The sequence below is a fragment of the Hyperoodon ampullatus genome (assembly GCF_949752795.1).
Source record: "Hyperoodon ampullatus genome assembly, chromosome: 13".
Taxonomy (NCBI): Eukaryota; Metazoa; Chordata; class Mammalia; order Artiodactyla; family Ziphiidae; genus Hyperoodon; species Hyperoodon ampullatus.
In genome coordinates this window covers 39,645,055-39,717,143 of record NC_136926.1, presented here as the reverse complement: position 1 = coordinate 39,717,143, position 72,089 = coordinate 39,645,055, and the positions used below count along the sequence as shown (strand labels likewise).

The 72,089-nt window shown below is 44.5% G+C and overlaps 1 protein-coding gene across 1 annotated transcript; it reads right to left on the bottom strand.

The window, feature by feature from the left end:
- Positions 1-30,185: 30,185 nt before the first annotated feature.
- On the bottom strand, positions 30,186-58,069 carry GATA6 (GATA binding protein 6; the record flags this gene model as incomplete). The annotated part of the gene is made up of 6 exons (XM_079717376.1): positions 30,186-30,353; positions 46,850-46,953; positions 47,046-47,133; positions 48,271-48,396; positions 52,449-52,615; positions 56,944-58,069. 6 exons carry the CDS (start codon positions 58,067-58,069, stop codon positions 30,186-30,188), a joined length of 1,779 nt encoding a protein of 592 aa, XP_079573502.1.
- Between the last annotated feature and the right edge of the window lie 14,020 nt (positions 58,070-72,089).

Genomic DNA, 72,089 nt, shown 5'->3' with positions numbered 1-72,089 from the left:
TCCTTTTATTTCTTTTTCTTCTCTGATTGCTGTGGCTAAAACTTCCAAAACTATGTTGAATAATAGTGGTGGGAATGGACAACCTTGTTTTGTTCCTGATCTTAGAGGAAATGTTTTCAGTTTTTCACCATTGAGAATGATTTTGGCTGTGGGTTTGCTGTATATGGCCTTTATTATGTTGAGAGAGGTTCCCTCTATGCCCACTTTCTGGAGAGTTTTTATCATAAATGGGTGTTGAATTTTGTCAAAAGCTTTTTCTACATCTATTGAGATGATCATATGGTTTTTATCCTTCCATTTGTTAATATGGTATATCTCATTGATTGATTTGCATATATTGAAGAATCCTTGCATTCCTGGGATAAACCCCACTGAATCATGGTGTATGATCCTTTTAATGTGTTGTTGGATTCTGATGGCTAGTATTTTGTTGAGGATTTTTGCATCTATGCTCATCAGTGATATTGGCCTGTAGTTTTCCTTTTTGTGACATCTTTGTCTGGTTTTGGTATCAGAGTGATGTTGGACTCGTAGAATGAGTTTGGGAGTGTTCCTCCCTCTCCTATATTTTGGAAGAGTTTGAGAAGGATAGGTGTTAGCTCTTCTCTAAATGTTGATAGGATTCGCCTGTGAAGCCATCTGGTCCTGCACTTTTGTTTGTTGGAAGATGTTTAATCACAATTTCAATTTCAGTGCTTGTGATTGGTCTGTTTATATTTTCTATTTCTTTCTGGTTCAGTCTTGGAAAGTTGTGCTTTTCTAAGAATGTGTCCATTTCTTCCAGGTTCTCCATTTTATTGGCATAGAGTTGCTTGTAGTAATCTTTCATGATTCTTTATATTTCTGCAGTGTCGGTTGTTACTTCTCCTTTTTCATTTCTAATTCTGTTGATTTGAGTCTTCTCCCTTTTTTTCTTCATGAGTGTGGCTAATGGTTTATCAATTTTGTTTATCTTCTCAGAGAACCAGCTTTTAGTTTTATTGATCTCTGCTATTGCTTCCTTCATTTCTTTTTCCTTTATTTCTGATCTAATCTTTTTTATTTCTTTCCTTCTGCTAACTTTGGGGTTTTTTTGTTCTTTTTATCTAATTGCTTTAGGTGTAAGTTTAGATTGTTTACTTGAGATTTTTCTTGTTTCTTGAGGTAGGATTATATTGCTATAAACTTCTCTCTTAGAACTAATTTTGCTGCATCCCATAGGTTTTGCGTTGTCATGTTTTCATTGTCATTTGTTTCTAGGTATTTTTTGATTTCCTCTTGGATTTCTTCAGTGATCTCTTGGTTATTTAGTAGTGTATTGTTTAGCCTCCATGTGTTTGTATTTTTTACAGTTTTTTTCCCTGTAATTGATATAATCTCATAGCATTGTGGTCAGAAAAGATACTTGATATGATTTCAATTTTCTAAAATTTACCAAGGCTTGATTTGTGAGCCAAGATATGATCTATCCTGGAGGATGTTCCATGAGCACTTGAGAAGAAAGCGTATTCTGTTGTTTTTGGATGGAATGTCCTATAAATATCAATTAAGTCCATTTTTTTTAATGTGTCATTTAAAGCTTGTGTTTCCTTATTTATTTTCATTTTGGATGATCTGTCCATTGGTGAAAGTGGGGTGTTAAAGTCCCCTACTATGACTGTTGATTTCCCCTTTTATGGCTATTAGCATTTGCCTTAGGTATTGAGGTGCTCCTATGTTTGGTGCATAAATATTTACAACTGTTATATCTTCTTCTTGGATTGATCCCTTGATCGTTATGTAGTGTCCTCCTTTGTCTCTTGTAATAGTCTTTATTTTCAAGTCCATTTTGTCTGATATGAGAATTGCTACTCCAGCTTTCTTTTCTTTGATTTCCATTTGCATGGAATATCTTTTTCCATCCCCACACTTTCAGTCTGTGTGTGTCCCTAGGTCTGAAGTGGGTCTCTTGTAGACAGCATATACATGGGTGTTGTTTTTGTATCCATTCAGCTAGTCTATATCTTTTGGTTGGAGCATTTAATCTATTTACATTTAAGGTAATTATTGATATGTATGTTCCTATTACCATTTTCTTAATTGTTTCAGGTTTGTTTTTGTAGGTCTTTTCCTTCTTTTGTGTTTCCTGCCTAGAGAAGTTCCTTTAGCATTTGATGTAAGGCTGTTTGATGGTGGTGAATTCTCTTAACTTTTACTTGTCTGTAAAGGTTTTAATTTCTCTGTCGAATCTGAATGATATCCTTGCTGGGTAGAGTAATCTTGGTTGTAGGTTTTTCCCTTTCATCACTTTAAATATGTCCTGCCACTCCCTTCTGGCCTGCAGAGCCTCTGCTGAAAGATCAGCTGTTAATCTTATGGGGGTCCAAGTCCTCTCTTCAACCCCATCCTATGCCTGGACTCCCCTACCCTGCATCTAGAACTTCTCCCATGCTGTAAGGGCTACTGAAGTCTGCTTTTTCCTGCTGACTCCCTGGGAGTCAAGGGCATTTTCAGGCACCCTACGTGAAAATGAATTTCATAGAATTCGCCACCACCCATCACCCTACTAACTGCATGTACATAATGGAAATACTTTATTTAACATAGATATGTGTTAATGTCTACACTATGTTTATCTATATCTCCATTGTCCCAATGATCATGAACTTCTAAATGGCAAGGATCTTGTCAGATTCACTGAAACTGAACAACAGGGAAAAACCACAAATAGTGAATAGGGTTTTCACCGTTCCTTCTCCTTTGCTCTGTGCTTGCTGCTTCTCCGACTTCTACTTCCTAGAGCACCACCAACCTCAGGTCATCTGCTTTCTCTCCCTACCTTCCCATTTCAAAATAAATCTGTCCTTTGCCCCAACACCTTAAAACTCTGCTCTCTGCTATATTTTCAAATAAACTACATTATAATGAGCATACCTTACTATATTGTCCTGTGAAGCTAACATACAAGCAGGACAAATGAAGGGAATTTGAGGTAACAAAACAAGGAGAGATATTTTGACCCTAGGAGGTTCCAGAGATCCATCGAGTGGGTATTCACATGGGTTGTTTTTTTTTTAAGGACCCGTAGGTATTTATTTATTTATTTATTTATGGCTGTGTTGGCTCTTCGTTTCTGTGTGAGGGCTTTCTCTAGTTGCGGCAAGTGGGGGCCACTCCTCATCGCGGTGCACGGGCCTCTCCCTATCGCAGCCTCTCGTTGCGGAACACAGGCTCCAGACGCGCAGGCTCAGTTATTCACATGGTTTAAGCATTAAAAGCCAGCCTTAGAAAAGCCACCCCACAAAAAGCAGAGCTTTAATAGGTGGCATTCGTAACAGGACAAGAACAACAAGAATCACTTCCTAAACATACTTCTTTTACTGTTTACAGTGCACTTTCACATAAATTGTCTTATTTTGATAATGATGATACTGACACATGTACTTGCGTGAAACTAAAAGCTTACATCCAAGTGTCTCTTTAAACACGCCACTCATCATGTTATCACACAGGACAATGGAGCCATTTGTATTTTTGAAGGCGATTTTTATGAACTTAGGGAAACAACTATTTTTGTTTGTAGGTTCACTCTTCTACTTCCTCCAGATAGGCAGGAAGGGACTTGAAGCCATTTATATCTTCTTTTCTATTACATATCTCTGTAGTGTGACCATCTCCACACCTTGGAATATTCGTGGGAGGGGAGGAGAACCTACGTCTTCCTGCTAAGAAACCTAATAGCAAGGCAAGCAATATGTCAGGAAGCAGTGTTCTTCAGCCAAGGAAATATTTATGACTTCTTGACCCTTAAATACGTAAAGGGAGATACCCTTCCTTATCCTCTCCCCCACATCCCCACCACCCTATCCATGGTGGGATGAGATAGGTGACTTCAGGGAGAGGGTGGAAGCTGGGAATCCCAGGAAATTGGGGGGTGGATATCCCCAGGCATCACCAGCATGTTAGACCCAACCCAAGACATGAATTTCCAGCCAGGACCTCTGCACCGTCACACAAACGTACACACCACAGGGGTGTGCCTGCCAAACCTCCAGGTGGTGGAACAATTCTTGCTTCTACCCAAACACACATTCACAACTCCCCGGATTCCAACTAGGAGTAGGAGGCAGAGAGTGGAAAGGCAGGTCAACCAGATACTTCAAGATGAAACATCCCAGGTACGAGGCCAGAGGCCAGGTGGCTCTGCCTTAAAGAAAGGTGGCAGTTTTTGTTTATCTAGAAAATGCAGGAGGGGAGGCCTGGCACACTCAGATACCCATGTCTCTATTCTCTTCATCCCAACTGAAAGTTGAGCACCACAGATCACTGGGAGAAGAAGAGATTTCACAGCATCTTAGGATATAACAAAGTCTAGCTGCCGTTTTCCAAAAACCTTACTCTTTGAAAAATACCCCGGTAGATATAAAGCCTAGTCAGGTTAGGTTTTATAGGAGAGGCACTAAAGCAAATGCAAGAGTATTGCACACTTCACTTTTCAGTGTCTCTAAAACTCTGTTCTACAGAATACCTGGGTTTCCATAGTCAGACTCGATGGGGAAATGCTACATTTGATTCCCTGCTCATGAAAATTCCTAATGCCTGAGAGCAAATGCAATGCTTTCTAGTTGGATGGATGGACGGATGGATGGACAGATGGATAGATGGCTAAATAAAAATCTTTATATCAAAAAGAAAAGAGATAACAAGTGTTGGTGAGGATGTGGAGAAAAGGGAAACCCTGTACACTGTTGGTAAGAATGTAAATTGGTGCAGTGAAAACTGTATGGAGGTTCCTGAAGAAATTTAAAATAGAACTACCATATGACCTGGCAATAATTCCACTTCTGAATATTTATTGGAAGGAAGTGAAATCACCATCTCAAAAGGTATCTGCACCCCTATGTTCATTGCAACATTATTTACAATAAAGAAAATGTGATATATATGAGACAGAATATTACTCAGCCATAAAAAGGAAAAATCCTGCCATTTGTGACTACACAGATGAACCTTGAGGGCATTATGCTAAGTGAAATAAGACAGAGAAAGACAAAAACTGTATGATCTCATTTATATGTGTATCTAAAAACAGCACACTCTGAGGGAAATAGGGAGAGGTTGGTAAAAGGGTACAAAAAAGTTGAATAAAATCTGAGGATCTGGGCTTCCCTGGTGGCGCAGTGATTTAGAATCTGCCTGCCGATGCAGGAGACATGGGTTCGAGCCCTGGTCCGGGAAGGTCCCACATGCCGCAGAGCAACTAAGCCCTTGCTTAGTTAATAATAATAAATTTTTAAAACTTAGAAACCACACTTATAGAAAGGAAGAACAGATTGTTGGTTGCCAGGGGCAGGGGATGGAGATGGAGGAAATGGGTGAAGATGGTCAAAGGGTACAAACTTCCAGTTATAAGATGAATAGGTCTTGGGGATGTAATGTACAACATGGTGATTAGAGTTAACAATACTGTGTTGTATACTTAAAAGTTGCTAAGAGAGTAGATTTTAAAAGTTCTCAACATAAAAAAAAATACTGTAACTACATAAGGTGATGGATGTGTTAACCAACCTTACTGTGGCAATCATTTGGGGGTATACACACATATAAAATCAGTACATTGTACACCTTAAACATGCACAATGTTATATGTCAATTATATCTCAATAAAGCTAGAAAAAATTAAACTAAAATCTCTAGCCCCTAGGTGGTTGCATCTGGGTGTGCCCACCTGTACCCTTTAGTTTGCCAATAGTTCACTTTCTGAGCTCTAAGAAACTGCTAGAACAGCCACCTTGGAGACAGCTGATGCTCTTTGATGTTTAACAGTCTGCCAACCTAGGATCTCTCACGTATATTAAAAAGCTTGCGTCTGTTTGACACCTGTAAACTAAACAGGTCCAGAAGAGTTAAATAACAAAGTTAACACTGGGGATAAAAGGCATTTGCCTGAAAAGTTACATTTTAGAAACTTCTTGCAATAAACCCTCTCTGGGGGAGACAAGATCCTTTTAAAAAGCAGAATTCCAGTGACCACTACAATTTCTAGCACATACTCAGAACATGTTTGTTGAAGGGACACATGGAAGAATAAGTGCATTTCAAACCACCTCTCTGAGACTGAATTCGCAGACACATGTGCCAAGCATCAGATCAGTCACTTTTCCAGCTGTTCTCATGCTCACCAGCTACGGGATGATGGTGCCACCAGCAACTTGAAGAAATAATCTGAGAGATAGGCGTTTTGGCTTCCCATTTTTATGAAAGTCTGCTTGTTCCCACAACCTTATGATTTTCAGAAACTGACCTTCTAAACTTCTGGCCTGGTCAATTTCAAGGAATGCAGTAAAATCACTGAGTTCCACTCCAGGCTTAATCCAGATGCCCTGGAAGACCAGAGTCATGAACCTCTGATCATGGAACATAGATCTTCTAAACGGTTCTCTCTGCTACTGATTTGCTAACCTTTCAAACAAATAATATCCACAAAATGGATCTGAACCCAGGTTCAAAAAGCGATTGAGCAAAAGAAGCCAGTGAAATGAAGAAAAACAAAGTGGCGAGATGACACGATGTAAATGTCAGGCGGCTCAGCCTCTCAGTGGCTCACAGAACTTCCAGACAACGGTCACCCAGCTTTCTGTGCAGAGCCAGGTCACCCTGCTGGCGCCTGCGCTGTACTCTGCTCGGAAAGGCAGGCAGAGGAGGGGCCAAGACCCTCACTCTGGATGCTGCACATACAGCACCCACACCCATCCCTCCCCTGGTCCACTCCCCACTTAAAATAACCTGTTCTGCACACCATTGTGAATGTACTTAATGCCGCAGATCCATATGCTAAAAAATGGTTAAGATGGTAAATTTTATGTCACGTATACGTTACCACAATTTTTTAAAATGAAAAAAGAAATGTGCTCATTACCAGTGGAAGAGCAAACCTAGCATTGATAATATGTGTGAGGACAAGTTAGCCTTTATAATAGCAATAATAGTTAACATTTATTGACTAGGGGACTAACTTAAACACAACCCATCCACCTAATAACCATATGTGGTAGAGACTAATATTACTGCCATTTCATAAATGAGGAAACTGAGGCACAGAGAGGTGAAGTCACTTGCCCAAAGTCACACAGTAGTGATATTGGATGTACCAAGAGACCCTAAGGACAAGATGAGCAATTTATGTAATTCAATTAAAATGTAATTTAAACACTTATGCTTCTCTATTAGCAGAGGGCAAAAATGTTCACTTCTGGTAGGGCCACAATTTACTGGAGGTCAAATCAGCATTATCACGGCAGCTCTTCAGCATTTCTGGAGCAGTTACAGCATTCCAGAAACACCTTGGAAGTGACAACTCTCCTTCAACCCACACGTCAGAATATTTCTGTTTAAATGCCTCATGTGGGCTTCACATGGTGTCTAATGGGTTCTTTAGCTGACCGGGCTTTCCTTTCCTCCCCTCTTCCAATTCTATTTCCGGAAAATATCCGAGGCTGTCATTTCTGGGCCTCCTGTATTGACCATTTCACCAATACAAAGTCCAATGGGGTCTCTGGTATTTTAACAACACAAGAACGATACCCATGAGACAGACAGAAAGACTGTAAGAAGAGACAGTGGGAGCAAATCACGGAATACTCACAAAGACAAAAAAAGGATGAGATTACGCTAGAAGTTACCATCACTTTCCATGTCAGAGAGACAGCACACTAGACAAATACATAACACTGTGTTCAAACTCTGACGTAACAACTGAGCGCCTGAATGCCTTACCTTCTTCTGCCTCACTGTCCACTTCTATAAGTGGAAGCAGACCTATATCTACTTCACAAGTTGTTATAAGAATAAAGAGAAAATGTATATTAAAATGCCCGTTGAGCTATAGAACAATATGTAAATAGAAGTATGGGTACCCTTCCTATGCAAGTTATATAAACATAACAGCAAATTCATAACCACCAACACATTTCAAATACAAAAACAGATTCTGCATTAGAAAGAACCCTTTTGTAGAAGCATCCTATTCAGCTAAGTTGTTGTAAAACCTGAAGTGAAGGGCCCTTACCAGATAGGGTTTTGATTTCTCTCCTACTTGATGTAATTTCTGTTCAACTCATGAAAGACCTTAGTTAAAATTATCTAGGAAGGTTAAGTATACATCACTAATATCTTAGGATAAAGTCAAAAAGGATAACAGAGAATGGATGTCAACAGAAGACGGATGGTCCCGCTGGCTTGATCCAACAAGGGGTTTTTATACCTGAAAAATCCTTTCTCAAGTTCACCCTCCGTTCTGAAACTTCAAGTATTAAAATATAGAAACTGTCAAGGAGTTCTGGTCCCACTGTTCAATGTCATTGAAGGATTATCCCAAAGCTATTTGCTTGTCATTCCCCTGAATTCAACTTGACGGGACTCAACATGCTCCATGGAGCTATATCTGAGTGGCCAGCACCCCATCCAAGCATCTTCTCGAGTGGCAATATCCCCCAGTAGCAGAAGCCCCAGACATCGCGTTTTCTGAAAACACAGATGACAGCTCAGAACTGCCCCCTTCCTGTGAAGCCTCTTCCCTTAGTGGTCCTCCCAGGAAGCCCCATTCATTTCTAGCACAGGTCCAAGCTCCCTCAACATTTCTGCACATCTTCCGATCACTGACACCTTATAACGACAACATTCCCCGTCGGCCAGGTGCCAGCAGGGCTCTCTGTTCTCCATGGTGCATGTAGAGGCAAGGCCCTTGCCTTGAAGGCTCGTGATGTAAGTGGGATAAGAAATAATATTGGGGGCTTCCCTGGTGGCGCAGTGGTTGAGAGTCCACCTGCCGATGCAGGGGACACGGGTTCGTGCCCCGGTCCGGGAAGATCCCACGTGCCGTGGAGCGGCTGGGCCCGTGAGCCATGGCCACTGAGCCTGCGCTCCGCAACGGGAGAGGCCACAACAGTGAGAGGCCCGCAAAAAAAAAAAAAAAAGAAAAGAAAAGAAATAATATTGAGCTAAGACGTCAGATCCAGAGACGGATACAATTCAAATGTATGTTGTTCCCTTCCCCTCTCCATCCCTCTGAGAACAGATCTTCAGAAAGGAGCCAGGAGCGAAAAGACGGATCAGGCAGACGAGACCCTTCCAGGGATGGGGAGACGGACATTTTCGAGGAGTCCAAGAGGCAGATTTGGGTTGAGGAATGACAATGAGAGAGGGAGTAGGAGAGAATGCAGGCGGAAGCGTAAGTAGGAACCTAGGACAGATATTTTAAAGCGACTGAAAAAGCACTTCAAAGAGCAGCCTCTTGAGACGGTTTGAAAGCACTGAGCATCTCCCTCCAGTGTGGACAGAAACAGAAGAGTGGCGCCATCTGCCCAGCTGCCTTGTTTTCAGTTGTCACTGCTGGTATTTCCTTAAGACAGAAGACAAAGAATCTACACACCAAAATGTTGCTGACCAGCTCAATAACAGAAAATCTAGAAAGAATCAAAATGTTCATCAAAGGAACTGGCTAGTACATTCAAAGTGTCAACGTGATAAATAGGGCGCAGACACGGAAAATTAGCATGATGAAGGCAACGCATATGTATGATATCATATTAAGAGAGAAAAGTACAGTACTAAATGGTTACGTTACGGTGAGGTTGCCACAATACCAAATGCCCCGTGTGGACAAAGACTAAATGTTACAGTCACATTAGGATGGGAGTGTTATGAATTTTTTCATTTTTTTCAAACTTTCTTAGCATTCTTTTGACATCCATCTTTTCAGTTTTAAAAGTCTTGAATGCTATGGTGGTTTCATTAGTGGAGGCATCCTTCCACTGTTAATCCAAGTAGCTCAGAAGGGAAGAGAACAGGAGGAGTCGGTCTTCTATTGAAACACCCACCTATAACCTCCACTGCTTTAATTCGGTAGAGGGGTGCTAATTAGTAATTTCTCACATTTGCTAATGAATAAACCACCTCCGGGAAAACTGGTCCGAGGTGTGGAACACAGGTCACCGGGGGGCCCAGCTGAGTTACTGGCTTGGAATGGAAGCTGTAAATTCGAAGACGCTAAACAGCCACCTGGACCATTTGCCTCAAATCCTGATAATCGGGCTTCCCTGAGGGCCTCGTGGTTTCACCCAGTTTCCTCTCTGTTCAGGTGAGACCTTAGCTTGGCATGCCTGAGCCCCGCCTAAACATTTCACTCAGCCTTGTTTTCCCGGGTAGTTTGTTTCTTAAAACTTAGCTCCGTCGATAAAAATGAGGCTTATTTAAGCGCTTGGCAACAACAGCATAGCCAAATGAAAAAAAAGAAAAGTCCTTTTAAAGAATTGCTTTGTTATATTGTTTTCCACCCTGCTCCTAAATCTCTTTGAAAGTTCTATCTTTGGAAAAATCCCGCAAACGCAAACACATACAGGGGTAATTTTCTCCCTCAATGGCTAACCAGTAAAGCGTCACCTATTTTGCTGACCTAGCTAGTATTTAAGCAGCATAAGTGGGACCCCAGGTCTTAGAAAACCAGAAACCTTGGGATGCCCGAGGAAGAGTCTTGGGAACCGTGGTTCATGTCGTCCACAGCACCCACGTCACCCACGTCTCCCACGTCGCCCACGTCACACACGTCGCCCACGTCACCCACATCGCCCACCGGCATGCAGCTGGGGCTAGTCATTTCCCTCGCTGGATGCCTGCTTCTTCATTATCTGCAGGACAAGCACCAGCCACCCTGATGCTATCATTCACCCCTTCGTTTACCAGACACTGTCATGAGAATCAAATGAGATACAGAAATAAAACGTTTTTAAAAGCTTTATACGTATGTTAGTAATATCATTAAATAAACCAAAAAACTGAGCAAAACTCATAAAAGGGCGTGTTTCAGGCATGTTAACTGCCCAAGGAATTGACGGTGAGGGCACAGCGTGGGAACTGGGCTGGAACGTCTATAAACTAAGGTCCGGGCTGCCTGGTGTTAGCAGAGCCCTTGAAAGAGCTACCACGGGTCACAACCATCCATTGAAGAACACAGAGGAAACGCAGCCCAGAACAGTGGAGAGAAGCCGAGGCCAGTGCCCGGCACTTGCGGGCGGGCAGGAGCCCACGGCCAGAGCCCCAGGCCTCATTACCGTCCGCATGGCCCCCTCCCACCAACTCCAAGCCCGGGCTGCTCACCGCCAGCGGTGCGGGCCCTGAGTCACCCACATGTCAACACCCTGGGTTTCCCTTGGATCCTCTCCCACTGGTGTTGCCAGATGATGAGATCATGGCACTTGACAAAATCCTCTCTTTCAAAAGCACCTTTTATCCAAATGGATAAAAAAAGAATTTAACAGGCTTTATCTGACTGGCTGCCCCATCTTTGGCAAAGCTCAGGGCTCACATATTCAATTGTAGTTGTTGTTTTTAACATATATCTTTAGAGCAGTTTTGGGCAAAATTGACTGGGAAGTACAGAAAGTTCCCACGTACCCCTGTCCCCATACACGCACAGCCCCCCACTGCAGACGTCTGCACCCGGGTGTCACATCGGTAACAACCCCTGAACCCCTTCATCATCACAGCCCGAAGTTGACATTAGGTTCACTCCTGGTGTCGTGCATTCTGTGACCGATGCCATTTTCAAGGAAGGAAGCCTGCAAAAGGGGATAGGAAATTCACAAACCAGTCAGTAAGCAAGGACTCCGCTCTCCACACCAGAACACCCCTCTGTCGTTCGTAGTGTGATGCTTTTCTTCTTCAACCATCAAGCCAGGAAACACTTGATGTTTATTAACATGTGGGACAAGTTTGTTTGTTTGTTTTTAAGTCATTTAAACCAGTGCTCCTCAAAGTTTCATGTGAATATGTATCCCCTGAGAATCTTATTAAATCCAGATTTTGCTTGAAGAGGTCTCGGGGGTGCACCAAGATGCTCCTACAAGCCCCTAGGTGACACCCATTCTGCCAGACCACACCTTGAGAAGCAAAACTCTGGCTTCAAGCTGTGTTTGCAGGGCGGGGAGCTTTCCAGCTAAGTGGGTTTGGGTTAAAATCATAGCTCAGCTCTGAAGGGACAGGAAGAGAAGGGAACAGAAGGGAGAAAGAAAAAAGAAATTGTAATTTGGGGTGTTATCAACTTCATACTTTATTGAGAAAGAACTGTTTTCCACAGTTACTATTCACTATTATCATTATCCTGTAAAAGGAAAGGATATTTTAATGCCAAAAAGAAATAGAATGGACATAATCCTAAAATAAAGGGCATTCTTAAAATTTTTAGGTTTATGAAAAACTCAGTGGTATCTCCTTATTTTTCTCATTTTATTGCAAACCAGCAATCAGAAGTGATCACTGGTTCTTAATCTACTTTGAGTGACAAGTGCCTTTGAAAATCTGATGAATGAAACTTTCCCCAGAAAAATGCACATAACTATATTCATATAAAATTTCACATCACCTGCTCTTAGCTGACAATTTAGCCTCTACCTGACTCACTAATGACTTTATCTTCTGGTCATCACTAATGGCTCTGAGGTCCTCTGTAAGCTGTAGTAGACTCAGGACAAAGTCCCACACTCAGGCCCTGAGGCTCTCAGGACTAGCCTTCTGCACAGTGGCACACATTTTGATGAGAGGGATAACAAAGATGGAGCTTCTTATCCTTTTGCCTGGACCCTGCCCATCAATGATACTGCCAAACCCAAAAAGATCTCCCCAGAAAAGCCCCAAGCCCAGAAGTTCATCTGAGTCCAGGACCAAAAAGCTCCACCTGGTAGTGTAAGGTCTTTGGAATCTGGGAAGTAGACCAGGGAGAGGGAGGGTCACCCCGAAACAAGATCAAGGAACACAGATTTAGGTCCATCTGGGTCTCACATCCAGATCATTCTCAAAGTCCTATGGAAGAGGCAGCAAAAAGTAAGAGAGCTCAAAGTCGGTCCAGATTCAGCCCGGCAGGCAAGGGTGTAGGAATGGGGTAAGGGGAGCCTAAAAATCCTAGAAACCATGTCTGGTGACACCTAGGAAATGAGGGATTGGCAGGTACACTCATAAAGTGATGTGTGTGGGTGACATCATCACTGCTTTTGAGTGATGAGCAATGGAAGATGCTTCTTGACCTTGAGTGGCAGGTAGACATCAGTGCTGCTCAGAATGGCCTCTCAGCCACCTGTCTGAAGATGACCTAACCTACCTGCACCATCCAAACACCCAGCTTGTAGTTCCCAAGGTCACCCATGCAGAACGGATGAAACCATTTACAACATCCCTCTGGAAAAGGCCAGACGAGGAAGAAGAGAATTCTTGGTTGCAAGCCTCAATTCTGCATATTAAAGAGAGGAAAATCGTATTTGCCACTTACCCTTCCATCCCTCTTCCTTGAAAGGCCTGAAAATGTCAAGTCCCTCATCTGTGCTGCCAAGGGGGGTATTGCTGCTTCCTCAAGTCTGTAAGGGTTCCTTGCTCCAACATCACAGAACGTAGGAAGGATTGGGTAGCTAAATGGATGTTATTCTTGGAAATAGGTCTCCCTCCCTATATGGATTATCAACCCACTTTTTGGCAGACAGAAATTGAGGGAAATCCTTAATAGTGGCAGGGGTCAGAGAGAGGTTAATGAATAGGTTTGGGGAAGTAGGCAATCTTTCAAGCCACTAAAACCAACTCTTACCTGGAGAATGTCAAAAGAGGTGATAATTTGACATATTTAAATGTAAATGTCTGGTGGATTCAGACATCTGGCTGTGGGTTAAGTTAGCCACAGGTAACTGAAAACTGCCTTTCTGCACCACAAGGGGTTCAAAACTACTGGTAATGCTCTATTTCTTAAGCTGGGAGGTGGGTATCTGGGTATCTCATTATTTTTATAATTATTCTTTAAATTGATTATACGCAACATATATGCTCTTTTGATGGTATATTTCATTAAAATAAAAAATTTCATCTAAACAGTCTTCTCTGTTTCCATTGTCCTCTCTACCTGAAGTTAGCTGAATGCCAATTACTAGACCAGATTTGAGAGAGTATCGTTTCTGTGTCTTTAGGTCTCTCCCTCTGCACTTCTTTCCTTTGTTTGGCTTCCTGTTTCCTGACCCCGCTGGAATGTGAGCAGTGAACCTTCAAGAATTTGTGAACAGGACTTGGGCCAGTCCCAGCCTTTGTGTGTTCAGGACAGAGGCTGGGCCACCGGGACCCCTGCCCTCCATGCCCAAAGGGAGAGACAGACCAGGTGAGCAGAACGGAGGACTCCCTCCTGGGGGCCCGCCTACCGTGGCCTCCACCCAGGGGAGAGTCAAGAAGCTGTCGGACAGGTGACAAACTACATGGGGGGTAACACGGGGCAAGGGCTCTACAGAAACACCCACTCAAGGCCTCTTTAGTGCTCTTTTTCTCTCTTTTCTCACCATATAAATGTCAGCCATCCACTGTAGGGAAAGATCCAGAGTCTGGTGAAGGAGGAGCTTGCCTTTCCACTTTGGAAAAGAAGAGAAAGAACCCAAAACCCTTAGCCCTTGGTTACAGTCAGCTCTGCTGGAAACGTCTTCATTTACTCCATGTAAACTTGGACTTGAGACTGGTGCTGGTTAGTAACCAACCTGAAGAAGATGTGAATCTAAGGGCACACGTGACACCAAATCCCTACTGCAGCTATCTGTGGAGTGTCCATTACAATCACATTTAATGAGGTGACTTTTGTTTTGGGGTTTTTGGGGGGTTTTTTTGTCCTGCCGCACGGCTTGTGGGATCTTAGTTCCCCAACCAGGGATCGAACCTAGGCCTCCTACAGTGGAAGCGCGGGGTCCTAACCACGAGACTGTCAGGGAAGTCCCCATTACAATTACATTTAGAATTCAGTGATGGGACCCCCAGCCACAATCAAAGGAAAGAATAACTGAGAACCTATCTTCTCTGAAGAGCAGAAAGGTTGAAAGAAAGTGATTAATCGTAACTAACAATAATTTAGGGCTGGAATGAAACCAGGTGGAGAGAGAGAGTGAGCCCATCCTGGTCCAGCACAAATGATGCTGTAAAAAGGGTTGTAAGGGGGCTTCCCTGGTGGCACAGTGGTTGAGAGTCCGCCTGCCGATGCAGGGGACACGGGTTCGTGCCCTGGTCCGGGAAGATTCCACATGCCGCAGAGTGGCTGGGCCCGTGAGCCATGGCCGCTGAGCCTGCACGTCCGGAGCCTGTGCTCCACAACAGGAGAGGCCACAACAGTGAGAGGCCCGTGTACCGCCAAAAAAAAAAAAAGTTGTAAGCCCTTGTGCTCAGCCTGCCAGAGGGCAGTGTGGGCTGGCCTCAGTGCCCCAGCACCACGGCACTTTCCAGGCAAGTCGAGGCTTTTCTCCAGTACCCACAGAGTCCTGTTTTTAGTTAGTTAGTTAGTTAGAACACTATTTACCATTATTTCTTTCACTGATGGTATTCTAAGTCTTTTGATGTAAAGTTGTTGTTTTTTTTTTTTGCCAGTGATTAGTTTTGTTTTCTTTTTAACTTTTAATTTTATATTGGAGTATAGCCGATTAACAATGTTGTGATAATTTCAGGTACACAGCAAAGGGACTCAGCCGTACATATACATGTATCCATTCTCCCCCATAAAGTTGTATTTTAAGTAATTTTTTTTCAATATATGAACCTTTCGAGGCCTTGGGGAGAGAGTGACAGGGATTAAAAGCCAGGATTAACTAACTCAAAGATGTTGACTCCAACCCTGGGATGGCAATCTCCACTCTGATGCCTCCCAAAATTGTTCTCAACTGAAGGTTCTATTTTTAATTACTTACATTGATAAGGTACTTGAGAAAGAAAACAGTATTTCTTGTAATGATTCATCACTTCTTCCTAGAATGGAAGAACGGCCAGTTCCTAGAAGACAGACCGTCTGTTGTAAAAGTAAAGCAACATGACTTAACCCTCCTTTTTCACATTTGACAAGCTCAGAAGGTGACCACATCCTGATGTGGGGTTCTTTTTTTTTTTTTTTTAAGAGAAGGCAGACATTGACATCTCTGAAAGTGAGCATCTTGCCTCAGACCACATGCTGCGGAGCAACATACTAGTGGCACTGCAGGGTTCCAGAACATCAGAAAAAATCCAAGGGAAGAGAAAGGAACGCACTTTTATTTCAAGTTTACTCTGTGCCAAGTGTTATGCTTGGCAGTTCACACACAGCATTTCATTTAATTTCATGACAACCTTGTCGTGACATCCCATTACTCCCATTTTATAGGTGAGTAAACTGAGGCTCAGGGAAGTTAAATTCTATGACCAAGTTCACACAGCTGCTAAGTGGAAAAGCTTAGGTTTAAGTCCAGTTCAGTCTTCTTCCAAAGCCTTGGTTCTTTCCAATATACTTTACATATTGCTAAACTTGAAGAAAATGAATGCAGAGGGTGTGTCTACCTATAATTACCCTGGAGTCTACCTATCCCTTACCCTGGAGCTTCCACTATGAACATGTCTTTTTAATGAGACATACTTTTAAAAATATTTTTAATCAAAAAAATACCTACGGGGACTTCTCTGGTGTCTCAGTGGTTAAGAATCCACCTGCCAACGCAGGGGACATGGGTTCGAGCCCTGGTCCGGGAAGATCCCACATGCCGCGGAGCAACTAAGCCCGTGCACCACAACTACTGAGCCTGCTCTCTAGAGCCCGCGAGCCACAACTACTGAGCCCGCGTGCCACAACTACTGAAGCCCGTGTGCCTAGAGCCTGTGCTCAGCAACAAGAGAAGCCACCGCAATCAGAAGCCCGCGCACCGCGACGAAGAGTAGCCCCTACCCGCCACAACTAGGGAAAAGCCCGCATGCGGCAACGAAGACCCAACGCAGACAAAAATAAATAAATAAATTTATTTATTTTTTTAAAAAAGACCCAATGCAGCCAAAAATAAATTAATTAATTTTTAAAAATACCTATGAAGTACTCACTAGATGAATGACATCATCACATTACAGTGATAAAAAAGGCATCACTCTTTTGGGCAATAAACACATGTGACATCAATTCTTAATGCTATTTGAAAACGGGGGCCATTTTCAAAAAAAGTGAAGCAATCACAAGCTGTAAATTCCTACCAAGTCTCTGCAAATCTTGTACCAAAAGAGGAGCAGAGAAATCCAGTGCTGAAAAGTGAGGAAGGAACTTAAAGTACATCAAGTCTAAATGTCACCCTTTGTAAGCAAGTAAGTTGAGGCCCAGAAGAGCCCAGTGACTTGACCCAGGTTACACCGCCAGACCACGCAAGAGCTGAGCCCAGAAGTGAGGGGATGGCAATAGGCAGCTCCTACACTTCTGCACAGCACCCCTTCTACAAAACTCCCCCTTGGTAAGAACCTTGAGAGAGTCCCCAAGTAATACCCAACACAGAATACTGATCCTGAGTGAGTTCTAACAGATCCCTAAGGCCCTCTCCAAGCTGTGTCATCACAATGTCCACTTCATTTAAGCCCTTTAACCTTAGACTGAAGCCCAGTTGCTAAGGTTCGATGGCCAAGCTTGTAGAATGTGACGGTTAACTCTATGTGTCAAATTGGCTAGGCTATGGCACCCAGTTGTTTGGTCTAATACCAGTCTCTGGACTGAGTACAGCAGATTATCCTCTATAATGTGGCTGGACATCATCCAATCAGTGGAAGTCCTAAGAGCAAAGACTGAGGTTTCACAAGGGAAAAAACTCCCCTCAAGAATGCAACATAGAGGCAGAAGACCTAAACAGACATTTCTCCAAAGACATATAGGTGGCCCACAGGCACATGAAAAGATGCTCAACATTGCTAATTATTAGAGAAATGCAAATCAAAACTACAATGAGGTATCACCTCACACCAGTCAGAATAGCCAACATTAAAAAGTCTGCAAATACTACTCAGCCATAAAAAGGAACGAAATTGGGCCATTTGTAGAGACGTGGATGGATCTAGAGCTTGTCATACAGAGTGAAGTAAGTCAGAAAGAGAAAAACAAATATCGTATATTAGCACATATATGTGGAACCTAGAAAAACAGTAGAGATGAGCCGGTTTGCAGGGCAGAAATAGAGACACAGATGTAGAGAACAAACATATGGACACTAAGGGGGGAAAGTGGCAGGGTGGTGGGTGGTGGTGTGATGAATTGGGAGATTGGGACTGACATGTATACACTGATGTGTATAAAATGGATAACTAATAAGAACCTGCTGTATAAAAAATAAATAAAATTAAATTTTAAAAAAGTCTACAAATAATATATGCTGGAGAGGGTGTGGAGAAGAGGGAACCCTCTTACTTACTCTGTTGGTGGGAATGTAAACTGGTATAGCTACTATGGAAAACAGTATGAAGTTTCCTTAAAAAAAAAAAAAAAAGAGTCACCATACGATCCAGCAATCCCACTCCTGGGCATATATCCAGAAGAGATAAAAGCTCTAACTTGAAAAGACCTAAGCACCCCCACGTTCACAGCAGCACTATTTACAATAGTCAAGACATGGAAGCAACCTAAGTGTCCATCGACAGATGAATGGATAAAGAAGATGTGGTAATATATATATACAATGGAATATTACTCAGCCATAAAAAAAGAGTGAAATAATGCCTTTGCAGCAACATGGATGGACCTAGAGATTATCATACTAAGTGAACTAAGTCAAAGACAAATATCACATGATATCACTTATATGTGGAACCTAAAAAAAATGATACAAATGAACTTATTTACAAAACAGAAACAGACTCACAGACATAGAAAACAAACTTATCCGGACTTCCCTGGTGGCACAGTGGTTAAGAATCTGCCCGCTAATTCAGGGAACACGGGTTTGAGCCCTGGTCTGCGAAGATCCCACATGCTGCGGAGCAACTAAGCCCGTGTGCCATAACTACTGAGCCTGCACTCTAGAGCCCATGAGCCACAACTACCGAGCCCATGTGCCACAACTACTGAAGTCCATGTACCTAGAGCCCATGCTCCGCAACAAGAGAAGCCACTGCAATGAGAAGCCTGCGCACCGCAACAAAGAGTAGCCTCCGCTCGCCACAACTAGAGAAAGCCTGTGCACAGCAACGAAGACCTAATGCAGCCAAAATAAATACATAAAATAAGTAAATTTATTTTTAAAAATTGTCTTAAAAAAAGAAAACAAACTTATCGTTACCAAGGGGGAAAGGAGAGGGGAGGGATTAGGAGTTTGGGATTAACAGATACACACTACTATATATAAAATAGATAAACAAGGACCTACTATATAGGACAGGGAATTGTATTCAGTATCTTTTTTTTAATTGTCATTTATTTGCAGATAATATAATTGCCACCATAGAAAATACAAGACAACCTAAGGATCTTTTTTTTTTTTTCTGGCTGCATGGCATGTGGGATCTTAGTTCCCCGACCAGGGATCAAACCCATGCCCCCTGCACTGGAAGCACAACATCTTAACCACTGGACCAACAGGGAAGTCCCTCAATATCTTGTAATAACCTATAGTGGAAAAGAATCTGAAAAAGTATATATATAGGTTATAAATATACATATATATATGTATGTTATATATATATATATATAACTGAATCACTTTGCTGTACACCTGAAACTAATACAATACTGTAAATCGACTATACTTTAATAAAAAAAAAAAAGAATGCAACATAGTAATCTTGCCTGAGTTTCTAGCAAGAATTCAGACTCAAGGCTCCGACATCAACTCAACCTTCAGACTCGGCAGCCCCCACAATAATCGAGTGAGCCAATTTCTTAAAATAAATATCTTTAAATAAGAAGAAAGGAAAGAGAGAAAGAAAGAAAGAGATAGATATCCACACACAGGGAAAGAGACGCATATATATATATATATATATATATATATATATATGTACATAAACTTACACATATGGTTCTCTTTCTCTGGAGAATCCTGACTAAAAGATGGAGAATGAATGAATGATGTTGTTCTAGGCTGCACACAGGAAGCAGAAAGCAATGAGTGTCTGTCTTGTGAAGGCACCACCCTAGCACCATGCCTGGGGCTGCAAACGTTGCTCCTCCCCTCACAAAGCTGAAGTTGAGTGAGGCTTCAAGGCTGATGCCATCAGCCTTGCCATCAGGTGGTAACATTGCTCATCTTGAAGTAAGGAGACTGAAGCCTGGAGTGGTTAAGCAACAAGGTCAAGCCACAGAGCTGGTATGTAGAGCCAGGATCTTAACCCAGGTTTTCATGGCTCCAAAGTCCACAGTGTCCCCATTTCATCGAGTCCCTGATTTATCTATAACATCATGAAAGTCAACAGGGGAGGCTTCGGGAAGAACAGAGTGGGCCACAATGTCAAATGCTTGAAAGAGGTCAAGGAAGGAAGGCTGAACCGGGAGTAGCTCCTTCCACAGCCCCGATCCAAGATATAACCAGCAACCAAAGGCATCCTACCGTCAGTTCCGAAATAAAAGAATCTCTCGCCCATTTGTAAATGAGGGGAGGCACCTTTGAGAATTTCTCTTAGAAGGACCCAACTGGAAAGTCCATCATTGAATCTAGTGGTATCAAAGAGTCAGAAATATTCATTGTAGACTCAAGTCATTAACAAAATGTAAATGGAAGAATAGAATTTAAAAAAAAAAGAAGTCCTGGTAAAAGTACAAAGAATAATAAATGTGTAAGAAAGAGTAAATAGGATAAGAGTTATAGAAATGTTAAATATCATGTAATCAAGCAGTGTGTTCCACAGGGACCAGTTGGTATTTGGCTTTATAAGTGATGGGAAATATACAGCAGGTGCTCCCAGCATGATTTTCCATGAAAATCATATTTTGTTCTCAAAATACAGGGTGCTCTGAATTAAGTAGAGTGGGTTTACAAAGTGCATTCAACTGGAATCATCTCTCTCTCCCAGCCAGCCCAGCTACTGGTCATTGCCCAGCTGATTGGAGCCAGAGATCTCCCCTCTGCCAGATTCAACACGAGGGGAGAATGAAGAATGCAGTCTCTTATTTACAAGCTGTGAGGCCTGCAAAAACTTTGCAGAGTCTATCTCTCCATTTGGTGATAACTGATCTCCAGGGGCTCAGAAAGGGAAGCTGTTTGGGTTAGCAAGTGTAGGTGTTTGTCCCGATTTCCTGCTCTCACAATGCTTTCACTTATTCCAGCAGATGCAGCCTGATGATTCACTGGAGACCAATGGTCATTTGTGCTGCTCCCTGGAGATAACTCAGAGCTGGTGTTTGGGGATGTACGCAATCTTTGAAAAACCAGACTGGCCCAAGTCTCAGTAGCTTGTTAATTCCTAAACTGATGAATGAAGCAATGCTCAGAGTAGTAAGAAGTTGCCAGGCTCTGCCAAAGGCCAAGCTTTTGCTCACAGTGGTTGGTTCTCAAGTTTCACTCAGTGATCTCTCAGCCTAGCCCAGAGCCAAGACCATTGAGCAAGGACTCTGGAAACACAGGTTCCATACTGATACCCAGGACTTAACCTCTCGAGACTCAGTTTCCTCAGCAGGACCTCAGCAAGGTCCCTTCTATCTCTAAAGGTATATGAATCCATGATTTAAGTGAACAAGTGCACTTATGTATTTCCTTAATCAGACAACACCAAGAGCAGGGGTTTCCCAGCAACACCCAATACACCGGCCGTGCAAGTAGAAACTGCATATTGCCCCAGAAAACGCAAGAGAATCAACTGAAAAAAAGATATCAAAATTCAGAATGATTCTGGGAAACAAGCTTAATATACTCACAACTTAATATACTAACTTAATAACTAACTTAATATACTAACAACAAATGAGAAGAGTTATACTAACATCAAAAAGTGTGAAACACCTAGGAATAAACTTCCCTGGAAACATGCACAAGATCTACATGAAAAAAAGTTTAAAATGTTCATGAGGGACACAGAAAAATATTTAAACAAGTGAAAACACACACTTCATCTTGGACAGGAAAACTTAACAAAATAAAGATATTAATTCTCCCTAAGTTAATTTAAATTTTTTAATATTATCCCAATAAAAATACCAATGGGACATTTTTTAACTGAACAATGGTTCTAAATTTTGTATGGAAAAATAAATAAACAAAAATAGTGATCAAACTCTTATTTTTAAAAAGATTAATAAGAAGGGGTTAGCTCTCTAAATATATTGCAAAATATGATAGTCAAAGCAATTTGATATCGAAGCATGAATAAACAGATTATTGATACAGAATAGAAAAATCCAGAAATAAACCCAAATATATATAAAATTTTATGTTAAATATATATCCACATAAGAATTTATACAAGAATACATAGACATATGAGAATCTACATTTTTTTAATTCCCATTTTGAATTAGTGGGAGGTAAATAGATTATTCAGGAAATGACACTGGGACAATCAGGTTGCCATTTGGAAAAACATAAGGTTGAACATATGTATACTGTACATATTACAAACAACCAAAAACAAAAATTCCAGGTGAAAACAAAATGTAAACCTTGAAAGCAAAACCACAGAAGTCCTAGAAGAAAACATGGGATTTTTAAAAATAATCTTAACAGTGGAGAAGGTTTTCCCAAATACTATGCAAAATTCCAAAATCATAAAAGAAAAGATTGATAAACTGAATTACCTTTAAAAAAAGAAAAGATCATCATGATTTTTTAAAAACATAAACAAAGTCAAATGAAAAACCAGGAATAAATATTTTTAAAGTATATTTCAGACAAAGGGCCAATTTCCTTCATGCAAAGAACTTCTCAAATCAATGGGATAAATAACCTGATAGAAAAAGGAAGTAAAAATATGAACAGAAATGGGCAAAGAGTTCACATAAAAGGAACTACACATGGCTCTTATCATAAGAAAAGATGTTCAATCTCAGTCACAATAAGATAAATGTAAAACAAATCTCAGAGATACAGAATTGACAAAAACCAGAATGTTGGATAACAGGCTCATTTGACTAAGGAAAAAAAGGGCACTCAAAATTGCCTGTGAGAGTGCAAATAGGAAAATCCTCTAAGAGCAATTTGGCAATTTCTATCAAAATTTAAAAAGTAGAGATACCCCTTGACTCAATAATGCCACTTCTAGAAACTCATCTTATAGGTATATTTGTATATGAGTGAAATGACACAGATATGGGATAATAATTGCAGCATTGCTTGAATAGCAAAAGATTGGAAACAAATGTTCTTCAGTAGGGCACTGATTAAATAATGAACTACCCAGATATACTAAGTGAAAAAAGAAAACTGCAAAGCAATGTGTACAGTACACTACCACGTGTTTAAAAAAATATTGAATATTACTTACATATGTTTGTATATGCATGGATAGTCAATGCATATAATCAATACAAAATCTAAGAAGTTTTATCTGGGACAGGAACTGAGTAGCTAGGAAACGGGCATGAGAAGGGCAATTGTTTGTCACTGTACTCTCATTTATAACTTTTAAATTTTGTATTATTCAAGAAATTTCAATTACCTCAAAGGCCCACAAACTGCAGATTCTTCAGCCTTACACAGGACCTGCAGAATCAAATTCTCTGGGGAAGGAGTCAGGGGCTGCAATTCTAACAAGCACCGTGTGTGATTCTCATGCAGAGAAGTTTGAGAAGCCCCAACAGAGAGCATCACTGGTAATGCAACTTATCAAAATAATAATAGCAACAGTGATGTAAGCAGTAATGAACACGTATTTAAAAAGATAAAGCCTAAGACACCACTGCCAAAATCTTGCACAAGTTTTCCTGAAAAAAAAATGCTCTGGCACAACCTAGCATAGAAAGAGTTTACACCACGAAGAAGTATTCCTTGTTCTCTCTGGTGTTTGGCTTTAACCACTGTTAATCATTTCACTAGCTTTTTATCCTTTGCAAAATGCTTTACCCTAATCTTTTGAAATAGGTAAAAGCATAACAAGCCTTGAAGTTACAGGAAAAAGAGATAAGTGAAATGTTCAAAAACAGCACACCTCCAAATTCACTACTTTCCAGCTAACAACTATGAACCCACCTTCCGTGTTCTAAAGTAACTTACGTCTAGAAGAAACGTATACATTTACTAGGTTTCTTCAATCTAGGCATGGCTGTGTTACAAATCACAATTGTGTATTTCTGAGATGCTAGGGGAGAGAGAAAGGGCATAGCCCCAAGTCTCAGACAGTTCTGTCTCCCCCTCTGTGTTCTTCAATTTATTCCCCTGTAAATCAAGGTGAAAAAACAATATGGTGGGGCTTCCCTGGTGGCGCAGTGGTTGAGAGTCCGTCTGCCGATGCAGGGGACACGGGTTCATGAGCCGGCCCGGGAAGATCCCACATGCTGCGGAGCGGCTGGGCCCGTGAGCCATGGCCGCTGAGCCTGCGCGTCCGGAGCCTGTGCTCCGCAACGGGAGAGGCCACAGCAGTGAGAGGCCCGCGTACCGCAAAAAAAAGAAAAAAAGAATATGGTGGAGTGATTAAGAGCATGTGCTCTGGAGCTAGAATGCCTGGACTCAACTCCCAGCTCTGCCACTGTGTAACCTTGAGCAAGTTATTTAATTTCTCTGTGCCTCCGCAGACACATCTGTAAAATGGGGATGGTACCACCTCACTCACTTGGTATGGGGATTAGATAAATCAATACATGTGCAGCACTTTGTATAGAAACTGGCACATAGTAAGTGCTAGATAAATATTTGCTATTATTATTTCAGACCAGTCTTGGCGTACTAAAGGAAAAGAATTCACAAAAATAATGGTAAACCCAGGGAAGGGGTGGAGAGACAGGGAGGAAAACTCTGTAATGGCTAAAGAGAAGACACAGAAGGCAAACAACAATGAAAAGTTGGTTGTTTCCAAGAAATAAAAAACCAACTACAAGATATTGAAGCAATGGGCCAAGCAAAGCAAAGCTGTTTTTTCCTAGTTCTGTGGACTGCTCGGCAGCCAGACGTTTCCATTTTCCTGTCTGGGTCTGTATCGCTGTATAAGTTTTATGTCAGGAGCCCCAAACCAAGCAGGTTTGGCGTTGGGGGTGGCAGCACCTCTTACCAAGCCCCTGTGCTCATAAATATGACCAGGACTGTCACCCTCACTGTCCCCTAAGGCAACAGAAGGGCTTTGCCTCCACAGAAAAACCCGAGGTGGTGAAGGGACCGGAAGAGCTCAAAGGGAATCCCAAACCCACCAGCTTCCCTGGTCATGGACTCAGGGAGCCCAGACCAGACCACAGACCCACTATCACTTCATTGCATACAATCTGCACATGGGACTGTGGGCAGCACATGCAGATGGAAGGGACCTCTGAGACCACACTGCCTGATTTCTCCATTTGATGGTTGCTGTGGAGACTGAGGTGCCGAAAGAGGAAATGACCTGCCCCAAAGTTCAGTGATACCTAGATGATTATCTTACCACGGGGACCACTGATAACTGAAATAGAAGCCCTTTTACTAATTATGCATCATTTCATCTTTAATTGCCATATTTTAGCCATTCTTAAAATGTCCATTCTTTAAAAACAAGAAAAAGCCCACTACGTAAAATAAGTATCTCGTGAAAATAGTAACTTCAACTGTGGAAACATCTCTTCCGTGTAACAGCGGCTGAGCAGGAAAAATGGTGAAGTAGCAGCTGTCCCCCTAGTTCTCCAGGGCAGATTTGGGAGATGCTATACAGTGCTTAGAAGGGTTGCCCAATCTGACCTGAAGCTCAGAGCTGCACCTCCATCATCCTAGCTTTCATTTCGAAGCTGTTTGGAACTACCAACCATAATTTATTTATCCAAAGTTCCTATGAACTTACTTGGGCTCTTAGCCTAATATCTTACAGTTGAACCAACCGAAAACACGACGATTCCTTTCCTCTGCAGGTCCTCACAGCCATCACTTTGTCCCTGACACACCCCTCCCCAGAGGCCACCACAGAGAGGTCTGCTCAGAACCAGCCCCAGCTAGGGAGTCAGCCACAGAGAATCCATCCTGGGGTCTCAACTGCAGGTACCAAATTTTTGCCCATGGACTGTGTTTTGAAAGATCTGGCCTAGCAAATTTATTTTTTATTTATTTATTTTTTTAAACATCTTTATTGGAGTATAATTGCTTTACAATGGTGTGTTAGCTTCTGCTTTATAACAAAGTGAATCAGTTATACATACACATATGTTCCCACATCTCTTCCCTCTTGCATCTCCCTCCCTCCCACCTTCCCTATCCCACCCCTCTAGGTGGTCACAAAGCACCCAGCTCACCTCCCTGTGCTATGCGGCTGCTTCCCACTAGCTATCTATTTGGTAGTGTATATATGTCCATGCCTCTCTCTCACTTTGTCACAGCTTACCCTTCCCCCTCCCCATATCCTCAAGCCCATGCTCTGGTAGGTCTGTGTCTTTATTCCCATCTTACCCCTAGGTCCTTCATGACTTTTTTTTTTTCTCTTAGATTCCACATATATGTGTTAGCATATGGTATTTGTTTTTCTCTTTCTGACTTACTTCACTCTGTATGAGACTGTAGGTCCATCCACCTCACTACAAATAACTCAATTTTGTTTCTTTTTAGCAAATTTATTAATATTTGTTTCTCCTTTTAAATAATCAAACATATCTGATGGCCCATCAGAGCTTCCAAACAACAGAAGAAGGTAACTAGTTTTGTCACCAAACTGACCTGCTATTACAACCCAGAAACAAAACGCATTTTAATTAGCCTGAGCTGCCTTATTCTGAATAAATGTTTGATTCCCTGCTCTGCCCTCCCACCCTCTCTCCACACCTTCTCAGAGTCACGGGGATCCGAAGACCCCGTGGACAATGCCGGTATATATACTGAAGCCACCACACTGCCTCGAATTGAAAGCAGCCTGGAATCTGGCAGAGCCAAAGACTTGCTGTATTGCCCTCCCAGCAGCAAAATTTATCTACAATCTGAAATTACATCAAATTTCCAAGGACTGGGGAAAACATTTCCCATGAGCAAGAAGTTAATTTATTTGCAGGGGAAAATGAATGGTTCCTCTGCTTTCCTGACCCTCCCATAGGCACCGGGAAACAACACGAAGTGACCCTGAGGAGAGATCCCAGACAGAGCCCTCACTTATGTAGGATGACCTAAAATCAGCCAGGGCTGACAGAGGACATAAATTCTGCAATGCACAGTAATGGGTCTGAGGAGTCTTTAAGCCAAGATCCAGACTGGACCTCTATTTAAATGTACTCCCTAGGGCTTCCCTGGTGGCACAGTGGTTGAGAGTCCGCCTGCCGATGCAGGGGACACGGGTTCGTGCCCCAGTCCTGGAAGATCCCACATGCCACAGAGCGGCTAGGCCCGTGAGCCATGGCCACTGAGCCTGTGCGTCCGGAGCCTGTGCTCTGCATCGGGAGAGGCCACAACAGTGAGAGGCCCGCGTACTGCAAAAAAAAAAAAAAAAGTACTCCCTAGTGAGAAATAACTTGTTTTTTTGTATGTTATACTTTGGGGGAGGAGTGCTGAAATTGTGTATTTGGAAAGAATTATCAAACTTATGCCTTATACAATTACAGGTAAACAAGTTATTGAAAAGGCCCAGGTTAGTGGAGTTCATTGTGTTAGGACAGGCCACAAGAAGCCCTCTCCCCCACTTTCTGCCCCTTGTAACTTATTTCACAAATTCCTTCCACTTTGTGTTCAAAAAAAAAAAAAAGAAGAGGCACTTTAGAACCTAATGGCATCTTAGGATTAGAAGAAGCACTGTTTGCGACCATCCCCAGAAAAAAAAAAAAAAGATCCTTTGGAAGACCCAATAAGAAAAATTCATTTTCCAATCAAAACATATTAACTCTAACATCTCCCAACCCACCAGAAAGCACTCAAAGTAATGAGAACCGTAAGAAGAGGACCGTAAGAAGAGGAAGGGGGGAAGAAATGAGTCAGTCGGGGTAATTTCCTTCTGCTGTTGACCATCCCTGTTCTGTAAAACGATCTGCCAAACTCAGACTAATATCTCTGAAGCAACCATCTCTGCCATCACCTGGGCTGGTGGGGATCCCTCATTTCATTCTCCCCAGCTTTGTTCAAAAGTGCGGGTAAGCCAAGGGACATCAGACTCTCACAGGCCATAAACTTCAGATACTCCACATGGAGTAAGACATCCAAACACCCATGTGCTAAGAGCGCACGCCACCCTCCTTCAAGGTCAAGTTAACACTTAGTGCTGGCTATGTGCCAGGCACCATGCTAGGCACTTCACATGGATCATCTCATTTAATCTCATGAGTTATATGCCTTATTTTACAGATGAGGAAAATGAGAGCTGGGTAACTTGCCCAAGGTCACAGAGAGCACGGACTTGAAACCTCGTGGTCTGACTCCAGACCCTGTTCTGTTAACCACTGTCCCAGCCCACCATAGGGTGTCAGGGTACAAGCGAGCTTCACCGACTTCCCCAGACACACACGCGCACACACACATCCCAGGCCTGAGTCTGGCTTCCAGCACCACCCCACCACAAAGGAAGACTTCCCTTCTCCTGATTCAGACTGGACGCCATAGACCGCTGTAATCAGTACATGAAAAATGAGCCACAGTTAGGGAGCCAAAATGAAATGCCATCATTTTGTGTTGTGAAACAGCCTCCCAATTTCCTGAAATCCATACAGCAACATAGAAAAAACAAAGGGGCTGTTCAAATCATTTTATATCTTCCGCTGAGTGTAAAGACTTTAACTTCAAATGAGCTTTGAGATATCACAGCACTTTGTAAAAGGGAGGAGCAAGAAAGGAAATCATTCTGTTTCTGGGCCACAGAGTATTTTTCATTCAGAGGAAAAGAAACTCTGGCCTTTTTAAATGTTTTTAAGGATTGATCCTAAACAGAATGCTTATAATCACAGAAATGTCTTATAATACTGGGTCCTTTTCGCTTACAAAGTTGTCCCCAATGCAACTTGAGAGTTGATAACTTGACTCCATGTGCCAACTTCAAATGAACCAAGGTATAAAACAGCTCCAAAAGGACAATTCATTGAAAAGAAGGCCGTAAGGCAATTTGCAAACATCACATGCACTTGCTTTATATGAATAGCTATAGCCATACAGTATCAAAATGAAATTATAAGGGAAGGAATTCACTGTACAGAAGACAAAACAATACCCTTTTTATTTTTAAAACTCTGGTGAAATAGGTTTCCATATGACATCCCATTTTTAAAAAAATTAACGTAAACCAACCTGCCTGTGGGTTAGTCACACTACAGAGACCTCATCATAGTGTGTACAGATGCCTAGAGTATTTACAAATGTTATTTGTTAGGTAGTAAAGTTTTGTTGCCATTTTTCCAGCACATATTCCACAGTAAAATAAAGGGGAGATATTGGTGTTCTTGTACAAAAATTCTTAACAAATGGATAAGGCAATTTACCTGAGAGAAGATTTGTTCTTGAAATATTTCTCTTTTCACAATTGGAAATATAGAAATGGGATGTAGTTGTAAAAGAAGCATAAGAATGTCTAAGTTTACATTTTTTCTTTTAAATTATTTAAGTACCATTAAGTTAAAATGTTTACATTCATTATAAAAAATGTTGTTAAATCTTATGCAAATGATTTAACACTGATTGCTGCAACGCAAATTGCACTTTTTAAAAAAATTATTGTATACATGGAAGAAAAATATCTTTTGTTTGCTACCCTGTTTACAAATTCAGACTGACTTCAGGTCAGTCACACAATATGAACTTTGAGAAACGTCAGTCACAGTGTATGTTACAGTTACGATGCAGTCCTGCAAACCGAGTGATATTTTTGACAGGAGACCTCAAGAACCGACTCAGCCTCCAGAGGCGTGTACCAAACGAATGGTCTTCTCCACGAACGCATGTGAAATCTGGGGGCGGAAAAGGTATGAAGAAATTCTGGAATAACCAAAACCGATCAGAAGACGCACATGAATTGGGGCAATACACATAAAACTTTTGCTTAAAAATCTCTCTCAATATTCCTTAGCAGGCAAGGCTCCGGTTCCTAGTGCAGGTTTCTGGAAGTGGCACACTGGACATCAAATCCCCTGGCCGACCCCGGAAGTGGCCGTGGTTGGGGAGGCTGTGGGCTGCTCCGGCCCTTCTCCCGAGCCGGTCCATCTTCTCCCTGGGTCTTCAAGACAGGGCCAGGGTGGTAAAGGCTGAGCAAGCCTCGTGGGAGATACATCTCTTTCAAATAAAGGCACGGAAATCCTGTGTCAGAGGAAGATGTCCAGTCAGCATCCTCAGCCCAGTCCGGACTGCTTGCCAAGAAGATCATGAAGGCGGTCCTGCGGGCCCTGGCCGTGTCCTCCTCCTGTTACCCGCGGCCGCTCAGGCCAGGGCCAGGGCACACCAGGAATCCTGTCTCACCGACGACGTGACTTCGGCCGGCGAGGCCAGGCTGACGCCGATGTACAGCCCATCTTGACCTGAGTACTTGAGCTCACTGTTCTCGGGATTAGCGCTCTCCCCTGCTCCAGACATCACCGAGGCGCCTGCCTGATGGAAGACGGGGACGGAGAAAAGGAGAGAAAGAAGAGGAGAGACAGTTACCAATAAACTGTCAGGCAGCTGGTCCCTGCTAGGTAAACATTCGGGGACAAGTGAGACGGTAGCACAGCTGGCAGAGCTGCTCACTGGGCAGTACGGTGCCATTGACCTAACTCTAGCGATTTTTGCTCTTAAAAACAGCTTCTCATTCACATCATTAACTCGTGGCAGGAACCACCAGGCAAGATGTGCAGCTGGACGCAGGTAGGAAAGGGGAACTGGAGGTGGCCTATTTGTAAAAAGTGCCAAACGCTCAGATCTCCGACAGTGAAACAAACCACACCACATAGGTCAACAGGCCTTAAGGATGCCCACACAATCTAATCACTGCAAGAGAGAAAAGGCAGAGCATGGCACATACACACACGCGCACACACACACACACACAGAGGAACCACGAGGCTTAGCAGTTCTATCAAAGTCTGAGAAGGAAAGATACACAGTTCAGCAAGACCTGATAAATGAAATTTTTGAGCACTGACTTCATGGAAAATTAACCCATGCATACACAGGATTTAATTCTTCCCAAAAGCACAGGCCATGTTTGAAGCAGACCATGTGATAAAGAAAATGCTAACATCCTATATCTGTCATGATTGTGGCAATTATTTCTTGAAGCAAAAGGTCACCTTTCTCTTGTTTCATTCCTTCCTTCCTTCCATCCAAATAAGAAAAGCCAAATAGCAAACATGATATAATTTAGTAGAATCAAACCAAAATAACTAAAATCATGTTTAGACTATGGTTTGAGAAAACAGTTGTATTTGACTTTTTTGCTTTTAAATCTAGCCATAATCACATACTTGTGAATCATGCTTTCTTTCCTTCTAAAAGCTCTGAAGCCCATTATTTCTTCTGAGCTTTCAGGGTTCCATTCCATAAACTACTGGATACTTGTTTTTTAACACAGGTAGAACATCTTGTACTTTTCAAAGCATTCCTTTTCTACATTCACAATCCCATTAAATCCTAAAACATCCATCTGTCTGGCCAAGTTGATGGTACATCCACTTCAGAGAAATACAGGGCACCAGACACTGAGCGAACTGAATGGAAGGGTCCCAGACCCTCTGTGGCTCCACTCAGGAGCCTAGTAGTCAGCGTGGTCCTACCCTCTCCTGGAGAAGATCTGGTTTTCTCTATGATCCTCACAATAACTGTATGGGACTGAGAGGTAGGATTTCGGGAGGTCTGACCATGGAACTTCCTGTCCGCCCACCCCAATCCCCTCCCAGCTGGACAGGCCAAGTGTGGCCCCCTCCACAGGTAACGAATCCTTCCTTTTCCTAGCAAAAACGAAGGTTTGTGCAAATCCAGCAACAACAGTCCCTACCCCTGCCCCCAAACTTCTTTTTAAATAATACAAACTTAAAGATGTAAACCAAGGGCTTTGGGTGCCTAAAAAAGCAAATTTCACAAACTCACTGAGATGTCTAAAATTTAAAATAGATTCTTGTGAAATAGATGAAATAATCCTGTCAAACAAACTAAAGCTATGGATTTAGTTACACATACAAATACGGTGATTACTTTTAGCTCAGAACCTCAGCTATAAGCAAACTCAACAAAGATCCAGATTTAACCCACAAAGAAATACACAAAAGGATGATATTCAATTACAAAAAGAGTCTTCATTTTAGAAAAGAGCTATCATACAACTAGTAGAAAGAGTGAGCTCCCTTATAAATGACTAATGTCATACCCAGCTTGGTATTATCTACCTATTCCCCAAAAAGGCACATTTGCATTTATCTGACTAAATCTGACTTCACCACAGCAAGTGCTATTTTCTGAAATGGAGGGGGTGCCTGGACTGGCCCAGAAAGCAGCCCACCTCAAATGGCCGGAAATGCTGAGACAGCAGAGGGGTCTGCCATCAGCACAAGTCGCAACAAGAAACATGAGCAGGGCACCTCGGCCCCGGGGCCGAGAGACAGTCATTCCCAGGTTGTGTGGGGAACTAGGACACGCACACACTCGAAAGTAAGACCACTCAACAGTTCTCGTGAGCGGCTGAGACAGGGAGGTGGAACAAGAGGTCAGAGAAGGAATCGCAGAGGGGAAAGGATGCCTGGGGACAGCCGCAGGCAGCCTGCACGGTAGGACCAGCTTGGACTTTCAAATTCTACCCTGGTTCAGCCACCCACCTCCTGAGCTTCCTCCTCGGGAAACTGACCCTACCTCAAGTATGTTTGTGATGATTAAGCGAGCTAATGTGTGCAGGCGCGTCAGAATGCCTTGCCATGTTAAACATTCCATGAAGGGAAGCTATTGTTGTGGGTGAGGAAAGGGTGTTCAAAATTGGAAGCATGCAGGATGTGGAGAGGCCTGTTCACAAGACAAGACAGCTGAAAGGGAAGGATATTAAGCAATGAGTCAGAAAAGATTCTGTGGGAGAGAGAAACTAGAGGGTCTGACCTAGAACTTTCTGTGCCTCAGTTTCCTCACCTAGAAAATGGAAATAATGAGGCACATATGTCAGAAGGTTGCTGCAAAAGAATTAAATTAGTGTATGTAAAGCCCTCGTGAAAGTGTCTGACAATAGTCAAGACTACATACGTATGTGCTATTGACACTATGAGAATTTTGTTACTGTAGTAAAGGAGCGTGGACCTAACTGAATCTCCCCAATGTCAGCCTTCACCAGGCGAGGTGCCGCCATCACTGGGTGGGATCAGCCCTACGAACTCAGCCAGAGCTAAGTGAAAACCACCACAGCCATGACCTTATTCTAATCATCACTGACGGCTCTGTGCAGAGAGAAAGCAAGGTGCTCCTGCAGCCCTTCAAAAGGGTCATTGGCCCTTTTTCAAATAAGCCGCATTAAAGAAACCTTAATACCCTGAACATTAGTCTTACACCTGAACAACAGTCCCAAAAGCTACTGTTGAAATACCTATTTATTGTCTTCTTTGTTCAGACAAATATGTTAAGCTGTATGGCAGGCAAACCCCAAATTACGTGAGTGATGAGCTCCTGAAAAAAATATCAGCTTGCTGGAAATCAAAAGCAACATCTGAGTTTGTCAGAAAAAAATAAAACAAGTACTTGTGCCCAAGGTTTGAGAACCTTATTTTTAAATGGGGATATACTATTTAAACACGGAATGCTGCGATGCACAGCGTTTTTTTCTATGTCAGTCATACCTCAGTAAAAAATAACTTGAAATTTCATGTCACAATACATAATGAGATCATCATGATGAGATCAGATGGGATGGATAACGCCAGCCCCCTCATCCCTGGCTGGAGGGGTTATACGCTGGCGCACGCCTTAGAAGGTAGTTAGCAAAGCCATCAAGAACTTTATACCCTACTTAGCTCTGTAATTTCACTTCTGGAAATGGATTACAAGGAAAAAATTCAAAGGGATGGAAAGGCTCCCCACAGGAAGACATCCATTGCAGGGTTACTTATAATAGTGGAAACCATGGAAATAATCTAATGTCTCATAATATGAGGATGGTTTGGGAACGAAGGGATATCTGCTTAATGAACTATTATGCAAGTATTAAAAATAATAAGATCAAGTAACAAAATGGAAAAAATCCTGTAATGCAATGCTAAGTGAAAAACAGCAGGATAGAAATTCTAGGTCATAATTACAACTTACCCATGTGCATGCAAAAGTATTTCAAGAGAACCCAGTGGGGGTGGGAGACTGGGGACCACCTGAGAGGGCCCAACCAGTTAGCCGTCTATACCGTCCTTTTGAATATTTTAACTGAGTGGCTTACTGCAGTCTAACTCCGGGGGAGAGGAACAGAAACATGAGGCACCAGTACTTGAGAAACGAGCCAGCCTGGACAGTCATAAAGCAGCATGAAAAACAGTGGGGAATCAGAGTGGAGGAAGGATCAGATGGGCCCCCATGCACCCCTGAGGTCACCTCTGAGCCACCTGGCATAGGCTGGAACCCAGCCAGCCATGCACATGTGAACCACAGTTCCAGGTACGTGAAAACACCAAACACAGTACACAGATGGGTGCAACAGTATAACCTGAGCTCTTGAAACTGGCATTCTAACAGCAGAAGAAAACTAGAATTAGCACAACTCTCCTTAAGAAACCCGGCTTGTCACATTGTCATCTTAAGTGCCTTCCCTTTATTGGGGATATTCAAGAGTTACCTCTCAAGAATCAGTTCAATCTGGGGGGGAAAAAATCAGAGATAACTTATTAGGACCCTGGACCCAGTACACACAAACACACACACACACACACACCAATATAAATGCCAATTGGTTAAGGTTTTCCCACGTCTACTTGAATCCCTGAAAGGATCAGATCGCAGACATCTCAACACGGCGAAAGCAGGCACGTCACTAACCTAAACCAGCCTAATCCCCTGAAAGTTCCTGAACAACAGTAGAGGAGAGTGTGCCGAACGCCCACAGCCGAGCCATCCTTCCTTCTTTGGGAGGCAGCTCCGACAGGCGAGGTCCTGGCTCTTTCTCTGATCAAAGTGCAAGACGAGGGTGGAGCAGAAATCTGTTCTGTGTTATCACTCCCAGCTTATCGGCCTCCACCCTCCCACTGACGACTGAAAATGGAGGCACTTCCTGTTGAAAGAATGTGTTATCAGCACCGACCCAGGCCGGGCTTAGCACTGCAAGCAGGCCGGGTCAGGTGGGGGACCCACAGCAACTGGCCGGACGCCCCCCTCCTAAAGGAATAAATGACTTCAGGGACAAGTCGCGGCTGCAGACCTGGACATGGAAAATATCCACTGGCCTGTGAGGCAGCACAGTGATCTTTGGATTACCCAGATTGTTTTGCTGTGAAAATAAACCTTCGCTTATTTTCAGACACGTATCTAGATGTCAAGGATTTCTGACTTGATGAGCTCCTCTAGCCGATGCCCAGCAGTGTCTGGCTCACAGCAGGCTCACCAACCATGAGCCTTGTCACATCCCATTACAGGCAGGCCCAGAGACAGCCTCCCACAATACCCAGGAAGCAGCTCTGGAAAGGTGACACGTCAGAGCAAAGGGAACCCTTAAAGGACACAGCCTTTCCAGAAGAATTACAGGGGTTCTCTGGCTTGTGAATTATAAACAGGAATTTCATTTTTGAGGAAGAAAACCAAAAAGGAGTCCGCTGGGGTGTGCTCTGTCTGCCTGCCATGCTACAATCTCTCCTAAGGCTGCCTCACAATCTGGAGAAACAAACCTCGGCACCCGCGGCAGGCTGGGGGGTGAGTGATCACTCCCAGAGCACAGGATTTTGAAGATGATCACACTGCCTCCTCAGTTTGGATTCGGGCTGTCAGCTTCCATGGCCTCTGGTCTGTCCTTCCTACACATCTAAGCAAGTTGTGATTACAGCTTTTCCTTGTGTGAGGGGAAGCCAGCCGCCCCTCACTACCAAAGCTCTCTTCTCTGCTTTCGTCACCTCTAGGTTAGACTCTGTGGTGTTTGATAGCATCCTTTCTCAAAAGAAAAATTAAAAACTAAGTCTAAGTTCCTAACAAAGGAGGAGCACTTTCAGATAAACCTTAACTTCCACTCTAAAAACCAAGGTCGTTTCAGTTTGGATGGAGGGAAGAGGACCAGTCACAAAAGTGACCCAAAAGTTGAGAAGGTAACACTAGGAAGATACACAAACACACCCGGGTTCTGTCTCCACCAGGACACGTGAAAACCATCAATCACAACAAAACTCTCTAAGTCTCCCACAAGGGCTCAATAAAGCTCAAGAAGGGAGAGTCACGGTCACCTCAGCCGATGACCCAACTCAGTGTTTAGCAGAATAGTTTATTTTTTTGTAATTTAGCAAACAAATTCCTTACTGAGGAGAGCTCACTGGCTGTCCCCTTGACCCCTCGTGCCCCTTCTGGGCCTGAGCTGGCAGGGTTATATCCATAGCCAGGATGCTGCTCTTTTCAAGGAGGGAAAGAATTATTCTACACACACTCTACTCTGGACAAAGGAGCAAACTGTTTTATGCATCTGTACATACACACAGCAAGCATGTTGTGATAAAGAAAGGCATGGCCCCAAGTTTATAAGTACTCTGGGATTATCAGTAAAACACTGATGTACAAATATAAATTGCAAGAAGAAGGGTTTGTCCCACAACTTGAAGTCATTGGCCTACTAAAGAAAAAGTTTATCTTCGGAAATGAATCAAAATGGATGGCTTTATTCTAGTCAAATTCAGAGATAAAAGATCCAGAGGTAAGATTTAAAACCTGATGGATTATGATCTTTTTAGGAGCTTAGATGAGCATCTTCCTCTGGACATATCTACTAGACAAAGCAGACCACGGTCCAAGAACCAAGCAGCATTTACAAGAAGGCATTATGAAAGTGCTAAGAATCATAACGAATGAAAAATTGTTGCTATCAGGGAAATAAAAGTATTTAAACATGGTTACTTTGTTAACACAATAGCTTTACATCTCTAAATTCCCCCCATTAAGAAAGGGAATGACATTTATGTCTAATGTCTTGGGATGGAAAAAATGCCATGCAAATAAAGCACATCGTTATTAACTTCCAAGGTCATATTTAAATAGTGTTATTCTTCTTGAGCTTCAAAGCGGTCTGCAGGCATCTCCCACTTATGCTACACTACACTCCTAAGGACCAGATGGTAGGAATTACTCTTCCCCTTTAGTAGAAGGAGGAAAACCTTGGCAGTTTGCTATAGTCACACACAGAGCTGGAGCTAGCGCTTGGTTGCCTGACTGCTTCCTTCCAGCTGCTAATCCATGAACCCCCAGGATAAACTTCAGACCATATTCAGGCTTCACCATGAATCAAGCGACTAAACATAAGGAGAGCTTTAAATTAAAAGTATTTCGCATTTAATAGGATAAAAATATGATTCTGGAGCGTGTGCACCAGCTCTGGTGAAACCATGCCATGCTAACAACTACCAAAAGGGGCAGTACACTAAGTAAATTATCATTTAAATATCATCAGAGGGCTTCCCTGGTGGCGCAGTGGTTGAGAGTCCGCCTGCCGATGCAGGGGACACGGGTTCGTGCCCCAGGCCGGGAAGATCCCACATGCCGCAGAGCGGCTAGGCCCGTGGGCCATGGCCGCTGAGCCTGTGCGTCCGGAGCCTGTGCTCTGCAACGGGAGAGGCCACAGCAGTGAGAGGCCCGCGTACCGCAAAAAAATAAAAATAAATAAATAAATAAATAAATATCATCAGATAATGACTTGGAATTGTTCACTCAAAAGACTCCAACATGACATTGAAATCAATACCTGTTATTTGTTCAAAGCTTTCTTAAAATCTGAAGTCAATAAAATAATTTCTTTTCGCTCTGGCTCACAAACTCTTTTGAGTACTGGCCCTGATATGATAGGTAGCTGAATCACGAATGATCACATATGTCAACACCTATCTTTGGAGATGCTTTTTGTAATTATTAAAGTTTCAGAGAAAATTAACAAATAGGTCTAAACACAGAGTTAACAGATTGTATTTAATTCATATCCATTAGATCTTCATATTGCTAGTAACTCTTTTGGCAGACACCCATGAAATGCATAATAAATTACTTTTTGTTCCAGTAAAGGAATTCATTTTCTTCGAAGATTCATTAGCAATAACATTTCAGAGTATCCTAAGCCAGATTTCTTAAATTTGGCTGTGTTTTCCGTACACATTATTTCATGTTTTGTGACAATTTTTGTATATTCTTATAGAGGCGGGGGGGAAAAACACTGCAAAGCATCTGTAATTCGAAAAGAAAAGGTGTGTTCTGAGATGAAGCCTTCTAACTTGAGGCCATATGAAAAGGCAGCCCACACTTATTCTTTACCTAGTATTCTGGCTTTCAGATTGTGATAATGAGTCAGTTATTAAACAAACCACAGTCCTGTGATAAATTGGGTGGACATATATGTTATAAACTATTTAAAGAGCAATACAGTTTTACTGTTTCCTAATATACATACAGGGACATTGTCATATTAATGTAGTAAGTGTATTTCTAATCACCATCCTCCCCATGACACACGCACGCGCACATGCACACAAGAAGAAGAAAAAAAAAAAAAGAGGGAAGTCTAGAAAAGGCCTTCAGATCAAAGTGAAAGTATGCAAACTCCACATGCTTTCACATTCCCTGCCAGGGTGACGTGTGACTTTCACAGCGAAGGCCAATGTGGTCAGACAGGAACGTGAGTGAGTTATTAGAAGGGTCTGTGAAAGAAGAAAAGAAAGGGAGCCTGGCACATAAGGAGCGTGAAGATAAAATGCCAACAAAATATTTATGTTCATGGCTAGCAGCAAGTGGCGAGTGGGATATTAATAACTGTGATGACTGCCAACTCCCTGGGAGAGGTGGGAGACATCGGCTCCAGCCCCGGCTGCAACACGGGCTTGTCTTATGACCTTACGGAGTCACTCCGGATCCTGGTTTATAAATGAGGCAATAATAATACCTAAGTGCAACTCTCTCGCAGACCGTCATGGGAGATTAATGCCTTTTTAACTCTTTTTATTCATTTAGAGAAAAGTATCTTGGACTATAAACTCTGGGGGGAAAATGGACACTTGTCTCTTAAGAAATGCTTTTTTAATGATTTTGTAAAAATTAAATTGAAGGCAATTTGGACATTCTAAAAGTTCCAACTAACTTGGCACTCACTGTGTATGGGTTTAAATGACACCATCAGAAGGATTTTAATACTGCGATTTAAAGTATTTCATATCTTAAGGGAGACTTTTTACCATCACATGCACATCAACAACAGTAAATTTTACTACTTATTATTTTTTTCTATTACCCAACTAACAAAGCCTTAGAATTATAATACATTTTATTGATAAGTATAATGTTTAACAAGAAAATTTATACAATGTGCCTTGTGTATTGGTCATGAGAAAATCACTTCTCTAGTGCTATTTTCCTAGCTGTACTTGACGCTGAAGTGATAACCAAAATTAGTCAGATTTCTTTAAGAACATGTTATTTCTTCTCTCTAAAGGCTTCAGCAGCACATATACTATCGCATATTAATCCAGTATGCCATAGGAGTAAAAACACTGACTTTGCCTCTGCCAGACCTGCGTCCAAACCCAAGCCCGGTCTCTTAATCTGATACATAACCTTGGGGCTATTACTGGGTCTCACTCCCCCAAATGGAAAATGTAAATAAAAACACTTCATTTGTACAGTGATAATTGGGAATAAAAGAGAAAGGGTATATAAAACATCTGGCACTTAAAAGGTACTTGACAGAACTAGTTTCCTGCCTTCCTACATCCACAATCTTATGAGAAAGTACGAGAAAGAGAGGAAACTCCCCCAAAGCAACCATACGGTAATTAATCCACTAAGGCCTGGCTCTCAAGTACCCTAAAGGCGAGCGTGGAACATTCAAGGTAAGAGTTAAGCAGGGGGACTTCCCTGGTAGCGCAGTGGTTAGGAATCTGCCTGCCAATGCAGGGGACACAGGTTTGAGCCCTGGTCTGGGAAGATCCCACATGCCGCGGAGCAACTGGGCCCGTGCGCCACAACTACTGATCCTGCGCTCTAGAGCCCGTGAGCCACAACTACTGAGCCCGCGTGCCCCAACTACTGAAGCCCATGCACCTAGAGCCCGTGCTCCACAAGAGAAGCCCGCGCACCACAACGAAGAGTAGCCCCCACTCGCCGCAACTAGAGAAAACCCGCATTCAGCAACGAAGACCCAATACAGCCAAAAATAAATAAATAAGTAAATAAATAAATGTATTTAAAAAAAAAAGTTAAGCAGGAACTTTGGTCCCCACTCCAGCAGCCTCTTGAATCTTCTCTTCTTCACACTCAAGTTCCCCTGCATGAAAGCAACTCATACTGTATGCAGATCCTTCATGAATGTTCCTTTCAAGTATTTAACTACTACAGAAATAGTTAATAATAATAGAAGCTATTATTTTGTGACCAATCATAGTTCCAAGTAAATCCAAAGTGATTCAGCTACTCAAAGAAAAAGACAGTGGAATATAAACTTGCTAATAAAGAAATAAGCTACATGACTCAAGCAATGTTTTCCAATTTTCATCACAGGATGCAAATATTAACATATAAAATAAAATCTATAAAAAGAATATAGAATATTAACCTGCCAAGTACCTAACCTTTCTTCAGAAGGCCTTATAAAGACATCCAGATATCCCAACAAATGTCAGTCCCTAAATCATTGCCCCTCAGCTATGGAGCACTTAAGCACTTAACTCTTTCAAACCACTTCTAGCACGAGATTTAGCACCATGCAGCTCAGAGGTATTAATTCTGACAAGGTCATTGAATAAAGCTATTACCTAGGACTGACTGCAGTAGGGAAGTGGGTCCCGCTAGGCATAGAGCATCCCAGAAGGAGAAATGAGGCAGGAATGAAGATACCTATTCAACACTGAGAAACTGACCAAACATGGGCAAGGCCCGCCCAAAGGCAGAGAACCAGCCAGAGAGGAATCTGAGATGTGGTCCTTGTCTCAGTGTAAGGATGCCTGCCTCTCTCTCTGTGGAAGCTGTCACCAACAACAAACCACAAAGTGAGGAAATGAATTACACTTAGACACACCATCTTTAACACGTCTCCATTTGGAAGGGTCACCTGGCAGCCACCCTGAAACCATCTTGCCCCAAGGAGTCCCTCAGGTCAGGACACGTCACCTGCTCCAAGGAGGTAGTTTTCCGTATTAACTGTGAAAGGAAACCCTGCTTGTAAGATGTACAAACAGGCATGCTAACATTTGTTTACATTAATTATCAAAATGCACCCAGTTAAGGATGTTTTAATTGTTGGAGTATAACAACACATTTTTGGACAGAAACACCACAGTGGGTGTTAGAGAAAGTCCATCATTTAGAAATGAACATAGTGTGGACCCTACTTAAGGCTGACTTAAAATTGACTTGAAACAGTTTTAAATATCTGCCTTCCACCTAATTTATGCATCTCAGCTCCTGCCTTTGGCTTTTTCTACCCTACACTCCAGCCACACTGAATTCCTAAAACTACGTCCCTGAAGCATCATAGTTACCATGCTCTTCTTCCTCCTGGAAACCTCTATCCCAATTTTTCCCCCACAAAAATCCTACACAACTAATTCAAATTTCCTCTCCTCTGAGAAGCCATTTCCAACCCTGTGGTCGGAATTCACGGCTCCCTACTTTCTTTTTTTTTTTCTTTTTTGTTTTTTTTTGTGTGTGTGGTAGCGTGCCTCTCACTGTTGTGGCCTCTCCCGCTGCAGAGCACAGGCTCCGGACGCGCAGGCTCGGTGGCCGTGGCTCACGGGCCCAGCCGCTCCGCGTCACGTGGGATCCTCCCATACCAGGGCACGAACCCGTGTCCCCGGCATCGGCAGGCGGACTCTCAACCACTGAGCCACCAGGGAAGCCCACGGCTCCCTACTTTCGACTCCCAACTTTGTTGCTCATTTAAAACACTTTCAAATCTGACCAGCAGGAAGATCTGTCTATACACACATGTCCCCACCACGACCACCACGTTACCAACAATCTGATGTCCAGGACCTTGTTTTACTACACTGAAAACAGGGCATCCCGTAGCACAATGCTTCTTAAATGGAACAATGACCGTAGGGCAAGGGCTAGTCAGATAGAGTTCATCTCCATTTATTTCAACATTATATGTTTAATGATGACTTCAACATTTTATTTGCAGTTTCAATATAAACTTAAGTAGGCTTTAATTTTTGTTAAATAATTATCTACAGAACTACTTGTAGGCAGGCAAAATATGTTCAGTGATTTTTTTTATCCTCAGCCATTGTCTTATTGCTCACTTTATCAAATTAATCCTTCCTGTCCCAAAGAAAATTAAGAGATAACTTTACAAATTGGGGGATGAGTTATAAAGTTTTTGTATATTATATGTTACATACATATATACAATATACATATGCATTTTATATATGTGTGTATATATGTAAAGTATCCTCCAGTTTTACAAATTTTTAGTTACAAGTCCTAAGAGGGATAGAATATATAGAGACTACTTATTAAATCTTATTTGGGAATTGCTGAAATAGAATGTTACCATATTTGCCTCCTAATAACAACAGACGTAAAACATAACTCAGTCAATAAATGGAATTCAATGAAAAATTTAAATATTCTTACAATCCACAGAGACTATAAATGCCAAAGAAAATCTGATGTCCGTTTAGGTCAACTAAATAAACATTTTTCAGTAAATCTACAGATAAAGAAGATTTCAGACTGAATGAAAAAAAAAACATTTGGAGGAAATTTATCTTCAAAAGTCCAAAATTAATGAACTGTATCAAAAATTAAGTTCAGAAAAAATTAAGTTCAACACATTTCTTAACAAACACAAAGAATTCCATACAAGAAACTGATTATAAAATTCTGATAGGACTTCCCTGGTGGTCCAGTGGTTAGGACTCCACGCTCCGAACGCAGGGGGTCACGGGTTCGACCCCTGGTCAGGGAAGATCCCACATGCCACATGGCAAGGCCCCCCAAAATAAATAATTTTTAAAAATGTTTTAATACAGAGAAAATAAGGAAAAGAAAAATGAAAAATAATAAGGTCTAATGAATAGTAAATATCATATAAATGAAAGCAAATAAATCATTTATTGCAATAGTTTAAAAAAAGAATGCCAAAGGAACAAAACAGGGGCTATTTTAACACCAGGCTGCCCGGCAGCAGCAACGGTCTTCCTGTTCTCATACAGGAGACAAACTGCCCTCCCTCCGCCTCCAAAACTTACACCACACCTGCACAGCCTGCAACAGAGAAACTGAGTCATAAGGGAGCAGGTCAGCAACCTGATGACCATCAGAAGAAATGAGACAGAGGTCTAGTTAAAACACAAAGGAGCAACACATACATAAAGCTAAGACATGCCACAAAGTCAACAAAATGAGGCTTCAGAGCAGTGCAAAAATGATTTTCGTGTGGTCCAGAATACTCAGCTCCAGCCAGGCTTGCTCAGGTGCCAGGTCACGACAGTACCACCACTGAATAGGCCCACATGCAGGGACATCAGAACTTTAAATAGTCCTCTAGGAATGCCTACTGGTGATCTCCTACAGATGACTTCTCAGAGGGGAATTAAAACAGCAAGTCTGATACGGTCTCTGCAACGGTCTCTGTGCTTTAAATCACAGTCATTAAGGAAAGGTGGAGGAGCGGGTATGTTGCCACTTGTATCTCTAAGCAGAGCGTGTGGCCCGTTTCCTTGTTCCACTGGGAGTATGCCTACGATTGTCCTTTGTTTTGTAGCTTGGCTGTCCCTATTAAATGAGGACAACCCTGCAGGACTAATTTCCACCCCGTCAGTCACAGGGGCCGCTGGAGATCCACGGGGCAGACCCATCATCCCTGGAGGTTTTAAACGCCAAGCCGAAGAAGGACCCAACCTTGCTGTGTGGATATAGTAACATGCCCCTCACCTACAGCGCTCACAAAATCCTATAAAGCAGTCATTCACAACGCCAGCTGCCCTCCAACGTGATAAACTGGGACCAAAATGGGAAAATGTCACTTCTTTGTCAACACAGACGCCTTTCACAAATGCTTCTGCCAGTTGCTCACAGATAACGGCTCCAGCAGGCTCTTCACGGCACCGCCGCTGCCACGCTAGCCACGCGCACGAAGAACCGGCCGGCCCAGGAGGGTCTCAAAAGTGTCCAGGGACCAACGGACACACACTGGCACTCCTGGGGAAACCACTGAGCCTGCTACAATTATCCTTGGAGGGGACAGTTTCCCGAGGCAGCCAGTCTACTGGCTTCTGCCGGGTAGTCAACACCCACATCAGGAAGGCACCGATGCTGGGAGACTCCGTGATGGGCTGGCCATCCGGAGAAAATCCACGAGCCCAGTGCCAGCCCAGGCCAGGAAGGGCGTGTCCCTGGAGGGAGGAGGGGATGATGGGCAATCCTCCCCCACCAACCCCCCCCCACCCTCCCCTCCCCCGCCAAGCCCTGACCTCACCCCACCAGCTTCGGGAAAAGCTGTCAGGAAGCACTTCTGAGGCCACCTGGGCTCGGAGAACTGACCACTCCCGGGTCTGCAGCTCACACCGCTGGTTCCCACAGAGGCTGCCCGGGCTCCGGGAGTGATGGGGAGCGTGCAGCAAAGACCTTGTAAGGAACTGCTCTCCAACTCCCCCAATCTCTAAAATACTTTTTAAAATATTTTTTTTTAATACTAAAATTGCTTTGCCTCCCGGCCTCTGGTAGAAAACTGAGCCTTCCATCCGACGGTACTGGCCGACGAGCCGCCCCTGGCATGCTGGGTCCCAAGTGAGAGACAGATGCAGGGACACCAAAGCTGCCGTGGGACTAGCTGCTGGATTCCCGAGGTCCTTCTTCCATACAAGTCCGGGCCTGACCCTGTCACTGCCTTTGCACTGTTCCTCCCCTGGAGAGCAAAATTGATTGGACTTGCAAATAGCCAATTTTGAAATTTTACATCACAAAACCAGAAGGGCAAAACAGACTCCGCCCACTAAGGTTCCAAAGCCCATTGTTGGGCAAATATCTCTATTTCTGTGCCATTTATCATTCAAATTTAGCTTTTGCCATGCTAAGCTTGGACTGTAGCACCAACAAAAGTGAGTTGGAGCTGGCAGCAATCCACTTTTTAGCCAGGAGAGACAGATACTGAGGCTGAAACCCTAGCTGATCCCTCAGTGCTTCAGAAAACCAGAACATCCTTTCACCTGATTTAAGCTGCGCAATTGCTTCTGAGGACTTAGGGCACAATAAAGGATATTTTAAAATAATATTGACCTTTTCATTTTCTCACAACTTCTATTTACCACTTTAGACCCTTGAAGTTACATCTTACCTTCCTGTAAAAAAAGTCATTCACCAGAGTTCGCCTTTATAAAGGCTAGAAACGTTCTTTAAGAATATGTGTCCAGGGCTTCCCTGGTGGCGCAGTGGTTGAGAGTCCACCTGCCGATGCAGGGGACACGGGTTCGTGCCCCAGTCCGGGAAGATCCCACGTGCTGCGGAGCTGCTGGGCCCGTGAGCCATGGCTGCTGGGCCTGCGCGTCCGGAGCCTGTGCTCCACAATGGGAGAGGCCACAACAGTGAGAGGCCCGCGTATCGGGGGAAAAGAAAAAAAAAAGAATATGTGTCTGCAACAAGCAAAAAGGCTTTTTCCCTTTGGAAACTCTGAACGAACTTCTTGTTCATTAAAGAAAGAGTCCAAAACAGTTTGAATTGGAGGAGTCAAAGAAAAATATCAAATATACCTTTAAGCAGTTAACAACTTTTTTTAACGTTTAATTTTTGTTTGTTTAAGCCAGTAAAAATACCAGCTCCCTGGTTCCTGGTTCAAAGACAGCTCAAGGGCAGTAGTTTCAATTTCACCTGTGGCGATTGTTCAAAAACACAAATTTCCAAGCCCCACCCCCAGAGACGCTGACTCAGAAAATCCAGGGTGGAGCCCAGGAATCTGTAGTATTTCAAAGTACCCCAAATAAAGCAAAATTAAATGTAGAAAAGAATTACTAAGTAGGAATTTTAATGCTAATGTTTCGTCCTAAACCAGTCTCAGTGTAATCCTCACCCGGGGCTGTGAAATGCTGCCGCACAGGTCGGGCCCTGGATCTCTGAGGACCAGGGTGCGGCCCGGTCATTTTTAAAGGGCATTCCAGGTAAATTTGGGAAACACTAGGGTGGGAAAGTGCTCTTCATTTGAGAAAAACTGAGTTTCAATTACAGCTTTACTGAAACGAAGTCCGTGATCTTCACAAAGACCCAGGCACCCTTGTCCTCAGGGGCGCGAAATCACACACAAACCGAACTGCTCACAGGCTGATCACCAGGCTGAAATAAGCCTGGGTACAATCAAGGTGCATTAGAAGATGGCAAGGCTGCCCAGCCCAGCAGAGGACTGTTAGGTGAAGATCAGCGAATACAGCAGCACATCACATGACTCATTGTGATGAGCTTTGCTCTGGGTAGATGATTTTTTTTTTTTTTAATGTAAAGAAGGAAGAGAAGAAAGAAGGCTGGAGTTGATAAGATAAGCAAAAGCAATTTAAATGCCATGGGCACTGGGATATGTAAAACCACTGAGCTGGTACTTTTCCTGATCTACATTAGAAATACATAATACATGTATATACATTAGAAATGTATATACATATACATATATATATATATATATATAAACTCAGACAAAAACCTGGAAATAAAAAAAATTTAAAGCACTTCAAACCAAAACTTCTTGCCTTTACTTGGGTTAATTTAACCATAAAAAATGATGTAGATCTTAATTAAGAGGTTTGTAAAGTACTTAAGTTTGTCATTTTGTTGACATTTAAATGTAATTTCCTCTCAAAACTATTCTTAGGTATCAGCTAACAAAACTGAACTGTTGGTTTAGATTATTGTACTGCCAGATAAGATAAAATTTGAGATAATATACCGGGAGAGCAACCCACTAGCTTAGAAGGAGCCTATACAGTTTTAACACTTACCCCTGAGGCTGTCGGTTGTGTCGTAGGGGAAGTATTTTTGCTGCAGTCATCTGAGTTAGAAGAGGTGGAAGTTGGAGTCATGGGAACAGAATTATTGCTATTACCTGCAACAATCAAAATTAACCTCATAAATATACATATATTCTGCTAAGTTTGGCAAATACTTGACAGTCAAATAGTATTTTGTTATATTTACCAGAGCAAGCTTTTGACTTATTTATGTTCTTAGGTTTTCGTTTCCTCGTTTGAATTCCCTCTTTTTTCATAGCAAGCGGTCGAGGCACCTAAAAAATTGTTCACATAGGCCATGAGTTTAATAAATATTATATTGAAGAAAAACCAAACTAACTAAAGACCCAACCTCAGTACTGAAAGCCCTCATTTAAAAGAACTTGGCATAAATGTCAATCCAATTTTTACATACACTTCATAGATTCGAACTGCATAAAGACTACACTTTCCCCATCAAATGCAGAGATTCCTCCAGAAAAAAAAAATAGGGAGGGTGATTTGCCAGGGAGAACTTACTCCTTCAACTTAATGTTTATTGTTTTAAACAACTTCAATTACGGAGTAAAATCACTGAATACATTCAGTGTAAAAACACTGAATACATACAATAAAAATATTTTTATTTCAAAGAGATCATGTATTCTTCTCCCTACATATACCAAGGATAATTTTCTTTTTAAAATTGACATATAATATCTTGCACTATCCTTAAAATGTAGAATCTAACTATAGCTATCAAATACAGCTATTCCTCTTTTGTATAAATGTATTTGATTGCATTCACATTTTTTAAACTATAAACTAGTTAGTGTGAATTTCTAGTTGGTTCCATGCTACTTTTTCTTTTTAAGTGTACAGTTTTTTAACATATACACACTACTATATACAAAACAGATAACCAACAAGGACCTACTGTATAGCGCAGGGAACTATCTCAATATTTTGTAATAACCTATGAGGGAAAAGAATCTGATAAAAAATACATATATATTCTACGTATATAATATATATATTATACACACACATATGTGTCACTGAATCACTGTGCTGTACACCTGAAACTAATGAGAACATTATAAATCAACTATACTTCGACTTTACAGCTTGTTTCTTTAAAGCTTACTACCATCTTATCAATTCTAAAACGCACTTTCCCACATTTTAGTATTTCTAAAATTGGGATGTCTTACTATGGATTTGTGTGACAGTTTAATTGGCAGTATTTTTTGTTTCTTACTAGTAAGATAAAAGTTTCTATTATAATTAACAGGACCCTTGAGTCGCAGAGGTACATAGAGAAAATCAGATTTTTCACTTTTATGCCCTCTCTTTTGCTGATTTTTTAAACTGAAACTATGTACAAACAAGACACTGAACGTGTATACACATGAGCAGAGTAGGTGGCGCACCCCATGGAGTTTCATGTAGAGTCCACAAGCATTGCACACAGGTTCACCCTCAGCGTTTCTGCGCCACAAAGTGGTGGTTGTGGTGTGACAGTTGGCACAGGACAATCCAAGCCGGCGGGAGGAAGGCTAGAAAGCAGCACAAGAATGTAAGTGTACAGATATATGATTTTTATGCATATGCTACATACATCAATGTATCACGTCCCTGCCATCAACAAGCATGTACCTGGTTATTATAAATAAGAGGTCCCTTGAGAAAAAAACCTTGACGTGTAATTAGGTTGACCTTCCTGGACCAAAGTGTGCTCCATCCAATACATAAGATTGATTTGCTCCAGCCCATTAGCATAGATTAAAGCAGTCACAATGCTGGTCAATGCCTGCACTCACTGTTGTCAGCCGGCTGAGACACAAGAGTAAAGAAATGAGTTTCTCTGTGCCCCCTCCTCTGGAATTCTGCTCGCACAAGGGAAACCAAGCTTCCTGGACAAGAAATGTTTTCTATCTGTGTGTATTGTCAGAGGCTCTGACAGACCTGGTCCCAAATGAGGAAATTGTTCATTGAGGAGAAACTTCTAGATTTTTTTCTCTTTTTAAAAGATGTTCTAGGGGACTTCCCTGGTGGCACGGTGGTTAAGAACCCGCCTGCCAGTGCAGGGGACACGGGTTCAAGCCCTGGTCCGGGAAGATCTCACATGCCGTGGAGCAACTAAGCCCGTGAGCCACAGCTACTGAACCCGTGTGCGTAGAGCCCGTGCTCGCAATAAGAAGCCCACGCCCTGCAACGAAGAGCAGCCCCGGCTCACCACAACTACAGAAAGCCCGCCTGCAGCAACAAAGACCCAGTGCAGCCAAAAATAAATAAATAAAATTAATAAAATTTAAAAAAAAGAAATGCAGTCACAAACCACCTGCCAACATGTTAAGTGGCTTTGGGGAGTCTCTGCTTCACCTGAAAACTGAGATATCGATCTATTTCTCAGATACGTGCAGAGGAATAAACAAGAAACTGTAGAAGGGCCTATATATATTCACAGAAATGATTTTGGAAAATGTACAAAAATTTTGGAAAGAAATATATTTTAATACAACTCATTAATTATCATCATGATTGCCTATTGCATGAATTTTTGTATTATCCATTTTACAAAGGATTAGCAAATTTTACAACATTGTGTTAGTGCTGGCATTGTCTTATATATGGTGATGCTGCTATATTTTATTTAGCCTGTCAACATAGTACTCAACTTTTGTTCATACAAAGGGTTAAATTTATCAGAAGAGGCCAACAGTCTGTCACTCTGATTTCTATGTTCCCTTTATACGCATAACATCCTTATATGGAATTTATTTCCTCTAAATTATTATGTGTGAATTATAAAGAGGGGCTATTTAAGCTAGTATAAATTCCTGCCTAGAATGACAAAAATCTAAGTTTGTTTTTAAATTACCTAGATAGGCAACTAAAACCCTGCTGTGATTTCAGTTAAAAAAAAAAAGCTATGGGGAAAATCCAGGGACCATAGCAAGTTGAAAGATACAGAATTAGGGAAGTTGGTCATGATGATTAATTTAAGAAAAGAAGTTATAAAGAATGGACACAAAAACACAGACTGAGCATTCACTGAATATTCAGATTAAAAGACAGAGAGTTCCAAAATCTTCATTGGCAAATTTAAAAGCTAAAATTGAATTTTGCTTTTATAACTCACATCTTGTATTGCTGTAGCATACTCTTTACAGACAAGTTGTAAAGCCAGAGACACTGGGAAGCCTTTTAGTACTGCCACCTTTTTAAGAAATCAGTGCTAAGAAAGAATCAATTTGACTTTCGGTTGAAATGAATATGTTTGGCTAACAGAACTGTTTGGGAAATTGCTTGTTAAAATGATGAAAACATAAAATCTTACACATCAGGGCTTTTTTTTTTACTTTATGGTTAAAAGAAAATAATTTCCCAGAAGAGCACTCCTTTCTCTTCATAAATGTGAAATCAGTAAACTAGGGACAGGAAGTTTCATTTTATAAAAAGGTCATTTATGACAGTTTCCAGTGGAATTTGGAGCCAATGTGAGGCAAACTTGTTATCAGAATTTGCCATTATAACAAAGAACTTTATGACTGTCAACTGCAGATCATAAGTGAAGCCAGTCCCCATAAACATGTGAAATGAAGGTGAGTGGGTTATAAAAGTTCCTGTAACAAGTGATCTCAGCTATATTCATCACTGACAAGGAATTCAAGTTACACCATAAATCTCTTATTTTGCAATGTATTACAAGTTCAAATTCAGTGATTGGTTCTGTACTGCGAGCTAAACAAACTTGGGTTCAATAATCTGAGAACTAACTAGATCCAGCAAAACAATAAATAAGAAGCCCACAAGGAGGACTAATTGATAGACACACCCTTCAATTGGTATCATTTATAACACATTTACCAAGCACATTGGCTGACCTTGGTCACTGTCAAGACACCTGCTACACAGAAGGAAAACTCATAGATTCAGAGATGTTAAAAACTGGGGTTTTTTCCTGTTAACAGTTACTTTTACTGGTAAGTGCACAAAACTAATGCCGCCATCTAAATATGGATGTTACTAGATCAAATTTAAAATGCCACTAGAACCTAAATTCTGCCAGTTTTTTTGCTCAATCTTGAGAAAATGTTACCTTCTGGACTCAGCTCAATGCGCCTTTCCAAAAAAATAATAATCAGTTTCATTGTTCATACATTGGCTAATACATGAAAACAAGGAACTTCCTTGGAATATTTTCCGGCAGTACTTTTTCTTTTTAAATATGATGCATGTAAGAAAAATGAAAACCACAGGGAGTCAGGCACTGAAGTTAAGGATGCCCTTTGAAGAAAAGTTTAAGCTGTGGGAGACTGTAACAAGTTTAAGGCACATACGCTCATTAAATTAACCTCGGTCACTTTATTTTAAATGCATTAAAAACAAAACAACCATAAAACTAATTGCTTCTCTTTAAGGTGTCAGACTTACATTGTGATGCAATTTCACTCTAATCTATTTAACACAAACAACATGTGTAGCATTTGTTCCTGCTAATTAGAGTATAACAATTAAATAAATTACTTGGATACTTAAGATGTCTGGCATCTAACTGTAAAATATTTTACTTTAAAAGGTATTAGAGTATGAGTGCTTGGCTAAACAAATGTTAGCCTTACGGTGCAGCTTCTGAAAGCTTTCATTTATTTTCTCCAATCACTACAGCAGTAAATACCCTTTCCTTCTTAACAACACACAAGACAATAAGAGATTAATCCCTGAAGAAAATCAGAATTCCCACACTTCAATAAAACATAGTGAAATGTGTCGGGATGGTGAAAATCCTCTACTTGCAAAAAACATGCAGACTGCATTTTCTTCTCAAGTTCTGTAGTTCTCTGAACAGCCACATTTCAAAATAACAAAGGTTAGAGTAAATAAATTTTTCACCCGACTCAAGGACAGTCCAAAAGACGGATGGAATTTGGAGCTAAAACTAGTCTGGCTCCGAGAAGAGGTGGAAGGGGCCCAGAGGTAGAAGGAACAGAGTCACAGGGGTCCAGGAGGATGAGGCTGTGGGGAGAAAGGGACTGTGGGCTCGCTGTTGTCATATCCATTTGAGGGGGCATGTTACAAAGAAGCATGATTTTTTTTCAAGAATAAACTCCAAACCAGACCAAAGACTCCACAGTGAAAAAATAATCTCCTTCCTTCACCTGACCTGGGGCTGTAGCCTCAGTTTTTCTCCCTGGAGGTTACTAACATTATTCATTCCTTGTATCTCCTTCCAAAACTATTTCAGTGCATTTACATCTAGAGATTTGTAAATATAGGGAGTTCTGGTACTTTTAAAAGATGGTAGCACACTACATCTTTTTTTTTTTTTTCTTTTTCTTTTTTTCCATTTAAGGACGTCACTCTCCTTGTGTAAATTTGGGGGGAGGGCTGCCTCCGTTCCCCGGTCTCAGGTTTCGGGACCTGCGCTCGTGGGCGCTCAAACGACCGGAGAACCGGGCGTACCGCTCGGGCCGGCGCTCGGCCCGCCCCTGGTGCCCCCGCGGGGACAGGTGCGGCCGGGCGGGGCCGGGCGGGGAGACCCCGGCCCCTGGGGAAGAGAGCTGCTTGGGGCCGGGCTGCAGGGGAGGGCGGCGCTCGCACTCACCACGCGCTTCTGCGGCTTGATGAGGGGCCGGCTGAGGCCGTTCATCTTGCTGTAGAGGCCGCAGGCGTTGCACAAGTAGTGGCCGGTGCCGTCCCGCCGCCACAGTGGCGTCTGGATGGAGCCGCAGTTCACGCACTCGCGGCTCTCAGGCAGGTCCTCCAGAAGGTCTGCGGGGACGAGAAGCCGGTGAGGTCCCGCCCGCCCGCCGGTCCGTCCGTCCGTCTCCGGGGGCCTCCCCGACACCCCAGCACCCCGAGCCGCAGTGCCGGCCTTCCCCACCGGGCTTTCTGCTCGGCGGCCCGGCCGGGAGCCGGCTGTTGATGTCATCGCGATCGACCTGTTGACCAACACTTTGTCCAATACTTCTGCACCCCTGGGCGCGCCCAGTGCAAACCCCAAGGCAGTCGGAGACAGAGCTGGAAGCGCGGCTCGAATCATCTGCCTCCTGTCTCCAAGGACCTCAGAGTTGAGCCGTGGGGAGGTCGGTTTGGGTCCTCTGACCCCTTCTTTCCGGCTGTTCCCAAGCTTTTCAAAACTGAAATCCATCATCATTACAATATACCACTTGCCAAACCCCAGCAAGCCTTGCAATATTAACAGTGATCACTGACCCCTGCCGTAACCCACAAATATCCCCGGACAAAGTGAGGCTGTCTTCTTTACTTCTATCTCAAGTTAACTTTTTGAAGGTATTTGCTGTATCTACTACTCTTCCTTTTCCTCAGTAAAAAATAGACAAGTGAAATTAGAAATATTGTTCTTGGGCACTTTTGCCAATTAATTAGAAATGATTCAGGTCTCCTCAGGGGGTGGGGAAAGCACTAAAATATTAATAAACACACAGATAAATGTTAAGCTTGATTTTCATGCCACAAGGACCAAATACTAAAATATTATGATTTCAAAGTGGGTCTTATTGCTTCAATCTACAAAACGTCTACAAATGGTTGATGCTTTACCAATTCAGAAAATGACTGAGACTGTCCCAATGCTAAATAAATTTTTTCCTATTTTCCTGCACTAAAATTTCAACTTATGTCATCTATTTAAATTATATTTGTCATTTGGCTACTTGGTTAGTTTTCCAGAGTTCACAATTAACCTAAACCTGCTAGTTTACTCTAAAGAAGCCTTTAGAGTAAATGGTTTTAACATTTATTACTTCCCCTTGAATCAGTTAAATATGAATAATTATCTAAAATGAGATAGGTTCTTATCAAGCACTTTTTAAATAGACTTTAAAATATCTCCAGTCTAGAGTTACTTATATTATAGAAAATTTAAATGTTACAATTTGGCTTTCTTTAAGGAGCATTTTTGAATCAATTTTTAAAGTAAATAAACATTACACTTCAAAGTTTATTTGAAGAGTATGCTAGCAAGCCTTCCTATTCTTTCTCTTTCTATTCATGAGCAGTTTACAGCTTGTGTCTACCATCAGCTTTTGTAAAGATATTTAAACGGGATTTGGACATACAGAAATCTTTCATTCCATTAATATTATTTACCCTGCAAAATAAGTCTCCTTCCTCCTCAATAAATAAGTTTAAAAGAAACTAGCCTCCCACATAACTCGAGTTCAAAGTTGTCATGGGGATACTGCAACTCAGAACACATCACAAAGATTTATTCTTCTCCGCCCTAAAAGCTACTATTGACTACGGTAATCAGTAAAATGCTCAGGACTTCAAGGACACTGAAGTTAAACAAGGTATTTGTCTTTGTTGTTGACTTTAAAATGTTACCTATCAGAGCCCCTCTCCATAGAGAATTGGGGCATTCCCTGGAGAACCCAGCCCTATGCCTGGCCTCCTTCTCCTGGGCTGGGAACAATAAAGACTCCCTGGAGAAGACAGTGTGAACGCCCCAGGTAAATCTCTTTAGTCAGCTGAAAACCCAGAGACAAAACTTAAAGTCTACTTTGGATAAATAAAATTTAGGAAGTTTGCTTATTTTTAATTAAGTAAAATCTACAGCTCCCATTGCCTCCACACTTTTCCCCACTACTCATTCAGCAGCTGCAATCCTATAACTAAAATAAGAAAAAGCTACTTTTTACAAATCTCGAAATCTGACTGTGCTGGAAGCTCTCTCACCATTTCCCCCCAATTCATCCTCTGTCTCCTAACCTGGCTGCTTTGGGTGGCCCTGGGCAGTGACAGACTCAGGGGAGAAGGGCAAGGCCAGCGAATGTCATCCCAGGACCGAGAATGGAACCCAATTCAGTGGCAGCTTGGGAGGGCACTGGCCTCTGGAGACAGAACTCACCCCAAAACTCCCCACCAGCACCAGCACCAGCACCAGGGAGAGGTGAATGGAGCAGGTTCCCAGAGAACAGGCCCCTACTCCACCCCGCACTGTGCAGGTTGAGAAAGCTCAGGGCTCAGGTTTTAGCCCTGCCCATTTGCTCGAAAAAGAGTGCCTCCAAAAATGGTTTGTTTTAAAAAAAAATCAAAGTGGAGAAGCAGAGAATCAGTTAGGAAGCTGGGAGGAGGGGTGCTGGGGGTCGAGGTCTCTCTAGCATGGGAACACCTGTAATGGACAAGCAAAGTTAGGGTCATTCATCTCCCCCACCCCCAGACTGGCTTATTCTCAGCAGCTTCCTGCCTTCTTTAAAGACTCTTTATGCAAAAGCTGGGTGTTCCCAAACCCCTTTCCTTTTTTTTTTTTTTTTTTTTTGAAACATGCTCTGAGTCTACACAAGATTTTTCTAACTTTGCAGTGTTCTACCCAGAAAGGGAAAAAATTAGTGAAAGGATAGGCTAAGTTTAAATTGAAAAACTTACAACCTGTCTGTAATTGCACCCTACCACCTCTAAAAGGATTTTTCTCAGAAAACCAATTACTTTAAACATCCAAAGACTCCGATTATGTCTTTTGGACTGCTTCTCTGTCCTGTGTAATCCTGGAAGAGGGCAAAGGGAAACGGAGGTCACGCTAAGGTGCATCTCCAAGCAGGCAGAGCTGCCCCCTACCCAGCTCACACAACCTTTCGGATTCCCTGCTGGATGCCTGACTGACAGAAACCTCACAGCCTAACCACCACCCCCTTCCATCCTTTGAAGATCCTTCTCCGGGTCTCTCTGCTCCCGGGAGCCAGATGTGGGTCCCTATGCAGCAGGAAGGGTGACAGGGCTCTGTGGTCTCAAGTCTCCAAACTTCAACAGGGCCCTCCCCACCGCCCCACTCTACACACAGACCATAAAGATGGTCTCCAGTACCAGCTTTGCAAGGAGAGGAGAGGTGATTTTCAGCCCAATGTTACTGAGAGAGGGCAGTTCAAATAAGATCCTTCACACCTTCAGGCCACTAGCATTCCCAGGCTGCCTCTGAACACAAGGCTGGCAGTGCCTCACTTGACCCTCACTAATTAGGGTCCCTAAAGACATGCTGTCCCTAAGTGAAGGGCTCTCCCGCAAAGCCCAGACCTGGGGCCTGAGAGCGCCAGGTAGGGTACCTTAGGCTGATGTGCCTCCTTGTCTTTGCCACTTCTTGACTCCCACAGCTCCCTTCAAAGAAACAACGGCCAAAAAAGCCCATTTTTTGTCTTAGGAGACTGTCAGGTTATATCAAACAGGTTAAATACAAAGAGAGACCTCTGAAAGCACAACGAAGGACCCAGAACGCTGAAGCTGAAGAAAGAAGCCAACGTGCCTCTGTCAGGCCAGACAACAGTTCACACCCTCCCTTGTCCTTGAAGAGCAGGACAAACACTCTTCAAGATGGGGCATTTGCAGGAATTTTGACAATTGTGTTTTCCCAGTTCACTCCAAACTGCCCCCAGACACTGGGATGGAAAGCATGAGTGGGATTGGAAACTGAAAAATTGTTGGCCTGGACTCCAGAGGAAGAATAGGTGTGAGTGCTCCTGGACCCCTGGTCCCAGCCTGGGGGGCGCAGGCGGGAGCAGCAGCCCGACACCCTGCCAGCGTGCTGATGCCAAGCAAAAGGGCCCCGGCACCAGCCTTCCCTCGGGACAGTCACAAGGCTGACCTCTCTTCTTGCCCTCTCACTGAGGGTCAGGGAGATGCCAACTAGGCCCTTTTCCACCATGGACCACTTTAAACACTCTCCTTGAGGAAAACACACGCAACTCCCGACCTTGGGAGAGTTGAATTGGGTGTGACTGTGTGTATTGGAGGAGAGGGTGAATCGTATGCCCAGCACGCTCCTAAAGTTACCCTCCAAATGGACTCTCACGCTCCCACCCACGCAAACTGGAGTCTGCGACCAAGTTCAGGCCCTGTCCGTTCCCTCCTGGGCTCATTTTTTCCAACTGCCCACTCCAGTCACTATCCATCAAGTCCCTGGACCTCCTCCCAGACACTGAGGCATATCTGCGCATCTAGTCTCTCTCGTTCAAAACAGAAGCACCACAACAACGCGGCCAGACTCCAGGCACCCAGACAGGACTGCCCTGGAAACAGGGCCCAAGTCAAGTAGCCACTCCACACCCCCTCGCGCCCCGACTCCCATGCCGCGGCGCGACCCTTACCTGCGCTGGGGCCCCGCGGCACAGGGAGCGGGGCTCCGGCGCGGCTCTGCAGGCTGTGCAGCACCGGGGTCTCGAAGGGTCCGGCGGGCCAGGCAGGCGTCAGCGGTGCACCCACGTAGGGCGAGTAGGCGCTCGGGTGGTGGTGGTGATGGTGGTGGTACGTCCCGTTCAGCGGCCGCGCGGCCGACAGCGAGCCATACTGGTGCTCGCGGCCGCCCATGGCCGCCAGACTGCCGCCTCCACCGCTCACGCCGCCTGCGCCCCCGCCACCGGCCGCCGCGTAGCCCCCCGGGTCCCGAGCCGCGCCGTTGGCCATGGGCGGGCTGGGCGAGTAGGGGAAGCGCGCCGAAACGTGCGCCGCGGCGGAGCTGGCGCTGCCGGGCCCCGCCGCCCCGCCGGCCGCCGCGCCGCCTCCGCTGCCGTACGGGGGGCTGTCGGCGGAGGTCTGGGGCCAGCCGGGGTGCGGGCCAGCGCCGCCCGCGTGATTGGCGGGCCCGCCACCCGCCCCCTGGAGGTACGGCAGGCCGGGCAGCATGGAGCCCACGCGCGTAGTGGGGACGTAGACTGGGGAGCTCGCTGCGGCCGCGGCCGCAGCCGCGGCGGCCGCCGAGTGCACGAAGCCGCCGGGCGAGCCGTCGTAAGCGGCGGGCCCCTGGCTGGAGAGGGCGGCGAGGGTCTGGTACATCTCCTCGGGCTGCTCGGGAGCGAAAGGGCTCAGCTTGGCGCCGCGGCTGGACCACAGCAGCTTGCTGGCGGTCGCGGCCTGGTCGAGGTCAGTGAAGAGCAATAGGTCCTCCCAGCTCGACAGGGCGCCCCCGGGGCCAGAGATCCCCGGCGCCGAAGGTCCGTGGGGAGCCCCGAAGGGATGCGAGGCGTAGGGGCTAAGCAGCAGCGAGCGGGCCGTGGGTCCCGCCGCCGCCTCCGTGTCGAGCTGCGGTGTCCTGCAGTTGCTGGCGCCGCCGGGGCCGCGCTCCCCACCGCGAGAGCAGCAGGAGGAAGAAGAGGAGGAGATGGGGGAAGGCGGCGTAGAGGGCTCCCGCGCTGGAAAGGCTCCGGAGTCGCTGGCGTCCGCAGGCGCGGCCCCGAAGCGCTTCGGCAGGCACCAGCCGCCGTCAGTCAAGGCCATCCACGGTCCGGCGCCGCTCCTAGCTGACTTCTAGCTCCTGAGACCGGATGGGGAGGGAGACAGAGTCGGGAGGAGAAATAAAAAAGGAGTTATCCAAAGCGCAGGCTGCACAACATCTCACCTCCACTCCCTTCTCTAGCTAATGAGATTCCTCAGAGATCCCGTTTCTGCCCCGGGCTCAAGGGGTGGGTAAGGAGAGGGGCATGGGGCCTGCGCAGCCGCCACAGGATCTTCCCAGGACCCGGATACCAGCTCTCCCTCACGCGCACGGCTCGGGTCCCTTCGCCCTCCCCTCCCACCCCCTCCGCAGCATCCTTCATCAGCGCGCGCGCCAGACCCCAAGGGTGACTGCGAGGCTGGCCGAGGTTTTCCTTCCGCCCCGAAGTGGCTCCCTCCTGGCCGATGGCACACAAAGGAACTTTTAAAGTAGCCATGCGTGTCGGCGCTGCCTTATCAAATTCCTCCGTACGGGGGTCGCTCGCCCGGAATGCCTCAATATGAGAGCTGCCCGCGTGAAAATCATTAGCACAGGGAAAGCAACCTGTTCCCGAAAACGAAACCGCCGCGTTCTCCCATACTGGCTTTCCCAGAGCTTCCCGGACTGCGCTGACGAGACAGAACGCGAGCCCCAGAGAGAAATGCAACCCAGCCCTGGAAGGTGGGGCCGCAGGGCGGAGACCGCAGTCTCGGACTTTCGGGACATAAGCAGTTCGGGGTGCGTGCGGGGCCGGAGTCTCCTGCCCAACCCGCGTCCCCGCGGCGCCGCACACCTTAAGACACCGCTCGCCTCTGCAGCCGCCAGCGCGTGCGCTCACGCCGGTCGCGCCACGCCGGCCAGACCACCCCGGCCCACCCCGCGGTCATCCCCAGCCGCGGAAAGGCCAGACCGTGCCGGAATCGGACGTAGCGGGGTGGAGCGGAGCGCAGAGAAAAGGAGGGGGAAATGTAAGGGGGGACGCGAGACCGCCCCGGAGCCGAGGCCACCCCAAAGAGTAGAGCAGGAAGAATGACAGGGAGACAAGGAGGGGGTGGAGGAGGGAGGCGAAATACAGCCGGACTGGCCTTCTCGGGGCTGCTTTTCCAAATCGCCTGGGCTCATCGGAGATAACCATACTAAAATTAATACCCACACACAGACCGGGACTAGATAGCAGGAAAGAAGTCTCTGCCCGCCTGACTGCCGGCTCCCGCCCCTTTGCGCCAAGATAACTCGGAGATAAGGCTGTGCGCAGATAAGCGCTTCGGGGAGAGGAAAAGACACCAGAAGTCGGTCCGCGGTGTCCCGGGAACCTGGGTGCCTGCTGGGAGTGGAGAAGGTAGAAACCCTCGGAGCCGATCGCGGCCCGCAGAGGGCCGGAGAGCCGAGGCCGACGGGCCAGCGACGGGTGGGGGGTGCAGAGGAGGAAAGAGGAGAGATCGAGCAAGAGAGGAAGCAGCCGAACCTCGGGTGGGCGCTGCGCATGGAGAACAGCCGTGGCGGAGGGGGCTCCAGAGCGCTGAGAGAGGCCGAGGGCGCCGGCAGGCGAGCGCGAGTCCGGGGTCTGCGCGGTGTTGCTGGTGAATAAAAAGGAGAGAGGAGGCGCCTCTTACAGCTCTGCCGGAAAACTGCAGCCTGCGCTCCTGATTGGACTCACCGAGCCCTAAACAAACAGCGCTCGCCGAAGGGTGCCAGGCTGTGGGTCGGAACTGCGCTCTGTGAGCAGCTGGGCGCTGGAGGTGAAGAGGAGGAGGAAGAGGAGGAGGAGGGAACTAGGGGAGGAGAGAAAAGAGGGTGGGGAGGAGACGGCGGGCGGCGGGGGGAGGGGAGAGCGCCGCCCGGGCAGACAATGAGCCCCGCGCAGCCTGCGGGTGTGGGCTAAGCCGCGAGCACCGTCCTGGGAGTAGGGGCGAGTCCATCCAGGGGGCGCCGATCCCGGGGACGCCGGGGGAGGGGCGGAGGTGGCAGAACGCCTGACCTGGCTGGTGACCCACACCCATTCCTCCTCCCCCAGTTACACGCGCGCTCAAGGGGGCGGGGGGGGGGCGGCGATGGCGCTGGAGGAGTTGACCGTGCACAGCCCCACGCAGCCACCGCAGCGGGAGAGACGCGCCAGCTCCCTGGTCAGCGCGCCCCCCAGAATAAGGGGGGAAAGTGCTTTCCTCCGTGGGCCTTCCCCGCTCCTCCCTGCACATTAAATGAGCTTTTAGCTCCGCAGTTGTGTGTGACCGACCTTAAACTTTCCCGACCTCTTCTCGAGACCCTGAGGCTCCTGTCGTAGTGGCCGTCGGGGGTCTCGTCTCCTGTGATCTAGGAAAAAAGGAACTCGAGTGCCCAGCTCCCTATCTCTGCCCTGGTTTTTAGAAATGTACTAAATTCCTGGGAAGTTTCGGGAGGTTCACGTCAGCCCTCCCCAGCTAAACTACGGGAACTTTGGGGGTCATGGTGTACGTAAAGGTTAGTCCATGAAGTGTGCAGAATGGAAAAGGGTTTCCACGCCGGTCACCCCCGGAGGTGCTCTCCGAGTTTTGGTGTCCCGTTTGCTCTGAGCTTTCCCTGGAGAACTTCAGGTAAGTATCAGATAAGTCGTTGGAAAGAGGAGGGGGTCACCTTCCCTGGTCCCAGCGCGAAATACCGCTTCCCCACCCCCATCCTCACATACACACCCCTTCTTCGCTCCTTCCAAATGGTTATCACAACTGTGTACAAACTGATACGGTCCTTAGCCAGCAAAGGGACTGGAAATGAACGTCGCGGGGTTATCAGCGCCGATCTGTCAGCGGGGAGTCGCGCGGCCGCAGGTTCGTCCGCGGCAGGAGCCGTGATATATGTCTCGCTCCCTTTCTCTCACAAAAAGGATTTCTTCCGACAGATGTGACCCCAGAAGACTATCGAGAGAGAATTTTAACTAGGGCAGGAGCAGTTGTTTTGTGGTAATGGATTTTTACACTTTTTTTTTTAAGGTAAATCGAAGTAAATGATTTTCTAAAGGTCAGTCTCCCTGAAAGCGTTTGGGCTGTGTGTGTGTGTGTGTGTGTGTGTGTGTGTGTGTGTGTGTGTGTGTGTGTGTGCGTGTGTATGTTTCCAGTTGGGGAAGAGAGAGGAGCCTGAGCAGAGTTGAGCCGGGGTAGGTAGGGCCATAGTAAAATAGGGTTTCGAGAGATTGTGAGACCTCCTGGCTAAATGTATGTTTCCTCTCTATGTGACTGTGAGCTATGAACCTGTGAATCCTGGGGGACAAGGGGACAGGGCCTGGCAGAGCGGGGGAGGAAAGAGCGGAATCGAAGTCGGCGATTCTTTTTTTTTTTTCTTCTTCTTTTATCATTCTTCGTAGTAAATTGCTGCTAAACACTTTTGAATTTTAAATTGCTACCGAAAAGGTCCATAAACCGTTCTCATCCAATTTAGTCACTTTTATTACATTCCTCTTTGCCTCCCCCAATCACTGCGGCGGCTCCCAGTTTCAGCGTGGCCGCAATTCCGAAAAGGCTGAAGGTAGAAAACTCTGGAACGGAGACTGGCGACTGGAGCAGGATCCAGGGGCTTTAAAATTTAACCTGAGTTCGATCGAATGCGTCTACCAAAGCAGATAACCCGGCGTCTGCCGTCCACTTAACTCCGACCAGGGCTTCCAATGCCTTTCTTTTGTTTTTTACGCGAGTTCCGATCAAATTTTTACGTAGACTGAGTTTTGCAGAAGCTCCTTTGTAAGCCGTTACAGAAAGGTTGTGGGCATTTGATTTCCTTTGAGTCCAACTGTTCTTAAATATTTCTGAGGTTTGCTCTCAAAAGCAAAGTTTTCTTTTTAAAAATTCATATCTCAATGAGGTGATTTCTAATGAAGACAAGTTAACAAATAAATGAATCCTTTGGCTGAGTTGGAGTCCGGGCTGTGAACGGCCTCCAAGCCTGAGCCCCGAGGAGAACGAGCCCCCGGCGCGAACCTGATTCCTGCTGTGTGTGTGTTTCTTATATTTGCAATTACGTGGGTGACCGTGTGAATTTCCTTGGACAATAGTTGACCCCCAGGGACCGGCTTTTCCCGCCAATCCGCAGCAGCGGGGAGAGGGTGCGCTGGCCCCGGCACGGCTGAGACAGAGGTGAGCGGCAGGACGCAGACCAACTCCACAACGTGCGAGTTCTCAGGCTCGAGAAAGGACAAGGCATTTTACCCTCTAGATTCCCAATCAGTTTTGAACATTGCTTAAAACAAAGGTGGGGGCAGGGAGGTCATTGTTTGCTCTTTTGCAGGGTCACAAGTTGTTTTCTGGTTTTTTTAGACTGGTCTTGTTTCTCTTGTCAGTTAACAGAGAAATAAAACAAAACTGTTTGACCCGTGGAGTTTATTCAGACAGAATGCCACGTTGCCTGACTGTTCCAGTTTGCAGTTTTCCCAACGCATCAGCTTTGGCCTTGGGGACAACACCCCCGGGGCCCCGGGGAGCGGCACATTTTCAAAGCCACCCCCCAGGGACCCGAGGCCCGGCGCTCTGAGCTTCCTCTGAGCGCCCCAGCTGGTCCGGGAAGGCCGGGGGGATTAGGGGGGCGCAGAGGAAGAAGTGCACCCCAAGAGCTGGCGATGGCTCCCACCGTGCTTCAGGTAGACGGTCATGCTCTTAGAAGTTTTCTTCGTGTTTCCTTTCCTTTCTTTTTTTCCATTTCTTTCCCTAACGCCTCACTCTTTCTGGTGGACTTGCTAATCTGGAACGAAATTGTTTCTCTCGGGACTGTTGAGACCCAAGGAGTGGCCCCTCCGGAGCGAGCCTGCCTCCGCGAGCGGCCCTCCTCACCCTCGGAGGGGGGCGGGGTGCCTCCCGGGCGAGGCCTGTCCCCAGGGCTGATTTATTTGGGCCGCGCGCGCCACCCCGCTCTTCGCGACTCGAATCCAGCCCGAACCCAGCCGCCGATAGGGCAGGGGGCGGGGGCCTGGCGGCCAAACTGGAAGGGTGTTTGGGAGCCCAGTTGTGCGCCGCTTCTGGACGAGCCGCGAGGCCCCGACGAGGACCCGCGTCTTCCGAGGATCCGCCTTTACGCCCGCAAACTTAAGCTCATCCTCTTATCATTTCACCAAGCTCCTGGGTGCTCCAGCGACGTTTCAGGAAGAAAAAGAAAACATACGATTTCTGACTTTAAAGCATAGGTTTTAACTTGAGAGGTTTTTTTGTTGTTGTTGTTTTTAACCAGATTTATGGGGACTTCTCGCTTGTACCATATTTCTTCCCGTCCCGGGGACGCTTTGGCCAAAGGACACTTGGTCACCTCGGCGTCCTCCACCCCCGCCAGCGCCCGGGCCCACTAGCCGGGTCGGGGCGGCGCGTTCTCCGATTCAACTCGGTGGCTGTCACTCCGACGCAGGCCATCGCCCAGGGCCCTGACAGTGGTTGGGGGGGGGGGGGGGGGGGCGTTGTCGTTGTTTTGTTTTTTAATTCTCGAAAATCCCAAAATACTCCTTAGAAATGTCAGGTGGTGACGGCGGAAGCGCGGGACGTGCGCAGCCTAGAGGTTGCCCCAACCGCGTGCCCCGGCTCCCCACCCCCTGCCCGCCGCTGGTCCCCGGACTCAGGAAGGCGCAGCGCCCACGCCGGACCCCGGGCGGCCGCGATCGCGGCCCCGCAGCCCCGCGCCGACCCCGCGCGCCGCCGGCGGCCGCCAGCGCGGCGCGGAGGTGGGCTCGCGGCGGCGGCGCGCGAAAGGTCACCGCGGTGGCATTCCTCTCCGCGCGCTGTTTACGTGACTTAATGTACTTCATCCGCCGCGGGTAAGTTAGGGCCGCGATAAGGAGGCGGCCGGAGGAGGGTCGCTGTAAAAGCCCCACGCTGGGCGCCTTCCAGCCCTCCCCTCATCCATTAACCTTTTTACTTTCTTCTTCCCTCTCTCTTTTAAAGCTTGTTATCTAGGCCACCCAATGACCGACGAAAGATTTTCCCTCCCTGCTTCTCCCAAGGCCGCTTTAAACCAAATAAATTTAGCTATTAAGGGCCAAGATGCCTGACAAAAGATCGAAAGGTGTCTTTCCGTGATCGCTTAAAGAAGCGAAGGAGAAGCTTGTGGCTCTCGGATCCCGATAAGACATTCCACACCGGCGCCGGCCTCCCTCCCCGAGGCCTGCTTGCGTCCCGACACGCTGAGAACCCCACTTGGTGGCCCCAATCTCGGATGGCCGCCAAGTGGGGAGTGCCAAGCCCTGGGGTCCCGGGAGCCGGGGACTCCAGGCCGGAGCTGGACTCCCCAAACAGCCCCCCTGCACTAGGCAAAAAACTAAACCGAACTCAGTGGGACCCATATTACCTCCCATTTGGATTATTTTCTGATACTGAATAATACTACCAAGCCAAATCACCCCTAACCTCGCGCCCCGCTCCCCGCGGTTTGCCGAGCTAGGGGCAGTGTTACTCCCCATCTCTGGTCGTCCGAAGCAGACCTTTTGAACCCCAGTCAGAACGTGGTGGGTGGAAGGAAGCCACCGGCGTCGGGATCATACAGAGGCTAATGGGGAGGGTGTGGACCCGCAGAATAACAGTGTCCAGGTTGGAGGCAGCAGTCCAAATACTCAGCCATCCTCAAGTTGAGTTTGGTTATGAAGTGTGGTATTTATTAGTAGTACTATTAATTACTACAGGCTTCACTACATAAAGCCTCGGGCTACCAGCTGGGCTGAGGCCCTGACCCTGGAGTAATCCCTTCCCTCTCACCAAAGGTGAAGCAAAAAATAATCCAGTTTCCTGATCCAGGACTGAGAAGTGGGCTTGGGGAGTCAGATGCCATGTTTTCAGTTTCCTGCACAGAGCTGCTGCTTCTCCCCTTAAGTAGATGGAGCATCCTCCATACTCCAGGCCCACTTAAGCCTTTTCTACCACTTTGAAATACGGCAGGATAAGAAACTGGGGGTAATAGATGAGGCCACTCTTGGCTTCGCTGCTATGGGGCTTCTTCCCACATCTTCTGCCTTTCCCATCTGTTCTTCTCTGGCAACATCAGAGACAGGACTCTGAATTCCAAAAGGCAATCCAGTATCTTCAGTGTCTGTCTGTCCTCTCATGCTGGGCCCCAGAAGTTAAAAATGTCTTTCTTCTCACTTCTCCCTCCAAATAAGGTGAAGTCCCAAATCATTCACCTTAGCTAATCCTAACCTCTTACCCAGCCTCTGGAGGTGAGAAAAATCAGAGCATCAGAGGGAAAGGGACCATTTATGCTCTCAAGAAGGTGAGAGCGATGCAGAAATTTCCATCCCACTAGACAGGCAAAATCTGGGCTTTCTCTGGGCTTTGCAGGTATCACTAAGTGTTTAGACAATGCCCATTCCAGGGTCAGGGTGCAGATGCCACTGCCCCAGAGCTGTTTCAGCTCAGAGACATTTGTGACTGGTTTCCTAGTGGGGCAGGGGGCATTGGGGAAGCAGAAAAAATGAGATGATAGGCTTTTGGTGATTTGCTAAGTGACTAATGTCCTCCTTGAATCAAAGAAAAAAAAAGTGCCCAAGAAATTTTTTTTAAAAATTTACTGCGTTTGCCATCCAGAAATATGACCCCTCCAACTGTGTTGCAAATATGCAGAGAATTAGGACCAAAAGGCTGTCTACTCACATGCAGTCCTCCAGTTTCCTGCACTTGCCCGACAGTACAGAGTATGCACTGCACAAAGAAGAACTAGAAGAGGTAGCTACTAGTTTTGAAGTGTTTACAGTCTGGAAGGTTTGCAGTTCTGTAGAGCCGGTTAGGCAAAGTACCATAGACAACTTTCAAGATGGAGGGAGATGTCTGAGTCTTTTTTCTTTCTCTAGAAAAGTATCCATGCTCGGATTTTCCTCTAGGCTTCACAATGAGCTTATTAAAAGGGGAGGGTGGTGTTCTAGCTCAAACACTAGGGAATTCCTAGGAGCCCCGACTCTGGGCCAACCTTCCTGGGTTTGAATCATGACCCCACCCCTTCCTAGCTGAGAGACCAAGACAAATTGCCTAACCTCTCTGCTTCAGTTTCCTCATCTTTAAAATGGGGTTGATAAAAGTACCTCCCTTACAGGATCATTGAGAGGATTAAAAGCGTCTTATGTATCAAGGGCTAAGAGTAACCAGCATATCGTAAGCACTGTGTAAGCATGAACCGTTTTTACCAATATTTATATTGTAATAGACTCACACCTACTACATCAGATTTCAATTTTTTGGGAGACCCACGTATCCCCCAGAGCTAAATTAACTCCCAGGAAAGAACTTCTTTGAGCACTCATTCAACTTTGAGACCTGCCATTCACCAGAGGTCTTGGGCTTTTTCTATGTACCAGCAGTGAGGACTTTATTTATCGCATTATGGTAGGAAAGGATGATGGGGGAGACAAGTGTAGATCTACTTTTTTTGGTTCCTTTGAAGAGGAAAAATTCCTTGTTCCCCTTGCAAATGCCAGCGGCAGACTACAGGACAAAGATAATAATCTTAAGGCTTGTCCTCTGCTCTGAGAAAAGAACTCCGGTCCTCAGAAGCACCCCCCTCCCTGGAAGCTTCTTTCTGGCAGGAGATAGGAGTGAATTAACAGATGGGGCCATGAAGGAGGGCAACCTTGAGGACTGGCGTTAGATATAAGGGAGAAAAAAGAATTAATTAAATTGACCTGGTCATCTAACTACTCTCATGCTTTTTGCCTTTCAATTTGGTATTGCTGTTTATGCAGGAGACTTATTCTACATTAATCACATTTTGTTAAGGAATAAAAAAATAAATAAAGTTCTGTGAGAAGCTAGGGGACCCAGTATCGATAGAGGAAAATCTAGACCATTCCAGACTTTTTCCAATTGATTTTCTTTCTTTCTGTTTTTCTTTTTCTTATAGCATCCCATCTTCTAAAACAAGATCTAAGCTGCAATACGAAAACTTAAAAAAGAATCCATGGTATATAACAAAGAATACTGTTCTCTAGATAAGATGATGGGGAAAGAGCTTTGTTTTTCAGGAGGCAAAGTCTGGAGGGAACATAAAAGTCTCCCACATTGTGCAGGTTTCCAGCCACGTTTGTGCCCAGAGCCTGTTTTTCTCTTTCTCTGACAGTCGTGATCTTCTCTCCATTTGATTTACTGAGTGCTGTCATTTCTCTGCTCTTTACTTTCACAATCACACATTCAAACCTGATAAAGTTCAAGACCCTGAATACTTGCAGCTTTCCCAGATTTACAGTCCTGTTGCCCCCCACCCCAGCCAGTGGTCCCCCGGCTGATTGAATCCTCATGGACAAAAGCCATGGTGGATCAGCAGAAAGCCAGCAGGTCCACAAGGGCTGGATCTCCAGAGAACGATATCCCCCATGTCAACTCTGTTAGTCAAAGCGAACCTTGGTAGCTTCCTCCCCCTAAAAAGTGATGTCAACATTCTGTCATTTTAGTTCCAACTTCCAGTTTGTAACCTGCCTGTGGGTAGGGACAGGAACGGTAACTTGCAAATTTTACAGTTGGTGAGAATTGGATGTAAAATCCTGGTCAGCTTACATGATTTTCCTGGATCTACTAAACAGCCTTATGATCGAGGACAAGCCACTTAACCTCTCAGTGCCTCAGTTGCTCCATCCATAAAGTGGTAGAAATATTACTTTCTACAAACATTAATCACAAACCAATGACTTGAGTCCTCCTCCCTGTGTGTAGCTCTGTCAGGGCCCCAGTAAGACCACTAACACCTGTCTGATCTGGCTGTTTGGATTCTCCCAGGTTAAATACAAACCTACAAGTTAATCTAAATACTATACCAATGGGCTAAACAAAAGGAATGATTCATCTCCAAAGACTGATCAGTTAAATTAGGCTCAAATTTTCAAACCGCTGAAATGTCTTATGATGGAAGATGCTATCTAAATAATCTATTCTTTGCCTATAAATATGTCATAAGTCAACTAAATCACAGAACAGTGACAAAAAGCCATCAGTGACCATAAATGTCCTTATTTCCAGTATGGTGACTATATGGGGACTTCATATTTATGACATAAGTAATTATTTTACATGATTTAATGTTTTCATTTATCTTGAACTATCAGAATTTTCTAGTAAGGTAAGCAGAGATTTAAGTAGGTTTTTTTTAAATCATTGTTCCAAATCCATGAATTAAAAAGGTGTGATTTCCCCCCCCTCCTTTTTTTTCATATTCTAGAAAGCTAAACTGTCATAATATCTAAGAGGAAAATTGTATTCACCTGTTAGGAAAGAAGCTGAATTATTCCCTACCTTCTTCAGAAGGCATATTTTTAATGTAACCAATCAGGAGACACCGATTAGAGTATATTACTATGTTGCTTTTTTTCCTGACCATAACAATGTTTACTTCTACAGAGGTGAATAAAAATAGAAACTTGACTTAGTGGATATCAAATAACTTTTTCTGGCTACTCCTAAGCTAGGTGACTACTCTGTTTATAATCCCACAAATTAAAGACATGCAGTTATCCAACAAAAACAGTGGGAATATTACACCATTTTTTAAAAGACTGACTACCACATAGCGGTGCCCAGCCAGCTCTAGCCGAAAACCACAGTGTGGATCCACAAATAAAGCTGTCAGCCTTTGCATTTCAAAGGCACCTTTCTGTAGAGAGCTCGGCTTGCTCTGGGCAGAAGTGAAAAACACTCGGTGAATAGAAAAGGGTCTACCCAGTGGTTGAGCTCGTGGGCCGGCAGCAGAATCCGTCCATACCTCAGGACTATGGCTAGATTAAGCTCCTGAGTGGAGGTTGAGAGCTGGGGGTCTGGATTCGAATCCCAGCTCTGCAGCTCATTCTCTGCGTCCTTATGCAAGCTACTTAATCCCTCTACTTGTCATTTTCCTCATCTGTAAAAAAAAGGAGGTGGTAAGAACAGTAGCCTCCTCAAAGAGTTTTTATGAAGTCTCAGTGAGTTAATATTTAGTAAATGCTTAGAAGAGTGTCTGGCTCAACATGCAGACTATTTGAACCATTTGATAAACAAGGAAAAACACAAACTTCTATTTCAGGCTGCCTTCCTAGAGGAAGAGAGATGAGGGAGGAAGGGAGGATGCCCCAAGTCCTCAAAAAAGTTAGGTAGGAAGGCCATCAAAGGCATAAAGAAAAGAAACGAGAAGAAGCCTTTAAGAATGTCAAATATTTCCTACTGGGGATTATTTAAGGTCATAAACTCACCCTTTCTGTGTATAAAACCTTCCAATGTGCTGTCTTTACAATGACAAATGTGCCAATATCTTGATCAGTGAATAGAGTCATAAGGTCTTGCCCAGCGTATCGTGTTTATATCAGAGGCAAAAGTGAAGGTTGCAGAGGCAATAAAACTCTCAGGGTGCAAATATTTTAACAGCTAACACATGTAAAAATTCTTCTTTCTGGCACTTCGGTAAATTTTCTCACTTGAGGAAGCCCTGCTTGATGGCTAGAACTTGGCCCTGGGGTTGCAGCACCAATTCTGTCCCTGTGAGCTCCCCAAGTGTCCACAGTCACAACTGGTATGACTCTAATGGCCATGAGATCCATCCTAAAACCAACGAAGGCTAACACGTGTTTCTCCACCACACAATGGCCCTCTTCTTTCTCCACTCACCCCACCACATTCTCATGATTATGGCTGCCTTCTCGATGCTCAGGCAGCACTGTGGTCATTGGGACGTGAGGTGGGTCATAAGTGGGTCATCTTTACTGCGTCCCTGTGCTCCTCTGGTCTGAGACACCTGGGGACTCGGATCACGTCTTGCTCATCTTTGTATCCTCATGGATACATGCAGTGTCTAGCCAGACTCTTGAGTGTGATCATTTTGAAAGTTTTAAGATACCACGCTCCAAGCCCAAAACATGAGTTCCAACATTATTAATATCAGACTTTTCTACACTAGAGATAATGATCTCTTTATCTGAAGTTTTAAAATTCACTCTTTTCTCCTACATCCTCCTAAATAGAATTTCAACCAGAAGGTTTGAACGTCAATTTTTGACGGGATTCTATATTGAGTAGTGTTGATTATCAAATGATATCTTTATAAGCCACTTTCTGATCCAATAATCCTAATACAAACAAAACCTGACTGTAGCCTGTGGAAATTCGCTAATTCCAAGTACTGTATACTTGGTCCTTAAAGGAGCTATTGTGAGGCTATTATTGCAGCAGACGTGTTCCTTTACTTCCTAGACTCTGTCTCAGTTTTTATGGACTTTATATTTCACTACGTTCTACTACTTCTAACTTCAAAATACTTTCCACATTTTTCTCTCTTAATTCAGCCACTTGAGAACATTATATTGTCTGTGTTCAGAATTCTATATTGGCCAATAATTTATTAAGCCAATTAGAAAGAGCACTTTAAAAGAAGAATCAATGGCAAACAGTCAACAGCATCGCCAGCACCATGAACACGAAGCGGAGGTGTAAATTCCGTTTTGAGTCCTGGCCACATACTCCTCTTTTGTTTCCATCATTCTAATGTGAAGGAAGAGATGTCAGTCCTGAGAGCAAAGGCCTTTTGCCAGTAGGTATAACAAAGGAACAGATTTATAACTGGCACCTACCAAAAATACAATAGGATAAGGTCACACCAAAAAAGGTTAAACAGCACGAGAGAAACAAGGTCCCTTCTGAAGGATTCATTTGAATACAATGTCAAGTTCCTGTCACTTACATTTTCCACTGTGTGGTCAGGGCAGTGCAGATTGCTTTTCAGCTGTGGGGACTTGCCTGGTGTGAGAGCGGGTGCCCTATCTGGAGAAAACCAGCCATCAACTGCACCACGGTCCTCCCTCCTTGGAAGCACCCAAGTACATGGGAAACAGGGCAAGACATGCTAAGGACATGAAGTTCAAACATTCTCACACAACACCACAAAATACAGAGCACCTTACAAGGATACCGTCCATAAAGTTCCTGCCCTACAGAATCCTTTTTTAAAGAATTGTCACCATAAGATATCCTACCTAATTAGAAGCACCCCAATGAGATTCATAGCACAGTCCCGGACCCACCTCAGATCAACTATACTTCTTCTGTAACCATCAAGAGCAAACATCAATATCATATTTTCTCATATTTGCTTCATCTCTCACACGGATGCAGGGACTATAGGCTGGCCGTGAGGAAGAGGCAAAAAAAGAATTGTCTCTCTCTTCCTCCCTCCATGTACCAAACCAGGGGTTCACTGAATCCATATTAGTTCTGGACATAAACCTAAGGAACTCATTCAAGAAAAGCAGCATCCAAACAGCTACTCTTTTGCCTACGGAGCAACTGCTGGGCCGCACACAGGGGTCCTGTTGAGACTTCTTTGTAGGTGACCAAACAATGAGCAACAACAGGGCAGAGAACGGGGATTGATGTGGAGGGAAGAGCTGTTCCAGTCCACACCCTCTGAACCTCAAGAAGGAAAATGAGATCTATTGAATCGAGATATATAGGGAAAGCCCAAGGCAACGCTATGAAATACGTCAGATTGTCTTTCAAAGGTCTCTTGTTCCCCTACCCAGTGCTGTGTAGCCAACAGGGACTGTCATCGGTTACCTCACATTCAATCCTTCCCTTCTTCCCTTTCCCAACAGCCCGCCCCAAACAGGTAGACACCAGGCTGATCTAAGTAAGGCTACTGGGAGTTCATGGGCTAATAACCAGGCCATCAGAGGTGATACACTCCTGTTTCAGCGGAGACTTTGTATAGTATGGTTTCTAAAAGGCGTGATTGGTGGAATTTCAGACTCCTTGGCAGTCCTGTGGGAGAGATTTTGGGGGACGAGTCTCTTAGTAACATTTAATTCAGGTAGGCCATCTCCTGCCACACCTATATGTGAAGTAAGTTTTACCCAATCACGATTCCGAGCATGGATCCTTTCATTTCAAGTCACTCTCTCTGCTTACTTGACCAATTGTTTTTCAATCTATAACTTAAGTGTTGAGCCCAAAGTATTACGAACCATTGCATTTTTGTGTTGAAACCATCTAAAGATGACAGATATCTCTGCTCTTAGAAAAAGTCCCTGCTTTGACTAACCCATGGGTAGAGAAGGAGAAAATTACTATTTGCTTTTGCTTAGAAATATGAGCCTGTTTGGATCTCTCAAGT